Source organism: Pteronotus mesoamericanus, unplaced genomic scaffold (genome assembly GCF_021234165.1).
Source record: "Pteronotus mesoamericanus isolate MK-2021 breed Mesoamerican mustached bat unplaced genomic scaffold, CSHL_Meso_final contig_27, whole genome shotgun sequence".
Taxonomy (NCBI): domain Eukaryota; kingdom Metazoa; phylum Chordata; class Mammalia; order Chiroptera; family Mormoopidae; genus Pteronotus; species Pteronotus mesoamericanus.
Window position 1 is genome coordinate 6,287,164 of NW_026555115.1, and position 72,089 is coordinate 6,359,252.

The window sequence follows — 72,089 nt, forward strand, 5'->3', positions numbered from 1 at the left end:
GCTCTACCTTTCCATCTGTGTCACCCACATCAAGCACCATGCCTGATTCATCACGGGCTGAGTCAACAATGAGTGAACAGATGACGGAATGACAGGTGAATGCAGTGTATATGTTCAGGAAATGGAGAACTACCTGGGGGCCTTGGTAGCTTCAGAAAGTGTATGGGTTGGTTGCACTTACAGGATCGGGTACTCTGCTTGCACCACACTGGTTATCAGCCCAGAGTCACATGTGTCCTTAGCTTCTTGGTCAAATTCCGACCCTTTGGTCATTTGGTGAGGCAGCCTGCTCCTATGCACAAGGCAGTTCATTCTCCATCAGATTTCTCTCACTGTAAAGGAGAGTGAGTCCCAGTGAAGAACTCAAAAGAATCACTTTTTAGATATTGAACTTCATTGTTAAAAGTTAACTCTAATTTTGTTATAAAAGTATACTAAGAAAGGATATAGAAAAGAATAATTTCTCATAATTCCATACCTTCTAGAGTCATTTGCATTAAGAAATAAAATTCCTTTTTAGTCTTCATCTCATTTTTTAAAGACAATAACTGATGACAGTTTGCTATGTATCTTTCTTATTTGTTTCCTGTGCTTCTACAGGTATAGTTTTATAGATACTTCTTTTAAAACATGGGATGGTACCATAAACATCGCTCTAGTGATTGCTTTCAAATTGAACCATCTATAATAGATTAGTTCCATATCTTTCTTGACATTAGCTTTGTTGTTTTCAATTAAATCAATACTATAGAATGTATTTATTTATTCCCCTATTAATGGACATTTACAGTGTGTCCAATTTTGTGTCTTTTTTCATTACTTTAAATGATGCTGTAGAAAACATCCTTTGTGTATATATCTCATTATTTTATTGTCATCTCTGTAGAGCAAATTCTTATATGAAATACTGTTGGTTCTTAAGGAATGTATATTTAAAATTATATTAGAGCAAATTTATATGCAAGAAGTGTTTTCATTTATACTATTACCAGTAAAATATGAGATAGCCCATTTCCTCACACTCTCACCAGTATATGTTATCAATTAAACTTGTCAAATTGTATTTTGACAATTTGGTATATACAAAATGCACCATTATTATTGCTTTGAATTGCATTAAAATATTTTTTAGAATGAATTAAATTTTCCTATATGTATTGTATGTTACCTTTTTTTAAATTTTTGGGTCATTTTCACTTCTATTAATATTTATTTATTTTTGCTTATAGATTATTATATAGTACAGAAATTAACCTTTGCATTTTAAACATGTTGCAAATATTTAGTGACATCTACCACTCAGAAACTTAAACTTTTATCTGGCTAAATCATCCTTTTGTTTCCTTTCATGATTTTTGGGGTTGGTGTCTTACTTATAAGGGCCTTGTTACCCCAAAACTGTAGAATATAGTCAGCTCTATATTCATCTAGATTAACTAATCATAAACTTTCATAGTTTTGTGTTTTATGTTAATATATATAACCCCCATAGATTTTTCTTTAAATGAAGTAAGAATTAATTTTCATTTTTTCCTAAAAGGAAAGCCAGCTATCCTTATATCATATATTAAATAATCTATTCTTTTCCCACACATTTGAAATGCTTTTTTAAATGAGATTTTCTCTAAATATTTGGGAAAGTTAAATCAAGAACAATGGTCCTTCAAGTGTAGTCTAGGGAGTTCTGGGGGTTCTCAAGTCTTACTCAGGTAAAGGTTATTTTCATAAAAATATTAATATGCTATAATTGCAATACATTCTAATTCCCTCATGAATGTACACTCAAGTTTTCCAGAGACTGTATGACATGTCATGATGTCATTGTTGTGATGCATACTAGAATATGTGGTTGTATGTTTCTGTGTTTTAATTTTTCCTATTTTAATTTCTAATAGAGTAAATATTAATAACTAAAACTCATGCACACAAAAGCTCTTTGGGATTCTCAATAATTATTTTAAGTAATATAAGGGGTTCTAAGACCAAAAAAGCTTGGGAACTCTTGGTCTAGGCAGATTTGGGATGTTTTATTTTATGACTTTGCATTTCTCCTGGCACATTTGTCTAACTCGAGAGTACATATAACCCAAACTGAGAAAGAAGCAGTGCCAGCAGAGAGAAAAAGCAAAGCTCTCACAGGCTTTTTGCCCTGCCATTTGTCACCTCTACTTATTATTTCTGTCAAGTTGAACAAGGAATCTAGCCCAAAACAGTCCTTAGAATATGTTTTACCTAGGTTCTCCTCTTTATTTACCATTAATCTTTTTCAAATTGAGATGCATTTATTTCTGGTTCCAGCGATTTCTGATTTGCAAATGGGATCTACTTGTCATCCAATTTAATGGTCCTTAACTCATCTCAATGCTCTTTAAGAAAGAAAACCAGTTTGTGTTTTACTGGTCAAGAGAGAGAGTAGAATTCCCAGGCTGGGGGTATTTGGTCATTTACTTTATGGCAGGTACAACATCTTACACCATAGGATGGAGGGACTGGGGGCAGCAGGGATCTGGCTCTTTGAAATCAGCCTGGTGTCCTGGAATCATTGCAATTTATAAGCCTACCATGGGCAGTCAGCCCTGCCCGCATATGGGAATATAATAAAATGTGAAAAGACAAGGACCACTAGAATCTCAAGTTCAGAAATAATTTCAAATATTATCCAGTAGTGGGTATAATGCTTATCATGTAAATAAACTGCTTTTTAAAATCTCCAACAGTGGTAGAATGTATGCACTAAACACTTGCTTGTTAGAAAGCACACTACCTCGTCAAATAACCCTCACTGTTGAACAATTCACATCATTATCTCTAGCTCGGATGTGCTTACACTCCCCTCTTCATGCCATCCAATTGTTCCTTCATTTGAGTGTCAATTCTTTCAGAAACGCTTCCCTGATTCTTCCTTAACTTCTGTCCAGAGAGTTAGAGACCCTCCCTTGTGCTCCTGGGGTATTTTTGCTTATCTCCAGCATGTATTTTTGTGTATTAGTTTCCTAGGCCTGCCATAATAAATCACCACAAACCAGGTGACCGAATGACTTACAATAGAAGTTTATTTTCTCACAGTTCTGGAGGCTAGAGTCTGCAATCATGGCGTTGGCCAGGCTGTACATCCTTGAAGGCCTATAAGGGGGACTCCTCCCTTGCCCCTTACAGCTTCTTGTGTCTGTCATCATTGCCCATTTTTGGCTGCATCACTTCAATCTTTGCCTCTGTCTTCAATGTGGCCTTTTCTCTACTGTCTCATATAAAAAGACACTGGTAATTGAATGTAGTGCTCACTGGGATAATCCAGGATGATCTAATTTTTGATCTTTAATTTATTTACATCTTCAAAGAATCTCCAAATAAGGTAACATTCCCAGATTCTCAGGATTAGGATAGTTGTACCCTTGGATTAGCCACACTTGGGTCTAATCCAGCCTTTTCTTGCATAAGATTTTATGAATTTAGATTATTCATCTAAATATCTGGATTTCTAGCTTCTTTGGAAAAAATCACAAGATCTGATAACACAGGGATTGCTTTCCCAATGGCATCAGTTAGGGTAGCTAACTGGGCTGTGCTCTTTAGGAGATGGCTGTGTTCCCCAATTCACCCAGTCCTTAGCACTTCCTAGCACTTCAGTCCCTTGAACATGACTTGACTTGTCAGGTCCCCATCAGCAGTTGACATCGTGACCCTTAATTTAGTCTGTGCTAATCTTGCCCCACCAGATTTATTGGACTTCACATTCCTAATATCTAGAATAGTGCCTGATACAGACAGAGTAGGTGCTCAAAATATTTATGGAATTAAAGAATATAGAACTTAAGGATAGAAAATGGAAGACACTCTCCAACCTGGTTGGAAGAGACCTTATCAGTTACCTAACCACAAATGAACATCTATCTCTGTCTATGAACATTAAAGACTCCTTGAGGTAGAAGCCACTGGCATAGCTATCCAGTGGCTGCTGGAGGTAGATAGCTATCCCAAGACATTGACAAGACCTGTATGTCTATGGACTGATACTGAACCTAGAATCCATTTATTTATTTATACCTATCTGTTAATGATATTTGTCATAATAGTTATGCTTTTTGAGGGGCTTTTCCATATAATCCAACTGTTTATGATTACTAAACTTGTATAAGATAACTGATAATACTCTTTTCATGGCTTATGCAAATGTTACACTAGATGCCATATACAAAAAACCGAGACGACAGGTAAAACTCAAATCACTATAACTCATAATATAAAAATGATCCAGAGTGATTTTCACAAGAAAGATCATAAGACTTGATTTCCTTCCATTTACCTGCCCTTTCCTTTTTTGGGGAAGAATTTGGCCTTAGCTCACATCCCATGCTTACAGTATTGCCTCATCCCCAATGGTCAACGAGATGATGTGGATACTGAAACTTTCTAGAAATAAGCCTTTGTAGTACTGTGAGACCACACTATAGCATGGATGGAACTAGAGAGCATTATGCTAAGCAAAATAAGCCAGGGGGTGAAAGAAAAATACCATATTATCTCACCTATAAGCAGAACCTAACCAACAAAACAAAGATGCAAGGAAAATAAGATCAGCAACAGTGAAAGAAAAAAGAAACCAATAGAGATGAGAGGGAAGGAGGGAGGGGTGGGTAGGAGAAAGGAAGGGAAGGGGTAAGTCAAGGAACATATAGCAAGGGCTCATGGACAAAGCCAAAGTGGGGAAGGCTTGAGGGAGGGAGCGGAGGGTGGGGGACAGGGGAAAGTGGTGGGGGGGAAGGCAGAGACAAATGTATTTGAAAAAATAAGTAAATTAATTAAAAAAAAATGTTTGGTCATTGATATATCTCTTGGATTGATTTATTTCAAAAGTGACAAAAACAAAAAAAAGTTTCTATGGAAAGTAATCTTACAGGATGATCTGATCATACATTTCTAACTGGGCAGCTCATGGTGAGTAGTCATGCCCCAATCTTATGGCTTCTTTAGTGAAATATTTTAATCCAGCCCTACCCACTGTTCTTGTGCATCTAGGTTAACACTTTTGAAATACCAGAAGTAATACCCACTCAAAGGGTGCATTAACCCTTAAGAGAGCACATACTTCTTGTTAACTATCCTGTAATCCAATCCCTACCTTGCTTTTTTCCACTTTCATGTAATGTTCCTTAAATTCCCTCCTTCAGGTTTGATCTCCAAAATATATAAAGAATTCACATGACTCCACTCCAGGAACACAAACAATCCAATTACAAAATTGACAAAGGACCTGAACAGACACTTCTCCAAGGAGGACATATACTGGGCCCAGAGACATATGAATAGATGCTCAGCATCACTAGCCATCAGAGAAATGCAAATTAAAACCACAATGAGATACCACTTCACACCGGTCAGAATGACTATCATAAACAGATCAACAAACAATGGGTGCTGGCAAAGCTGTGGAGAAAAGGGAACCTTAATACAGTGTTGGTGGGAATGCAGACTAGTGTAGCCGCTGTGGAAAACAGTTTGGAATTTCCTTAAAAAGCTAAAAATGGAACTGCCTTTTGACCCAGCAATTCCACTGCTGGGATTATACCCTAAGAATTCCAAAACACCAGTTCAAAAGAACCTATGCACCCCAATGTTCACAGCAGCACAATTTACAATAGCCAGGTGCTGGAAGCAACTTAAGTGCCCATCAATAATGAGTGGATGAAAATCTATGGTACATTTACACAATGGAGTACTACGCAGCAGAAAGAAAGAGCTACTATCCTTTGCATCAGCATGATGGAACTAGAAAGCATTATGCTAACTGAAATAAGCCAAGGGGAGAAATAAAAATACCATATGATCTCACTTAGAAGTGAAACCTAATCACCAAAACAAACAAGCAAGAAAAATATAACCAGCAACATTGAATGAAAAAACAAACTGACAGTAACAAGAGGGAAGAAGAGGAGGTGGTAATGGGGAAAAGAAGAGGAAGGGTCAAGTCAAGGAACATGTATAAAGGACCCATGGACAAAGCCAAAGTGGGGAAGGATTGAGGGTGGGAGGTGGAGGTGGGTGGGGCAGGGGAAAATGGTGGTGGGAGAATGGAGACAAATGTATTTGGACAATAAAAAAAAATTTAAAAAGAAAATTTTATACTTTTCTAATGTATATATTTAATCATTTGTATTTTCCTACAAATCCTGTGCTCCATAAGTTTGAATATATACTAGTTTTTTTTTAATCCACCAATGCAAAAATTTTCTAACTATCTTCATGATTTCTTCCTTGACCCACTGGTTAGAAGAATATTTCTTTTTTTATAATTATTATAATTGTTGACACTACAGATATCATCCCCCTGCCTTCATTGCTCACCTCCACCCAGAGCCTGCCTTCATTTCCCTCTTATATGAAACCCTCTTATATTGGGGAATTTTTAGAGAATTTTTTGCATTTAAACTCCTAGCATATTTCTAGCATACTTCCATTGTTATCAGAAAATATACTTTGAGATTTCAATTCTTTAAATTTGTTGAGATAGTCTTTGTGGTCTAATAGATTGTTAGCTCTAATGCTATTTTATGTATTTTTGAAAAGAAAGTGTATTCTGCAGTTACTGTGTTTGGTTGTTCTGTATTATGCACTGATTCAGATTTGTTAAATATGTTCTTCAAATCTGCTTAAAAATAAATTCCCTCCTTCATTTTGAATGCACAAAAGAAGCTGCAAAACTGTTTATTTTCTGGAGTATTCCAGATCTTGCATATGTCATCAGTTTGGTTCAAATAAACTCATAAAAATTCAAGAAAAGAAAAAAGAAAGGAAGGAAGAGATATTGAACAGGAATATGTTTCCCTCTAATTCTTACTTACAAACTTCTTGTATTCAGAGTCATACAGAATAAGGGTTGTGTTTCTTCCTTATGAAATACGTTTACATTTAAAAAAATACAAAACATAGGAGAATATATTTACACTAGTATTAACACTGATATATTTCTAACAAAGAAGGTTGTTTCACTTGAGATTTGATTTACGAGTAAGAGGGCTTGAAAAATAGTGACTTAATTTAAAGGGGATTATTTCCTGATTATTAAAAAGAAACCTGAAGCTATACAGGTCAGGAGTAGGATGATGGTTCTATAGTGTCATCGAAGACACTGGAATTCTCTTATCTTTTTCTTCTATCCTCAGTGCATTGCCTCCACTCTTGGACATTATCTTTTCAGACAGCTCTTGTGTTCCCTTCTCTCTGCTCTTTCTGGGACAGAAACTATTTGTATGTTAGACAATTTTTTATCATTTCCCCATGTATTTCTTATGCTCTTTTCTATACTTTCTCTACTGTTTTTTCCTAACATCAGTCTGAGTATTTTTATTTTTACCTGTATTCTAGTTTACCACTTCTCTTACAGTTATATCGAATCTGTTACCAAAACCTTCTGCTGAGTTCTTGATTTCAGTTATTTTATTTTTCAGTTCTAGCATTCTGTTTAACAGTTCTTTATATTTTCCTGTTTTCTGCTGAAATTTCCATTTGGTTATTTAATTCTTTTAACATATTAATCACATTTACTTAAAAATTCTTGTTTATCTCAAATATCAGTTTCATTTGTGGGTCATTTCTATTAACTATACTTTCTCTTGATTTTAGTCATATAACCCTTGTTTTCTACTATTCCTGGTAAATTTTTATTGACTATCATATTACAGATTAAAATTATAGAATTAATTTTAGTTCAATAATTTTAGCTTTTATTTCTGGCAAGTAGTGGTGTAGGGGCAGTTTATCTTATTCTAATTAAGAGTGAGCTGATTTGAAAGTGTATTTTTATTTTTATAAAGATTAAACTATTTCACCACCACTCAGGGTAGAGCACTATAGGGACCCCAAGTGAAGCCTGGAGTGTTTTCCATGCCTTCTCCTGTTTGATAGGCATGAATTCTAATGTTTTTCCATGTTTCTTACCTTGGAAGACTGCTAGGAGCCCTCTTCAGCTCTCAGTATCTCAGCCAATGCTCTCTGCTACTAGTCAGTCAATGCTTTTCAGACTCTAAATCACTACATTGGAATTAACAATTGCTTAGTGGGGAAAGAGGCAGTGAATTTTCAGCTCACTTGACTTCCCTTCTCTAAGAATCTCATGATCATATGCTTGCCTGGATGTAGCGGGTGAGCCTTGCAGGAGATAAAAAGGGGATTTCTCAATGAGTGTCCCAATCTTTGTGTGGGAGGGGGCAAGTTTACTGAGAACATCTCTGGCTCCCATAACATTTCTGAATGCAGATTACCCTGCCTAAAGATGGCACCTTTGTGTTCCCCACCCTTGACCTAGAGAAGAAAACGGCAGCAAGACCAGAGATAGGGGGGGATAATAGTGGTTCTGAAAGGTTTTAGAACCCTGCTATCTTTGTCTTTAGATGGAGGAAGGCACAGCACCCTTCCCACTTCTCTTTGGCCTCTTAAATCTTTACCATCTTAATAACTCCAAGATCTTCAAATAGATATTTTGGGGTTTTTTAATAAAAAAACTCAGCTTCTCCAGTTCTCAATTTTTAAAAAAATTGCTCAAACTAGGTGCCAGTAGCAAAAGTAGAAGCTATTTAAGAATTTAAACTCACCTCATGATCTTAAAAGGCTGCCAAGAACTCCAGCCTAGAGGCACCCCTATTGACTCCTCCCAATATGAAGACGGGTCAAATAAAGAACTCCCTTTCTTCTAGGGAGACATTTAAAAAAAAGGCCATACAATACACCTGATTGACCAAAACTTAATAATGTGGCTACACTGAGATGCAAGAGAAATGGAGAAATGTAGTATTTTGACTTAGTATATAGCTGTCCAATTAAAAATCAGGATTTTGTGACTAAAGAAAACAGAGGAAAGTATTGTGCGGGTTAGCAACTAGCACTCACTGCCCACAGAGATATTCCAAAATTGTCCTTTGAGAGAAGTTTTATATCTATGCTGAGAAATTAGCATAAGAGCCATAAGAATGAATTTTAGGAGAGGGGCAGGTTGCAGTGAGAAAATATGCATCTCTTTAGATGTTTGAGGAGAATCTGGAGATGGATGTTTTAGGGAGAGAACTGATGGAGTAGCCAGCAGCATCTGTGCTTATTCCTCCCCCACACGACAGGAGCCATTTTGCTCAGGCAGACCATTTCCCTGAGTGGAAGCAGCTTGAGAGGACACAATAGCACCGCTCCCAGGGGGCTCAGCCCTAGCGGTGGTGGTGCGCAAGCCCAACTGCTGAGTTCAAAGCAGCAGTCACAGATAGTAGATCCATGGCCAAAGGGAGGGCGAAGTGGTTTAGAGACATTTGAGTAGAGTCTGGATATGGAGGTTTTGGTGAGAGAATAGAGAGAGTAGCCTGTGGGAACCCGGTTCTGACTCCTCCCCAATATGGCAGCAGACACCTTACTCAGGCAGACCACTCCCCTGAGCAGCAGCAGCATGAGAGGACACAATAACCATGCATACAGGAGGGACTCTGCTCTGCCTGTGGTGCCTAAACCCATCTGCTCAGTGCAGAATGACTAGATTAACAACTGAAGCAGAGAGTCAAAAACAGTAGAATCCTGGAGTCTCTAAAAGACTGCTTAAGGTCGGTCAGGATCAACAGTTGACACCATCAAAGGCAGATCCGTGGCGGGGGAAGAAGAATGATCTCCTACCATAGAAGTTCACAAAGTCAGTAAGTCAAGAAAGATCAATTTAAGAAGAGAAGCAGAAAAGAAGAGTCTCACAAGTAATGTGAAGACAAATAAACACCTCCCCAATAGAAGAGAAAGGAGGAATCCCCAAAAAGAGAACTAAATGAAATAAAGGCAAGTAAATTTTCAGATATTGAGTTGAAAACAATGGTTCTAAAGAAGCTCAGTGAGCTCAAGGAAAAATAACAAAAAGTACAGGAAAATTATGAGGCGTGTACTGCAAACTATATCAGCATGAAAAAGGACATAGAAACTATCAATAAGATACAAGGGGAAACAAAGAATACAATTTCTGAATTGAAGAACACAGTAGAAGGAATCAAAAGCAGAGTGAATGAAGCAGAGTATTGAATCAACAAGCTGGAGATCATGGTAGAAAAAAGCTACCAGAAGGAGCAAGAAAATGAAAAAAGACTAAAAAAATAAAGAGGTGTTTAGGGAAGTGCAGGACAACCTGAAATGTAATAATATCTGTATAATAGGGATAACAGGAAGAGAACAAGAGGAAAAAAGAATAGAGAACCTGTTTGAAAAAGTAATGATGGAAAACTTCCCTAATTAGAGGAGAGACAAAGTCACACAAGTCAATAAAGTACAGAGGGTCCCATTTAAGAGGAACCCAATGAGGCCCACTCCAAGACATATTGTCATTAAAATGACAAATGTCAAAGAAAAACAGAGAATCCCAAAGGCAGGAAGGGGGAAACAGGAAGTAACTTACAAGAGAGCCCCAATACGGCTAGCAGCTGACTTCTCAACAGAAACACTACAATCCAGAGGGAACAGCAAGAAATATTCTAAGTAATGAAAAGCAAAGGCCTATAACCAAGTCTGCTCTACCCAGTAAGGCTGTCAATTAAAATGGAAAGCAAAATAAGGAGTTTCCCAGACAAAAAAAGGCTAAAAGAATATACCTCCACCAAACCAGCACTGCAAAATATGCTAAAGAAACTGCTTTAAGAAGATGAAGAAAAAGAGTGAGAGAAGAACACAGGTACAAAGGGAAAAAAATGAATTAGTACTTATCAATAACAACTTCAAATGTACATAGATTAAATGCCCCAATCAAAAGACATAGGATAGGTGAACAGATAAGAAAATATGACCCACATATATGTTGCCTACAAGAGACCCACCTCAGAAAAAAACATCTACACAGACTGAAAGAAAAGGGATGAAAAAAAATTACAAGTGAATGGACATGGAAAAAAAGCAGAGGTAGCAATACTTATATCAGACAATATAGATTTCAAAACAAAGGCCATAAAAAGAAACCCAGAAAGTCTCAAAGGGAGAACCCATCAAAAAGACATAAGCATTGTAAACTTGTATGCACCAAACATAGGAGCACTGAAATATATAAGGAAAATCTTGGAGGACTTCAAGAAAGATACAGACAGCAACACACTGATAGTAGAGGATTTTAACACCCCACTGTCAACAATGGATAGATCTTTCAAACAAAACATTAACAAGAATATTGTGGAATTGAACAACATATTAGATCAAATGGACTTAACTGACATATATAGAACCTTTCATCTCAAACAAGCAAAATACACATTCTTTTCAAATGTGCATGGAACATTTTCAAAGACAGACCACATGATAGGATGCAAAACAAACCTCAACAATTTCAGGAATATTGAAATTATAACAAGCATTTTCTTGGACCACAAGGGCTTGAAACTGAAACCAACCTCAAGGAAAGAAACCTCAAAAACTTTCAAACTCATGGAGACTGAATAGCACACTATTAAAGAATGAATGGGTCAATAATAAGAGAATAAATCAAAAAGTTTCTGGAAACAAATTAAAATGACCATACAACAGTCCAACACCTACAGCACACAGAGAAGGCAGTCCTGAGATGGAAGTTCATAGCAATTAAGTCCTACCTAAAAAAGACAAAGACATTTAAAATAAACAAACTAACACTCCAGCTTCAAGAACTGGAGAAACAACAACAAACAAAGCCCAGAGCAGGTAGAAGAATGGAAAAAATGAAGATCAGAGTGGAATTGAATGACATAGAGAGTAAAAGAACAATTCAAAGTATCAACAAATCCAGGAGCTGGTTCTTGGAAAGAGAAACAAAATCAACAAGTTTTTAAGCAGACTCATTAAGAAAACAAGGGAGAGGAACCAAATAAATAATATCAGAAATTAAAGAGGAGAAATAACAACTGATACCAAAAAAATACAAAAGATTGTAAATTACTATGAGCAATTATATGCCAAGAAATTTGAAAACCTGCTTGAAATGGATAAATTTTTAGAAAGTATAGCCTTCCAACACTGAATGAAGAAGAAGCAGAAAGCCTGAAAAGACCAATAACAGCTGATAAAATTGAAGCAGTAATCAAAAACTCCTGGCACACAAAAGCCCTGGACCAGATGGTTTCACAGGAGAATTTTACAAAACATTTAAGGAAGAGCTAATACATGTCCTTCTCAGACTATTCCACAAAATTCATGAAGAGGGAAGGCTCCCAAACTTTTTATGAGGTCAGCATCATCCTAATCCCTAAACCAGATAAAGACACAACAAAGAAATAAAACAACAGGCCAATATCACTGATGAATGTAGATGCTAAAATCCTCAGCAAAATATTGGCAAACCACATCCAGCAATACGTTAAAAAGACTATCCATCATGATCAAGTGGGATTCAACCCTGGAATTCAGGGATGGTTCAATATTCACAAATCAATAAAAGTAATACATCACATAAACAAAAGGAAAGACAAAAATCACATGAGCATCTCAATAGATGCAGAAAAAGCATATGTAATGTACAACAACCATTTATGATAAAAACAGTGAGCAAAGTGGGAATAAACAGGGTATACTTCAACATAAAAAAGGCCATACATGAGAAACTTGCAGCCAACATCATACTCAATGGGCAAAATCTAAAAGCTTTCCCACTATGATTAGGAACAAGATAAAGTTTTCTGCTTTCACCACTCCTATTCAACATACTATTGGAAATCCTAGCCACAGTGATCAGACAAGAAAAAGAAACCAAAGGCATCCAAATTGGAAATGAGGAAGTAAAACTATCATTGTTAGCAGATGACATGATAGTGTACATAGAAATCTCTATAGACTCAACCAAAAAATACTTGACCTAATAAGTGAATTTGGTAAAACAGTGGGATACAATGTCAATATTCAGAAATTGAAGGCATTTTTGTACACCAGCAATGACATATCAAAAGCAGAAATCAGGGAAAAATTCTCATTGCTATAGTAACAAGAAAAATAAAGTACCGAGGAATAAACTTAACCAAGGAGGTAAAAGACCTGTATGCAGAAAACTATACAACACTGAAAAAAGGAATTAAGGAAGACACAAGTAAATGGAAGTATATATGATGTTCATGGATTGGAAGAATTAATGTCATCAAAATGTCAATACTACCCAAAGCAATTTATGGATTCAAACAATCCCTATTAAAATGCCAATGATGTATTTCACAGATATAAAACAAACATTTAAAAAATTTATATGGAACCATAAATGACCCCAAATAGTCACAACAATTTGAGAAAGAACAAAGTAGGTGGGACCACAATACCAGACATAAAACTACATTACAATGCCACTGTAATCAAAACAGTCTTGTACTGGCATAGACCAATGGAACAGAATAGAGAGCCCAGAAATAAAGGAATGTCTTTATGGTCAAATAATAAAATAATATTTGACAAAGGTGGCAGAAGCATAAAATGGAGTAAAAATGGTGTTGGGAGAGCTGGACAGCTACATGCAAAGAAATGAAACTTGAGCACCAACTTATATCATATACAAAAATAAACCTGAGGTGTATAAAAGACTTAAATATAAGTTATGACATCATAAAAGTTCTACAGGCGAACATAGGCAGAACACTCTCTGATATCCCATGTAGTAATATTTTCAGATATATCTCCTAGAGCAATGGACATAAAAGCAAGAATAAACAAATGGAACTTCATCAAAGTAAGAAGTGTCTGCATGGCTGAAGAAAACATTAGCAAAAAGAATAGGGAACCAACCACATGAGAAAATATATTTGCCAGTGATAGCTCAGACAGGGGTCTGATCTCCAAAATATATAAAGATCTTACATGACTCCACTCCAGGAACACAAACAATCCAATTAAAAAACAGACAAAGGACCCAGGTAGACACTTCTCCAAGGAGGCGATGCAGAGGGCCCAGAGACATATGAAAGGATGTTCTGCATCACTAGCCATCAGAGAAATGCAAATTAAAACCAACACTTCATGACAGTCAGAATGACCATCATAAATAAATCAACAAACAAGTGCTGGTGAGGTTGTGGAGAAAAGGGAACCCTAGTACATTGTTGGTGGGAATGCAGACTGGTGCAGCCACTGTGGATAACAGTTTGAAATTTTCTTTAAAAGCTAAAAATGGAACTGCCTTTTAATCCAGTGATTCCACTGCTGGGATTATACCCTAAGAATCCTGAAACACCAATTCAAAAGAACCTATGGGGGAGAAAGACAAATACCATATGATCTCACCTATAAGTGGAACCTAACAAACAAAACAAAGATATAAGGAAAATAAGACCAGCAACAGTGAAAGAAAAAAGAAACCAACCAAGTCAAGAGGGAAGGATGGAGGGGTGGGTGGGGGAAAAGGAAGGGAAGGGGCAAGTCAAGGAACATATATCAAGGACTCATGGACAAAGCCAAAGTGGGAAAGGATTGAGGGAAGGAAGGGCAGGGGAAAGTGGTGGGAAGAAGGCGGAGACAAATGTATTTGGAAAAATAAATTAATTAGTTAAAAAGAAAAAAGAACCTATGCACTCCAATGTTCATAGCAGCACAATTTTTTTAACTCTTTTTTTTTATTAATTTATTTACTTTTTAAATACATTTGTCTCTGCCTTCCCCCCACCTCTTTCCCTTGCCCCCTCCCACCTTCCCTCCCTCAGCTCTTCCCCTTTGGTTTTGTCCATGAGTCCTTGCTATATGTTCCTTGACTTTCCCCTTCCCTTCCCTTTCCCTACCCCCCTTCCCTCTTGTCTCTGTTGATTTCTTTTCCTTTCAGTGTTGCTGGTCATATTTTCCTTGCTTCTTTGCATTGTTGGTTAGGTTCTGCTTATAGGTGAGATCATATGGTATTTGTCTTTCGCCCCCTGGCTTATTTTGCTTAGCTTGATGCTCTCCAGTTCCATCCATGCTGTCGCAAAGTTTAGTACTTCTTTTTTTTTTCTTTCATAGCAGCACAATTTTCAATAGCCAAGTAAATGAATGGATCAAAAAACTATGGTACCCTTACACAATGGAATACTACATATCAGAAAGAAAGAAAGAGCTACTACCCTTCCTCACAGCATGGATGGACTTGGGGACCATTACGCTAAGTGAAATAAGCCGGTAGGGGAAAAACAAATACCATATGATCTCATCTAGAAGTGGAACCTAATCTGCAAAACGGACAAGCAAGGAATATATAACCAGCAACACTGAAAGTAAAAGGAAACCAACAGTGGAGTAGGGAAAGTGGGAGGAGGATAACGGAGAAAGGAATGGGAAGGGTCAAATCAAGGAACATGTATAAATGTCCCATGGACAAAGGCAAAGCGGGGAATGATTGAGGTAAGGAGGTGGTGGTGGGTGGGGCAGGGGAACGTGGTGGTGGGAGAATGGAGACAAATGTATTTGAACAATTAAATAAATAAAGGCTTTTAAAAATAGAAAATATACACTCTTTAAATTGAAAGAGTGATATGAATAATATCTAATTAGCATAAACATCAAAAATATATTTCAGGGTAGAGGAAGGAAAGATGGCCATTTGGATAGGGATTGCAGATCCCCCAATGTCTAGAACAACCAGGAAGATTATTTGTACAGGGTAGCAAATCCACATTCTTTTATTTGATGTTTTTTCTTTTATTTTTATTATTATTATTTTATTGTTCAAATACATTTGTCTCCATTTTCCCTCCACCACTTTCCCTGGCCCCATCCACATCTACCTCCCATCCTCAATCCTTCCCCACTTTGGCCTTGTCCATGGGTCTTTTATACATGTTCCTTGATTTGACCTTTCCTCTTCTTTTCCCTGTTACCCCCTCCCCCTTTCCCTCTTCTTCATGGCAGTAACTGAGTAGATCTAATTAGGGACTTCAATGGTCAGTTTGCCACACTGTCTAATGTCTCAGACCTTTGAGACTGGATCTCAGCTTGACAATAAACCTGACTAATAAAGGGTAGAACCAAGCTTGAATACTGGCAAACTTTCTTGAAGAACTGTCTTTGAAGCAAAAGGAGGAGTATCTAGATCCTAGCCCTGCCACTTACCTCCTAACATCGAACAACCCATTTAACCCATTTACACCAGTAATGCAGAAATGATCATCATAGTAATAGCCTCAAAGGAATAGTGTGAGGATTGAATTAGAGAGCAGTGCCCTTCTCAGTGCAGCAGGTCATCAGGAAATATCTCTTCTCATAGTTCCCTTTTGTAGATGGACATTATGGCAGACCACACTGATACCTGCATCTGAGGACATTCATTGTTCGGTCAAGTGACAGTCTCTGTCAGGTGTTGTCATTCATATATATCCAAGCACAAGCTTAGGGATGCAAGCCTGGTGGTCTGAGACCCCATTAAGTCTTCTTTGTCTTGCCCTCCTGCTTACGACTCCTCTTGGCTGGTTCCCAAATCTTCAGTATTAGATTGGCTAATCCTGCTTTTAATAATGCTCGAGATATTTGCCTCCCTTGGGGGACTACAGTCACAGCAGTGAAGAGTATTACAGTGGAGCTGAATAACATGCAGAGCATTTACCCTTTAAGCTCTGTGTATGTGGGCATAGCATTTTGCATGTGTGTACACAAAGGATGTATGTGTGTATGTGGGTCTATACATGTGCATTCTACTGGTCTTCTGAGATTTTTTTCTAAACAAAATATTACATGGAACACCCAGTTTATTTGCAGCATTAAAATAAAGCAGTGCAGAATCCATTCAAAACTCAAATTTCTTAAATCAATGAGATTATTTACTTCCAAATTCCATGTGCTTATTTCTTCTACATGACTTTAGCTCAGCATTAGCCTTCAGGGCATAGTAATGCCTCATGAGATCCCAGAAACACTAAGTTAATACATAGTTGAATTTATTCAAAGTTATTTGAATTGTGCTTAGCATTTTAAACTTAATATAAATTGAGCAGTAATCAGGAACATGATTTGCTCCCATTTGTAATAATACTTTTGGGGTGCCCCTTAACTTGACTATTCTGGTAATCAAGAGGCCACACTAAAAAATAATTGGTAGAGAATGGAGAAAAAAATATACAGAGTTACTAATATACACCAGGGTTTAAGCTGACATGAAATTTTATCTTAATTATCGGACAAATTTGTACTCCCACTATCTAATTTAATTTGCATGCATCGGTAGACACTTATTAAAGGTAATATTACATCTGTCATTTTAAGACTGGTGAGAATTTTATCATATGAGCTGCATGAAACAGCCACTCTATTATGTACAGAACTCTTTTGTATGGCTTAAAATAACCAGCATTGCATCCTAATTAACTATTTTTTGTAATTGTCTTTGGGGCAATGATAGTTTTGTCCATTTTCTGTCCATCTTGTAAGTTAGTTGGACATAGAATTGAACTTGTGGGGAGGTACTTCTCCTCCCCTTTGCTTTCTCATTCTGGGTAAAAAAAAATGAGAGCTTTACTAATAAAATGTAAACTGGAATCAAATGTTCAAATAAGGTTTTATGAGAAGCACACAGTGCACAAACCCATCTCAGAATTCACTACTGGATTTAGAATTCTGCTGTATACAAATATATTAGTCTGTTAAAGCATTAGCAGTTGAATGTGTTAAAGTTATTTCTGAGATGAGTTTATTAGATTTCTACTCTGTATAAAATGAGTTGGTGGAATGCTAATATAGCATCATCAATTCAGGATAACAATAGTTGTTTTGAGCATAAAGCCCTAAAATGCTATTAGAAGTTTATATGATGCTGTCCAAACAGACCCCAAAATAAGCCCAATATTTGTGCTTTGAGCTTCAGGACTCAGTGAGGTTTCAGATTAAAAACCAGTTTCACAAAGCACTCATTTAATTGTACATCTGTTCCCCGTGCTCCAGCCATCTTGGTTTTGGAGCTCTTTTGTTCTACCCACCAAAGAGAAAAAAAGAAATGAATTAAAGAATGAAAATAACAGTCTGCATACAAGGAAAAAAAAGGAAAGTCCAGTAGGGCAAGTATGCACAGACAGGAACTGCCATTGGTGCCCTGGGGAAAGGGAGGGGAGTGGGGGGGGGGGGCGGGACACCACTAGATGCAGGTCCTTTACTCTCTGTCTGCCTTTGTTGTCCTGAGAACCCAGATGCTTCTGGAAATGGAAGAATCAAGCATTACTGCTTTTGATTTGCTCATTCTGGGGCCCACAGGTGCATTTGATATGCTCACAGGCCCTTTTTCCTGCTTGGTAATAAGGTTTAGTTTTTCGCCCTGGCTGGTGTGGCTCAGTGGATTGAGCACCAGCCTGCAAACTGAAAGGCTGCCGGTTCAATTCCTGGTCAGGGCACATGCCTGGGTTGTGGGCCAGATCCCCAGTAGGGGGCGTTCGAGAGGCAACCACACGTTGATGTTTCTCTCCCTCCCTTCCTCCCTCCTTTCCCCTTTCTGTGAAAATAAATAAAATATTTTTTTAAATATTTTGTTTTTCTTATCTTTTTTAAAAAATGCAACCTTGTGAGAGCTCCCACATCTTTTAAACCAGGTGTCACCCATTCACGAAACTTTGGGAGCATTCACTTGGTCATAATGCTGCCTTCTTAAACAGGAAATTTTTTAAAAAAAATTAACCAAGATGTTTTATCATAGGATTTTATTTTATTTTATGATTTACTGAGAAAAACCCATCTTCAATTGCTTACTAGATATGAGCAGTTTAACTTGGGTTATAACATTAAAGAAGTTTTTCATCATTGTTTTATAGTTACATGTGTCTGTAACAGGATGCACTTGGTCTTGAAGAATGGTGCTCCTGTTTTAAACTACCTCAGAATCCAAATTTTCTTCTCTTCCTTCAGTGCTTGCTTCTATCCAGCAGCCATCTCATTGCTGTTTTAACTCCAAAACTAGGTAGTAGTGAGTATTCCAGGTTTTGGAGGAGGGCGGGAGGTTGGGGGAAGCCTCCATCCCCCTCTTTCCCATGGAAGAAGCAGATGCATAATTCATGGTGTCACATGGAGGTCTTCTCTGAGACTTCTGAGCCTGCAGAGGACCAGGGAACTTACAAATAGTCAGTGTGCTGTGTCAAAGAACAGTCAATCAATCTCCAAAGAAATGTGAAGAGAACAGGTTTTTCATGCCTGTGCGTTGGGCGGGAGCCAAATGTGTGTTGCCATTTGATGGTAGAATCAGTGTACACCTGTTCCGACCAGCTGTCAACATAACCTGTGTCAGAGACACGCATCGCACCCTCCACATCCTCACAGCGGGCCATGTCTGCGTGACAGTCAGGACAGACAGCACCAGCAACTTGGGGACCAGGAGAGGTGGAGCTTCCAGCGCCATTGCAGGGACACAGATGTGTGAGGAGTGTGATAAAAGAAGGAAACATCTGAGGGAATAAGCTCAAACAAAACAGCAAATGTCATTTGCATTATATAATTATGGCCAACCATTGAGTCCTTTGTAATAACACTCAGTAGGCCAATGTTAAACCTACAGTGAGTGATAAAAAGGCCTCAGCTTAAAAAAAGGTCAGCGTGAATTAGTATATATTTGCTGATTAATTCAGAGTGTGCCTTCGTAAATTTTATAGCCCAGGGCCCCAGTCTGGTCTGAGACAGCCTTCTATGAAATTCAAATGTGCTTCATTCAACACAGACCGACATTCCAAGCTGGCATTGTGCTTTGTGGAAGCCTTTATCAAGCAAACATGGACACATGCTGGCAAGTGGCAAGGTATAGAGATGACTAGACTCATGAACATACAGATTCCGAGGAACTAGGGGCACAAGGCTCCGGAGTGAAGAGACCATCTGTGCTGATTCTCTGACTCACACAGCAAACAAGACCTTTGCCTGTGGACAGCACAACTAGAGAGATTTGCTGATGGCTTCTGGAGAAGTGTTGGCAGCATGTTGGGAAAGGAGGGCCAGGCCTGCCCTGGACACCAGTTAGATTATGGCTCATGCTTTTAGATGTTAAAGTAGGCAGTTTCTGCCTGCTCATACTTTATACAGACCAGGAGCTGGCAGTCCCGGTGGAGTTATCAGCCATGTCCTTAGAGGAGTGGCTTGACAGCAAGACACAGCCTGGAAGTCAGCAGAGTTACCCCTGCGCCAGATTCTGGTTTATCCTATTAATAATGATACCGTATATTGTGATGTCTTTCACGGTTCACAAAGTTCTCTATATTACTCCATAAAAATAAATATAACTTGGAGAGGTGAAATGACTTGTCCAAAGGTGAGAAGGGGAAAGTTGAGGCTGACCAGGGTCTGCAGCTCCCTCCACACCTCTCCATCTATGTGATAGCCCCTTAGACATGTTGTTCACCTTTGTGATTGTGCTGGGACTGGTCTGTCTCTGAAACAGTGTTTCAACCAGTTTCTCAAGCCAATGTATCTCCCACCCTACACCATCTTTTCAAGGGTAGCATGTTTCTCCACTTTTCCCTATGTGGCCTCCTTGATATTTCTTATCTGAGCTCCGGCCACCTTATCAGCAGCACAGTGAACAGCATTCTGTGTTGCCTGATCTATACCCAATGGTTCTAAGGATTTGGCCAAAGGTTCTAAAGAATCTCCAAGGACCCATCTGGCCCCACTACCTCTGTAGTTGCTTACTCAACACTTGCCTTTGCTTCCACATACGAGCTGCATTAATCTTCATTCAGGTCCTCATTTGAAAATTCCTGGCCTCTCAGGGCTCAGAATATTCTTCATTTCTCACCTTCTCTCCCTAGACCTTCACTGGCTATCTCTTCTTCTTTCTCATCCCTGCTTTAACGTCGCTTCCTTAGAACAGACTCCTCTAACCCCAGAGCTGGGTACTGTGCCCATTTTATATTCTCAGAGTTCCCTGTAATTTTCCCCTATAGCACTTATCACAAGTTTAATGCATCTCACCTGTGATATTATTTGATTAATCTCCATGTTCTCCAACATATTGACCTCCAGCTAGGCCAGTTGTATCCTGGGTACTCAATGGAGCAGCAGCACTTACTAAGTGCTCAGTAGACTCTTAGGCTGAACTGAATGAGACTAAGGAGTGACTGGAAGAGTGTGATCTGTCCTCCTGAGCAGGAGCCGTGCCTTCATGCCTGTTTGTCATGAAGGCTATAATGTACTAAACTGCCTACTATGTGCTCACAAGTCCCTCTTTGGGAAGTGAAGGAAGTCCGAAGGTGACAGGAGATGGACTTCAGCGGTGTCACAAGGTTCTGCAATGTTGCTGCCAAGCCCACCCTGTGGGAAACACTGCCAGATGCTGACCCCAGGGCCTAAATACTATAGGCACCACATTTCAACTGCCAACTCTCCTCTCTGTGGTCTATTGGGGGTGGAAACCAAAATCAAGTCAAGAATTTAATGCAGTTCATTATAAAGCCAATCACTGGCTAAAACAGTTTTAGCATTTAAATTTTGGTTTCTAAGCTATCAAGATTTTTCTAGAACCCCATCTGAGCAGCAGATCATCAGCTTCTATATGATGGGCCATAAAATATAGCATATCTATTCGCATTTGCCAGCCCCTAGACTGAGGAGTCACCCAGGATGTGGGAGTTTCAGGGCTAAAGCTCGGAGAGCCTCAGGCATACCTGTGAGAGCTGCAGGGAGAGCTAAGACACAAACTGGGTTGATTAGTATGCTTACCCTCATCTCACTGTGGATCCCTCTGAAAGCAAACATCAAGAGAAGGATTTGGGTGCAGGCAATTTATCTGAGAGGTGATTGTAGAAAGCACAGGTGAGAAATTGTGGAATGTAAGAGAGAGAGGGGAGGAAAATCAGAAAGCTGGTTTCTATGGTGGGCAGCAGGAGCTCAATCTTGCTGAGGTATCTCTGAGAAACTGTCTTACAAATGTCCTGCAGGAGGACGTAACGATCGTGGAGATGTATGTGCCCACTGGCTTCAACATGGCGTTGATGAGGTTCCTTCTTAGTGGTTTCAAGTCCCTTACCTGAGACTACTCCTGATCTCAGCTCTCACCATGCTGGGCACCCCTTGGGCAGCACCAGTAAATTCAGTGGCCAGGAGGGTATGGAATGGGGCATCAAAAGCACATGCTACACCCTAAGAGACTAGAAATAGATGGGTGCCAGGGCTGAATTTGAGTTATTGTCAAAGAAGAGGTCCAAGGGTCAGAAAAGTGAAATCTAATATAAACTCTAAGGGACAGAATAAAGCCAAGTGATTTGGGACATAGGTCTTGATCGAAGGGAAAGATGGCCATGTATATCTATCAGGATTCAGTGAAGGAAACAGAAATCTCTTCAAGTACTTTGGGTAGAAAAGATTTAATGCTTGAAGTAGTTATTTGCAAAATACTTGGAAGGGCTGGAGGAGAAGATGTCAGGAAGCACCATTAAACTACTGATTCCAAGGTCACACCATGCTGACTGTGGTCCAGGGGTCAGAAAGCTGGTACTCTATCACTGCCACTGTATCCAACTCTTACTGCCCTGGCACTGCTGTGACCACCACAAGTTTGCAGCTCTGTCCAGTCTTCCTTGTCAGCAGCCAAGATGGCTACTGCCTGTGTATTCCAAATTTCTCCCAAAGTCATTAAACTAACAGAAACTAATATTCTGTAACAATGTAGATTGTAACTTTCCAAATTTTCCAAATAAAATGGGGGAAGACATGAAGTTGAGAAAGCTTATCTCAGCATTTACTAGACCACGTACAATCTTGGACGTGTGTTGCTGTCTTGAAGTAGTTATACTTACATGGAGCTGATAGAGATTCCCAAGTCAAACGGAATAAGATAAAAATTGTATTCATCTTTCTCTTCTATCTCGTGTTCTCTTATTTTCTATACAGACCCTTCAAGATGAATGATGCTTGGGGGCTGAAAAGTTGCATTTCAAAAAAAAACCTAAACTTTCACTGCCTCCAAGCTGAAAATGACTCTTCTAGCTGCTTCTAAAAATACAACAAAGGCCCTCCCATATGCTTCCATAAAACTCTGAGCTCACTTCATTCACTGGTGGTTTTTATTCTGGCCGTGCTCATCAGATGTCAATCTCTTTACAGTCAGGGACTGTCCTTGAATTGTCTTTGAATGCCCTGCACAAGCACTGGGTGTCTGGAATAGGTGCAAAACTGGTGTGGAAAAAATTTACTTTCTGACTCAACAGGTGTGTGGCAGTTTTGTGGAAGTTCCACCATTCACTCAGTTCATTAATTCTGGTACCACTAGGACTCACACATTGGTAAGGGGCAGGGCCTCCGACTGGTCTGTGAAACAGAGCTGTGGCCCTATGAAACAAAATGACCATGTAGACATAAAACTGTGGCCTTCTTAGCAGGCTCTTTCCCAAGGAGTTCACATGCCTACAGGTCTATGACTAGGCAGATTTCTAAGGAAGCTTGCTGTAAAGCATCTCTCTTACCTAGGAGTACCCTGATAGTCAGCATAGCAACATAGTTGTTCTTGGTACAAATCCACTGCATTTGGGAGCCAGAACTATCTATCATCTCTGGGGAAACACTCAAATTCAAACCAGTTTCTCCCTTCCCTATCCCATCCCACTGTGATATCTACCCACAAGACCCATGGAAGAGTTCCTCCACCACCACATCTCTCATCCCTGTCTTCAGGAAACTGACATTACCAGGAAAGCAGAACCAGGCCACACACCCACCCAGTGTTGTCTAATTTCTTTCCAAATTGCTGATATACAGTTTCTTTTCCATCAGGTTTATTCAGAAAACATAGAGTTGCCAGTTTTAAAAAAATATAAAATATAAAATTTTCCACCTGATTCTAAACCACCATGCCCGCTAACATGGGCAAAACTTTTTTCAAGTTCACTTTTTTCTTTTGCTTCCTTTTCCATATTTTCTCAGAAAATTAAGTTATGTTTACACCGTGTGGAAAGCTGAACTACTATTATGCGACACTGATGGAGCCAGATAATATCATTTTATTATGCAGGGTCTGTTACTCATTTTGGCTTAGTTGGGTCTTAATTGTTTGTGTAAGGGGTCTCTTTACCCCTCTTATTCTCTGCAGGAACCAAAAGGAGCCTGTATAAAGTTCTAACTAGACCACTCACAACCCCCAGTGATTTTCATGCCCAGCCCCAACCCTTGGTCTGGCCTCTGACACTTTGAGGATGGTCATCATGCCCAAAAATTGACTGTTGGCCAATTGGTCTCCAGAATCCAGGGTAAAGGAACTTTACCTATTTTATTGACCCCTCCCAAGCAGTCAACAGAAGATCAATCAGTAAGACATCAGAAAGCCTTCATTGCCTTTTGTGGTACCTGGAATTGTACCTTTAAAATGTATTCCTTTACATCTCAAAATTTTATTGTTCTTTAAAGAACCTTATTACAATAGGATTTCAAGGTACCCTGAAAGGAGACCACCTTCAGTTCTTCTTAGCTACTGATTGAAAAATAAGTTCTAACCAAGGTAAGCAGGGTAGGAGAGGAAGGAACAGAAAGGCAAAGATGGAAAGCTATAGAGATGGATTTTTTCCACTTTATATCTTTGTTGAGAGCTAGTTCTGCCAAAGAGTACACCCTGGGTCTGCTGTGTATGACTGTTCAGGTGTCTGGCCAAGGGGACAAGTAGCACTGAAATCCATCTCAGTAAGAAGCTGAAATGACAAAAAGGAAGAAAGCATTTTTCCAACTTGTAGAGATGTCGTATAGCCAATGGTCACTATGCACCAAGCCTAGGCTCAGACATCAAAAACAAAACTCTCTTTGTATACTTAGGTTGGTCTGCAACATTTATTCTTGCTAAAATGCACCTGTGGAATTGGGAGCAAAGATGAGGGGACAGTTAGCACAAACAGGTTCAAATACGTTTTTGCATAAGATTATGTGAGAGAGAAAGATTTATTTTGCTTTGTTTTGTGGATGATGAGTTATGAAGTGGAATATGGAGCCAGGATTTTGCAAAAGGGAGAAAGAGATGAAGATTATGAAGATGGGGATGTTGATGAAGAGTAGACAGATCAGCCACCAGTTGGCATGAAGGGATGGACAGCATTAGCTTTGCAGTGCCTTTCAGACATGGGTAATGCTGTCCCCAGAGTGGTTCACTTTTAATTTTTTTGTTAAGTAGATGTTAACTTTGCATCTTCTCAAATGTACTGGAAGACCTGCCAAGGATGTAACTCAACTGTGTAAGAAATCAAGTTCAGACACACAAGTGAGCCTCACTAAGAAGCAGCAGCAGTTAAAAAAAAAAAAAAAGACAAGGATGACCATACTGTTTCTGATGAAATGGCTTCTTTAGCCTGAATGAGGGAAAGATTCAGACAATATGATAATGATTTAATAGCCTTGAAGTCAATCAGCTGAATACAATAACATTAATTAGCCTTTTATGCCCAACTCACAACTAATTCTGTTGTCTACTTATTTTTGTTCCAAAAGGATTACTAATGAAATATTTAATATTTCACCAGATTCCAGATCCATTTCCACTCTGGCTGGTAATTTTCTTTTGCATAGTTTGAAATTATACTCTTGATAATTTCACCCCACAATGTATCTACATCACAGGATCACTGACTGCAGGAGGAAAAACTCCTGTCTTTGACAATCAGATAATAGCTTCACTTTCAGCCAGTAGAGGAAGTAAAGAGCAAGAGAGTACAGATAATGTGAGTATAATTCATTATCCAAATCTGCAAGTGAAGCACTGAAAACAAAGAGAGAAGAGAAATAATGGTGTCATTATTTTTATTACTCTTGTTGGGCAAACCTAGCGTGAAACATTAAAGGAGAGTGGGGTGAGCCTTCTGATTCTACAGTGACAAATTGACTTTTGGAGCAATACTGATACAGGGAAAGTAAAGCAGACAGATTTTCTGTACAAGGTTTGCTTTCTTATTAGTGTTCCCATTAACTATTTTCTTGTTGCTGGGTGTTTCTTAAAATTTCCATCATTCCTCTGGAGTCTGTACCAGGGATTGGAAGAAAATGGAATGTGGTTCCTGAGCTCCTTTGAGTCAAGAGCCCCTATGCCTGGAGCATGAGTAATGAAGATTGGGTGAGCAGGTTTAGGGACATTTTCCTTTAGAAACAAAGGGACTTCAAGTCATAGAAGAATATCCACCTGCAAAGCTCCTTCACCTTTGACTATTTTAATGAATACTCTCTTTAATCATTTCTCTTTGTAGGTTCCTTGTCACACATTCAGAAACACACCCATCAACACTCCAGCAGGGGCAGTCTCATAAGCTTTTTAAGAAAGCCGGAGGCCTAGCTGGGTACATTTGGGATCATCTAAGGGGGAAGGATGATGGAACCAGGTAGGTCAAGAAAGGTGACAGCCCTCACGCAGAGCTGCTGTTAGCAGGACTGGGCTTTAATCAATAGATTGTGAGGTGGTCTCATTGCTGTGATTCCAGGGTCACTGGAGAGGATCTCCTTCTCTCTCTTTCCCTTCCAAGAATAACTCATATTCTAGTGTGTATGGTTCCTGAAATTCAATTATAACAGACTTATTCCTTGCATTTTTCTCTACAGCGAATGCTTTGAAAAAGCTAAAGAGTCTGAGAGAAATAGTGTGCTCATTAAAGTGTTAGAGGTCAAACAAAACAGATTTTGTCCGATGTGGAGAGGCAAAGAGCCAGAGAGTGGCTATATGAAAGGGGTATTCCAAAGAACTGGGAGGGATGAAACTGTGCAGGAGAGGAGAAGTGAGAAATGAAGAGACAAGAGTATGGAAAGCCATGTTCTTATTACCTTGACCGCCCTTCTATGGTTCACCCAACCCCTTCACATTTAACTATCCAGATGATAAAGGGAAATGATAGTGGCAGAAGCACAAATTAGCCTGTTCAAACTCTAATGAGTTCAATAACTACCACAGGAGATGAGCCAATTCATTGTAGAAAGCTGACATCATTTAACCATTGAGCAAACCAGTAGATTCCTATTAACAGAACTGGATTTAACATGGCTTACTAGTTTATGTGAGTTTAGAAAACTACTTAATCTGTCTGAATATGTTTTTGAAAGGATTTTCTGAAAGTAATTAGGCACTGAAAAATGTAAAATATGATTTTTGTGGACCCAGAAATCGACTATCCTTACATTCTAATTTGTGTTCTGGGACAATACAGAGCAAGTGTCAGCCTCCTGGAAAGAACTGTTCTCTTCAGGTATTGGAAGACAGACAGCTGTCTTATCTACTCTAGCCTTTGCCTCTTCGTATTAAACATCCTGGGTTTCTCCAGGTACTCTCAATATGGTTAGCTTTGTAGACCTAACCCTTTCTGGTTGCACTTACCATATTTCTTTAAGAGGCCTAGGGCCCCAGAACTGACTGATAGAGAATATGCTGTACTTGCACCTGCATGAAATGCAGACCCCAGAGGAGACTCAACATGCTCATTCAGCAACCATTGTTTTTTCTCAGCACCAATGCCCATGTACACACATAACATTCAGATCAATTTCCAGAGGCATCAAATTTGAAAATGAGACTCCAAGCATTATTATGAGTAGAGAGAAACAGAGCTGGCACATCAGTGTGACATGTATAATTCAGTGGCCTCCATAATTTAATAGAGAAATAACATTACTTATTCTCATCACCTGAAAACAATCAGCATATGAATGCACTTAAGGTATTAATACTTATTCCTTGATGCATAAACAACCTCATTTAAAAATTCTCAGTCCTAAAGATGCTTATCTTTGACAGGTGGGGGACACATGGTTGGGGGGAAGGCCAGGTAAGCATGATACACTATATGTATAGCTGCATCTCCAGCCAAACTCACCGTCTTAAGAATAAAAACAGTTAATGAATATCATCATAGTCAGAGCCCCAAATAGTAAGATACAGAATTCCATTCACTCTATCACAGCCATGACTGACATTTAATTATTCTCTATTTTTTGGTGCTTATAATTCCATTTTTATCATTCATTTGTAAATCCTTTGGAACCCCTAGAAAAAGCGAGATCGAGTGACAAAACAGAGATAATGAAATCAGAGGCAGCAGAATAAAATTATATCTTGTAGGTAAAGCAATGATTCAGTACAGCAAGTTATTTCATAAGGTTGCAGAAGCTGGGGGAGGAATCCAAATTAATGGAGCAGGCTCTCAAGAGAGTTGAGAAAGAATCCAATGGCAGGGGAGTGCACCATAGATAGGAGAGTAGCTTGTTGTGGAAAGAATATTCAACTGAGCATTAATCCAGCTGTGCTTCTATCTAGTTTGGTTGTACAACCTTAGTCATATAATTTAACCCTCTCTGGGTGTTTCTTTTTCTCACCTATAATATGACATCATCATCACATACTTCTTAGCATTATTGTAAAACCTAAAAAGATAAATTTCAAATGAAATTTTGGGTGGGGCAGCATAAGTTAGGTATTTGCACTAGGGTGCAGGGTAGAGAGAGGAACAGTGACCCAGAGCAGGAGCCAGAGCCTTGAATGATCAAGGCATCCATGTGGAGGAGTGTGACCCTACATAAGGAGTCACAGCCCAAGAGAGCCAGAAGGGCCCAGCACCAATGGCTGACGTGAGTGAGCTAGGGAGGGACTTCACCATGGCAGTGTGGGGGTGGAGCAGCCCCATACGGGTGACTGAACACAAGGCTTCAAAGACTGAATGGATTTGGAGGGCATCTGTGTGAGGGAAGGGTGGTGGGCAAGACGGGAGATTGGTATGTACAGGAGGCTTGGACAAACAAATATATTTAGGATAATAGGATCTAAGGTTCTTAATGTTAGAAAGGAGAGTTAAAACTATGGAAAGATAAAAAATCAGACTGACTTTTGTGGTGTAGCATTGAAGTGGGAAGGGCCATTGTGAATTCATTATTTCAGTATATATAGATAGATACAGAAACAAATATAAATATAAATATATGTTTATGCATTTGTGCATGTGTGTGTGTGTAAATGTCATTCTCCACTGAAAGAACTCAGGGCTCCTTGGAAATGCAGCTGAATCCAGGACCAAAATCGGGAACGTGTGAGGTGAGGTGGGAGTATCTCCTGGTGCCAGAAATTAAGAAAGCTCAGAAAGTGAGGTAGACACTCCAAAAGCACAGTGAAACCAATTTAAAAGGCACCCATTGGTAAAATCAGGGCAATCTGAGTACTAAAATTTCTAGTGATTATAATGGAATATAATGTATTGAGCAAAAGAGAAAAGCATGCTAAGAAATATCGATAAATGAGTATGTTAAAAGTCTGATGGGGAACAGGCTATTTACACAATTTCAAATTTCCTCCTGACGCAATACTAATTAACTATGAAGAGAAAAATATTCACTTTAAAGTGAAGGAGCCCAGAATCCATCACCTTAGTCAAGTGATCAAACTGAACATCAGCAGCAACTGGACAAATAAAGATCATGTGCCACCTGCTAGGATGCAATGAAAGGAACCATATCACTGATGTGCTATTTCTGCCAAAGATACATAATCTAGTTCTTATTTATAGGAAACATGAGAGGAACCCAAATTGGGGAACATTTCATGAAATAACTGGTCTGTAATTCTTAGTCAAGGAAGAACTGAAGGACTCTTCCAAATTGGAGACTGAAGAGACATGACACTAGAAGCAACAGTTGATTTCAGACCGAATCTGTCTGCTAAGAAGATTACTGGGACAATTGCTGAGAGTTGAAAAGGTCTGGGGATTAGAGGGTAGAAATGTATCAGTGTTAGTCACCTGATTCTGAAGGTTGAATTGTGGTTGCATAGGCACATATGCTTGCTTCTAGGGAATGAACATCAAAGCATTCAGAGGCTATAGGGAATTGGGTCCATAACACTCTGAAACCATTCAAGAAAAAAATTCTTTGTTCAATTTTCATACTCACAACTTTTCTCTAATGGCATGGTTATTTAAAAATGAAAATATGTTCTTAAAAATGTTAGTTGGTATATTGTAGATGACAGTGAAAATTGACACAACCTTTTGGGAAGATAGTTGGGCCTTAATCATCTAAATTTAAAATGGATATTCCCTTGGACCATTAATTCTACTGAAATGTTCATACTTGAGAACAAAGATATATACAAGGGATAATCTCTGCAGCAAAATTTGTAGTAGTAAAGAGATCAAGAATAATCAAAATTTCCAGTAATGGAGGTCCAGCTAGATAAATTATGGTACATCCAAATAATGGATAGTTGTGACTGTGGAAAACAATGATTATAGTGAACCAAACTCCAAATAAATTGTTAAGTGTGTACATAAAAATATCTTGAAAGTGTCGAGAGTGATTATCAGGGGCAGAGGGTGGTACTCTTTGTGTACTGTTCATATTTTTATCATATTTATTTTATTTGTTTAAAGTTATATTTGCCTATGTAACCACAATGCAACCTTCAAAATCAGGGAGTTAGGCTTTAACAAAGGCAATAGGAGAATTTTCCATAAACTTTGCAAAGAGAAAAATGTATCTGCAATTAAGTGTTTGCCAAACTTCTTAATTGTCCTGATTTGCTTAATATCCCTATCTCCTGCCCCTCTACTCTCAGACATCAGTATACCATCTGTACCACCACTATCCCATTCCTCATTCATGACAGACATTGTTAATTGATCCCAGCACTCATTATCTCTGAGCCCAGACATAGACAGAGAATCCTTCTCAGTACAGACAGCCCAGCGACTTAAACATAGTCATCAGTTCGGTAAAGGAGAAAGCCTTTACATCCCTGTCCTTTAGAGAACGCCATCTTTTCCGAAGGCCTACTGAGGCTCTAGATTCTAGTAAGCAAAGCATTAAAGCACTGGGCCTAGCCTGGTCACTCATAGTTTAGCCCAACCCTGCTCACCCATCCTTATATGTGTGATCCATTTGGAGTTGTGCCAGTCCATTTCTGGGACTTTAGGGGAACCTGGTTAACACTCAGCTCATGGAATAGAGTATGGACTCAGCAATACTTTCAACCAACAGAATCAGGTACTTCTCTCACATTGATATGCTCTCAAATCTCTGGGAATCCTGCTGAAATGAAGACTCAGATTTTGGGGTCCAGGAAGGGCCTGAGATTCTGCATTTCTCACAAGCTCCACAGTGATGCCTTGCTCCTGGTTTTGGGACCACACTTTGAGTAGCAAGGCCTTAGAGAAGTGGTTCCCAAACTTTAGCTGCAATCAGAATGACTTGGAAGGTTCATTAAAACACAAATTGCTGGACTTACCTCTGGAGTTTCTGATTCAGTAGGCCTGGGATGGGTCCCAAGAATTTGCATCTCTTACAAGTTACCAGGTGACACAATGGCTGCTGGTCCAGGATGAGTTTGGTTCTCAAACATCTTGGAGAGAAATCCTCCAGAAACACTCATCCTCCATCCTTCAGGAAGCCTGTGAAGCAGTGTTGGACACATCTGATTTGAAACCCTCACCTGTTACTTATTGAGAGCTGCTTAACCATTCTGAGGCTCAGTCACTGGCTTTGAAATAGGTCTAGCAATGCCTTACCTCAGAGCACAGTCATAAAAACTCAGAACCAATGTAGGTAATGAGATTAGCACAGTACTTTGTACTTTATAGTTTCCTTTGCCTTTGCCTTTGGGCAGGCATCCAGCCCTCCCAAAAGTCTGGAGGAACATGGTATGGATCCCCCACAGGAATGCACTACCCCCAGGTAGACCTCAGATGTAAAGCTTGTTCACATGCACCCTGCTTGCATGCACCCAGTATAATGTTCAAATGTACACTGGGTGCTAACCTGGCAACGTCAGCAAAACTGTTTCCTTAATAGTCTTTCCATTGCACACATTGCATTGCGTGTATAAACAGTGCTGCATCTGTGAGATGGTCTCTGGGCTTCCTCCTGGATGAGATCTGGACAGCCTTCTGATTTTACAGGTGCTCAGCTGAGGAAAGTGTAACCATAGGGAAGAAGAAGCCAACCTGAACTTTCCTTGGCCTTTCATGAAGGCTCCCAGGCCCAGGCTTCTATCCACTCCCCCAACCCACCAGCACCCTGGTCACCTAGTCCACAATCTTTGCTGCAAATTATTGGCTGTGATGGTGAGATGGTGGGGAAGGGAGCAAGGATGTACTCTGTGGCACACAGCAAATGGGGTTCTCAGTAATGCGTTCTAAGTTCTCAAGGCAGCACAAAATAGAGATGACCAGAGCACTTGGCAACACTGAATTCTCTCACAGATGTCTGGCCATTGTGGGTGTCATGTCCATTGGGGCTCACTAGGAACACCCCACCTCCAGAAACCCCTAGGACTTGTCCCCCTTGAGGAAGGAAAGCAGCCGTGGGAGGGCTTAACATCTGGAGGGATTCAAGGGAAGGAGATTTCCAGATAATTGAGACTTAATCCTTTTAGAACCAAAGCTTGATTCCCTAAACACCCTCTCCTCAAATTTACACTGTTAGAAAGCTTCCCTGGTAAATTATGCATTTCTGTGCTATCTTCAGTAAAGGCTAAGCATCATAATGTATTTTTATCATAATGACTCAGGGTCATTACTGGATCATCAATCAGTGTGTCAAATTGAACTACTTGAACAATCTTCTTTCTTTTAAAAAATCATTTCTTATTGTTATTCTATTCCAGTTGTCCCAATTTTTCCCCCTTTGCCCTCCACTGACCTCCCATAGTCAATTCCCATAGTCTATGCCCATGGGTCATTCATACATGTTCTTTGTCTAGTCTCTTCCCCTTCGTTCCCCCATTATCCCAATCCCTTCTAGTTACTTTCAGTCTGTTCCATGTTTCCATGTCTGTTGTTTTATTTTGCTCATTAGTTTAATTTGTTCATTAGATTCTTCTTATAGGTGAGATCATATGGTATTTGTCTCTCACCAACTGGCTTATTTCACTTAGCTTAATATTTTCCAGTTCCCTCCATGCTGTCACAGAAGGTAGGAATTCTTTGTTTCTGCTGCATAATATTTCATTATGAAAATGTACCACAGTTTTTTGGTCCACTTATTTAATGATGGGCCCTTAGGCTGTTTCCAGCACTTGACTATTATAAATAGCACCTCTATGAATATAGGAATGCATAAGTTATTTTGAATCCATGATTCAGGGTTCTTAGGGTACGTTCCCTTTTCTTTGACTCCTCAACAGCACTTGTTGTTTGTGAACAATCTCCTTAATATTGCATCCTTTGGCTCCATGTGTGCTTTTCACTTCCTGCTTTTCTTAAGTCAGTTTTTCCCTCTGACCTCACATTTGACACACTGGCTTTATTTGGTGTTTCTCTCACTCTGCTCCTTCGTTAATTAATTTATTCTAACTAGGGAGCCAGTTCCTTAACTGTGTTGGATTCCTCTGGATTTCACATGAGCTTAACTCCTACCATAGAGGGAGATGGATAGAACTGGATTGTGTAAAAATATTTGCCCCTTATGGTCCATATTCCCTGTCTTCAAGTGCTTTTGAATCTTGTTTCAGATCCTTAGTGACACTCGCCTTTTTCACCTCTGGTAGCTTGGTGTAAGACTGTCACTTCATGTTGCTTCATAAGGACTTGTCTCTAGCTGTCCCTTTCCTGCTACAGGGTTTTTTGCTGTTGGCTATAACATCAAAAAGCCAAACATATTAAAATTGTGCATAAACTAAGAATTGATAAGTTGTGAGTGAGGGCTTAGGTGGCCTTCTTGCAAGTAAAGGGCATGCTTTCTGGTTTTGGTTTATACTTGTCTTAATGGTCCCAAGGCCTGACTCTCTGTATCACAGTCTGCATCACTGATGTGATACAGGGTCTTGCTTTCTAAGTATTAGTTAAAGCATTGTCACAGTGCATTTTATTTTTCTTTTTATAATCTCCATGTAAATGAAGAAATATAGCCTCATCACTGAAAGAGACACAAATCATCTATTAAAAACCAAGCATATGACAGATGAAGAAGCAGAGGCTCAAAGGGAGAATAAATGGCTTGCTGAAGATCTCACAACTCTTTAGGATAGCTCCTGGAGTCTCTTTAATGTCTCCTGATTTCTAGTTGAATCTCTTTATACATCACCAGTGGTTCAGTCATTAATTCACTCATTATATGTTTCCAGCAGAAGCCCAATATGTATTGATACAATTGATAAAAGGCATCTTAATTCAGAATGTGCTTAATTGTTGGAAGTCTCTGAAGGATCTCCAAAGACATGTAGAGCTTTAAGGACCCAGTCTGAAAATGAATATACTATGTAGTCTACAGTGTATAATTCTGCCCAGCCTTAGATAAACCAACAATTCTATTCTCCATATTTGAGAGATGGTGAAAGTGAATCCAAAGAGGTAAGGTGGTTTGTCCAAAGTCAAACAGAAGTTTAGGGCCAGCACAGAGCTTGGGATTGGAGATTCTGACTACCAGCCCTATCTGCTTTCCATATATTCTATGTTTTTCTCTCCAAAGAATCAACGGCTTCTGGAAGAGAAATTCTATGTCCTTGAGGAGGGTGAGCCAGTGGAAGTGTTGTTCTGGAAATGAAAGGATCCCTGGAAGAGCTGCTGGAGATATGTCTCACTTTCCATATCCTAGTTGCCATTGGGACATTTGCTCAACTCTAGAGAATGACTCAAAGTAACTAACACAGGAAGCTTAGCTTCACACTGTTCCATTGATGGACATTAAGAAACTGACCTTCCCCTAACAACAAAGCCAAACAATGTACAGAAGTCAAACAGTCTTCAAGGTCAGGATCCTCAGGAGCCTGATTATTACAATAGCCTCCTGTCTTGTTTCCCTACCTCCTCAGTCTTCCAGTGTATCCTCCACACTGCCAAAAGAAGAAGAAGAAGAAGCAGCAGCTTTCTAAGTCATGCTCAAAAATCTCCAATAACTCCCTGTTTACAGACCAAAAAAAAAAAAAAAGTCTAAACTCTTTATAATGTATTTGAGGACATCCACACTCTTAAACTACAGGCCTTTCCAAGTTCATATCCTTATAGGAATGAGTTTGTTCCAAACACAGCTACCTGAAGTCTCCCAAATGCATTCCATGCTTTGTTGCCCAGAACCTCTGAACAGCTGTTTTCTCTGCTGCAATTTCCTTTCCTTTTAGAGCCCAAGACCCAAATTGGACTGGTGCCCCCAGATTCAGTACAAGTGCCCACACTGCCCAGAACTAATCCCTGCCTCCTCCCAATTATTTCATATTTTATGGGTACCTCTCTCAAGGCATTTATCACACTCTATTTTGTATCACAATTATTTATAGATATGACGGATTCAACTCTCTGACCATTTTTTAAAAAACAAGGATCCTCTTTTGGTTTATTTTTACATTCTTTGCTGGATTTAGTGGTGCCCTGATCACAGTAGATTTATTGTGGAAGAATAAAAAGTTCAATTTTCAGTCTCAGAGGTTTGGATTCTAATCCTGACTTTGTTACCCAACAATAGCACAGTGAAGTTAAAACCTTCACCAAAATGTTTTAACTATCCTGAGCCTCTGCTTCCTTATCTGAAGAAAGAGACTACTAATATCTCCTCTTCAGGGCTGTTACGACAGTTAGTGATGAGGTAAGTAAGATGTCTGGCATAGTTTGGGGCATAAATAATTAAATAATAAGTGGGCACTTTAATAAGTATTTTTGAAAAAAAATAAATAATTTGGGGGAAATATGTGAGAAAGAAGTCCAGCTGAATTGAAATTGACATGTGGGAGACCTCTTCTGATCAAATTCACAAAGCCTGAGGAATGGTCCTCCTCCCTTTCTGCCCATCTGAGCCAAACAAGATAGCACCCCAGACAGGAAATCATCAGTTTACTGCCACTCTTTCCTGAGGCTGATCCTTCACTTCTTCCACTTTGGGGCAGTGCCTTTTAGTACCCCGAGGATCCTCTGCCAGGAGCCCAGGCTGCAGGGTGTTTAAATATGGCTCCCAGATGGTGCCAAGAAGGAGGGGACAGACTCATCCTCCCCCTCAGCCCCATCCTGCCTGCCTCATCCCCTAGGCCCAATGAGAAACAGGTGATTGCCGAGGATACTAAGGGAGGCTTTGATCTGCCGGCTGCACAGAAGCCAGCTGAGCCAAGAAGAAGCAGTGTCAGATTTATTGCGGCCCTGAGAAGTACAGATATTAGGTTGGCTGTAGCTCACTGACCTCTTCAGGCTTTCCATTTTAGTCTGAGATTTATTACCTCCTTGGCTTTTTTAATTCCCAGGGATCTGTGCCTTTAACATTTCTGCTCAAGCCCCCCAAGTCACAAGGACTTCCTGTTTGCCGAGACCACAGATAAAGAAGACACAAACCACAGAACACCAACACTATGTAATTTTTTTGTTCCTGACTCCTTAATTTCTCAGCCATCCTAGGTGTTCTGTCAAGATGCAGTCTGAAAGTCTAGACCGAGAGATATCTATGATAGAAAATGTACATCAGTATTTCAAGTCCTCTGAATTTATTCTAGCCATTTGACAGTTGCTTGGAGATACAATCTCAATTTTTGCAATGGCCCCTTCAGCAAGATATTTATGGCAGATACAACTGTAATTATTTACCTGTAACAAAGTCCAGGTCTGTCTGCTTCAGGTGATTCAGGCAGCAGAGGGACAGGGAGAAAAGATTCATCTTCCTCTTGTCCAAAAGTTGACCTTTTGCCCTCGGATCCCTTTCCCACTCATTATAAAAATGTTGATGTGCTGGGCATGGGCCATTTCCTGTGCCTCTTCTGGATACCAATATTAAAATAGGTGGGCCAAAGAATAATATATACAAGATGAAGCGGCAAAAAATAGATTTGGTGAGCTCCTTGAAGGCAGGTACATGCTGTGCTTTGTTTCCCTATTTTCTAGTTCAAACTTTCATGGGGGTAAACTCTCCATCAGTATTTAAAGGTTTAATTTTGTCCTTCAAACATATTCAAAATAATACACAATAATAAGTGTTGGCCCCCAAAATAGTCCCCTGTGGAAAATGTGCAGCTATCCCAAAGCTGCATCCCCTTAGAAGATCCTGGTGATGGCCTAGTTTGCAGCATCTTCATAGGTTGGTCAGTTTGTTTCAGTCTCTGGTCTTTCCACTCACATTTCATTTTTAGCCAAAAATGTTTCCCAGAGTAATTGCCCAGTTTAAGGACAGACAGAGTTTTCAAACAGCTTTTGGGAAATCATAATCCATGTGAAAAGGCAAAAAGTTGGCAACACTGACCACATCCACGAGCCTGTGCTATGGATGCCAGGACACCTCCAAAGAGGAGATGAAGATTTTCCTGAACCATAACAGCAATGTGGGCATAAATGTATTGCCTGTCTAAGGGACTTCTCTGCAGGATCAGTATCTATCTGAAAGAATATTAAAAAAAAATGTGTTTCTAAGAAAACAAATTAAGTCATGCTAATCTATTTTGTTAACATGTGTGCTTTTTTGCTTCGGTGGTTATTTATATACTTCACAGAGGTGCCAAGAATGAAAACCATTTGGGTGCCACTCAGGGTTTTGCAGTGGTGGTGGTAAGAATTTTGTCTTTAGCTTTCTGCTGGCATTTGCGTGGTTCAGAATCTCCTTGCCATGTTGAAATGACCAAGCTGCTGTGCAGTTTAACTTGCACATAACCACTCCAGCTTGCTTGCTTCAACAGGAAGGCAAGAAAATTATGCATTAAAACAATGTTTTTTTCCATTTTAAAATACTATCTTCACCCTGTAGAACATTTGAAAATACTTCATCAAAGTAGGAAGCCAACTAGGATCACCTAGAGTAAAGTGATATATCCTTCGAGGACTGATTTTCCTAAGCCTATAGTTTGCTTATTTGCAGTCAGATGCACATACAAATTTTTATTTGACATTATAAGACTCATCATACCTTTAGATCTTAAAGAAAACTCTTTTCACACATCACTTCAATAGCTGCAATGTGTCTTATTAAGTCAAGTGTGCACCTGCATTGTTCTGTTGTTGTCAATTATTTATATTGGTGTTTCTTTTACTTGGTACTATTCTTTCCTTAGGATTTCTAATATAGGAGCCCAGAGAACACAGAAGGAAGTGATCAGTGTCTTCATCCAACAGAACTCTTATCTGCTCCAAATAAAGCCCAGGTATGGACCTGTCACATGCCTTATCATGACTGAGGTTCCTCGAGGACCTTTGGACTTCTGTCCTGAGAGGCTATACCAGGAACCTATAGTGCTGTGCTATAAGGAGGGTGTCCTTAACCACCTGCAGACAAAAGCTTCTCCAGAGCCTCACCCAGAAACCCTCTGCGCTGATGCTTCAATCTTATCTTAAAACAGAATCTGAGTGGTTTGTCTCCTGGTCCTGAGTAGGTTCATCCCAGCCCACTGGCCCCTGCATTTAGGCCCCAGGGACTGCTCCTGCCCTGCTATGGGGCTGGGCTGGGGGCTAATGCTTATGAAGCTCCTGGCCCTCTCTGAGAGCAAAACTGACCTGCAAACTCAACACAGTGACAAGTCTTTTGTTACTTGCAGTATATGGTCCTGAAAATGTCTTGCTGACATGCTGGTGTTGAATAATGTTGAGGATGTACAGTAACATGGTTATGTCTAAATAAAGGTTATTAATTTTATTTTTATGGAGAAGCTACACAATACCAGGCTCCATGATAGAAGAGGGATACCAGCTTCATCAAGACCGCACAGTGAGATAGCCACAGAGCTGACTTTACTCTATCCACTGACTTCCACGTCCAAGTTCCTTCTCTTTCACCATGCTGTTGATACAAAAAAATATCTAGAATTATCCAGTCTTGAGGAGACCAAGATCTTGATAAGGAAAGTTGAGTGTCATGTGGTCATATAACATGTTGGTAACAGAACTGAGTATCCAAAATCTGTCCAAAGCTGATTGCTTAATAGCAGTTGACACTAGAAGACAATTTCCAGAATGTACAAGTCTGGGATACTGAGGAAGGAATGGTCCTTTGTTCTTCAAGGCACTCAGTGTCTTCCGCTGTGTTCTGTGTGCTCACTCTTGAGCTCCCTCTCTCCCCAGTCTGCATGCATGCCTGGCTGTACAGAACAACACATTCCCATGTACTCCCCAAAGCAGAAAGCACTGCTAATTCACCACAAGCAGGCATTCCAAGCTGGCCTGGGGACCTGTCAATCAATGATCAATTTGCCTATCACCCTCACCAGAGCCTCCCAGAGATTAGCCAACCCAGGACAGGTGGATCTCGTTTCCAAGCTAAGATCTGTGGTGATTCCATGGAGTCTTGCTGGAGGATGAGCCCTGAAAGGAAACTACTGCTCAGCATCAAAGCCCCAACAAATTCTTCCACCAACTGGGGGTAACACTAGACACTCAGATCTTCTGAGGAGTTTGGACCCAAGGACTGAGGAAGGGAATGACTCCACCATACATCTCTACTTAGGCCCCAAGAGGCTAAACATGGCAACCTACCAGGGAAGACAGGTTAGGAAAGACAAGCTTTTGGCAACTTGGAGTGCTTCTCTGACTCTCATTCTTGAACTCTGAGATTACAAATATCACCCTTCATGACCATGCCCGTGAGGTGTAGGCTAAGTCCTTGTTGTAGAGTCAGATGCCGGAGCCCATTCTCAGCAGAGTCTGTCAGAGTCCACACTCACCACCACGTTGTTCCAGGCGCACGTGAAACATGGCAGCAATAGTAGATGACCAGCCTTCATGGTGTTCATTTCTACACTGCCCTGTTTTATCATGGTTCTGGAATAATTGCCAATTTTCTAGATTCCTGCAGTTCTGACTCCTGGCTGGTTCTACCTTTGGCATTCACTCCCAACTTCTACCCATGATTTCCATTCTGGTCTTTCTTCCAAACCTATCTCTTCTCAGGCCACTTAATGACAGATAGTTTGTGATATTCTTTAAAGGCACAGTACCAGGATAGAACTTTCTCAGTAGTACAGCACAGGCTAGCCCACAGTCTATAATTTCTTAGCTTAGGGAAGCTCATACTGGGCATGGTCCAACCTAGCAATAGGCTTGTAAACCATGTTCTCACTCCATAAATTGAGGCACTCCAATATTATACTTACATCCTTGGAGACTGAACCCCAGTTCTGCCTTCCTCATGCTCTTATAGCTTTAGCTACCAGGATCTGAAGATTAGTAAAGCACAACACCCCATTTGGGGTCTGGGTGTCTCAGATGTTTCCTGCTGCCCAGGGAAGATTTCCAGCTTGGGTGAAGATCGACCAAGCCTGAGAAATTTGTCTGAATCCATCAAAGTCATATTGGGGCATAAAACTCGAAACCCTTATCCCCAGCAGGAAGGCTCCACTCTGCCAAGACACCAGCATGCCCTGCCATCAGCAATAGTTGCCAACAAGAATGACTAACTGTGTAAGAGGAAAAAAAGGACTCTATATTTCTCAGCCATCCAACGTTGTCAATGGTTATGATACGGGTGTTAGAGGCGGGGAAAGAGACCCACTTCTCTGAAGTTCACCTGCCAACCCCACCCACACTGCCCTAGCTCTGGAATTATTTTATCTGTTACCCACTTCATGCTGTGCCTGGCCAATTCCTTTCTCAGCCTAACAAAAATTAACCCCGTGGTGCCCTTGGTTCATCTGCTAGTTACAGCCATTAAACAGCATGAGTGAACTGGAGAAATGAAAGAAAGAAAATAACTGTTTACATTTACCATTGTATTGCTTTTGAGATCCTGAGGAAAAGACTCCTGGATTCTGTGGGATTGAGTGATTTTAAATGGCTTAAAAATGCTGTTGTTGAAAGACATCTCATTCTTTGAAAAAATATGGGCACTGAGAGCATACATGTTAAACAAGTGGACTGTTCTCTGCTGGAAAGTAAGTAGACCATCCTGAGCACACTGTTGATCCTGCCCTACAGAACTCTTGGTGCTGGATCCTGGGAGTCAGAGCAGGGAATGAGGAGAGATAAACAAAGAGAAGTAGAAGATGAGGGCCCGTTGAGGAACTCAGAGTCTGTTTAAGAAGAAAAACAGGAATGTATGAAAAGCCAACAATTGCAAGGATAAAGAGGCATTTTGGAGTTCACCTTTTAGTACCCAAGCAAGCCCAATAATATGGGGGCCCCCTGGGAGGGCTGGGCCCTAACTAAACAGGAATAAGCTGTGTAAGAAGAGAAGTGTGGGTCCCAGTACAAGATGGACAGATGAGTGAGGGCTACCAGAGAAGGAGAGAGGGCACACAGTGTGATTTCAGGTCCAATTATTCTGGCCTCTCTAGCTGGCCCTGCTAAGGTGCTAGAGAACAGTCATGGGCACTATTCTTTTATGGCTAGGCTAATCATGAGCTTTATTTTGTCTATCTGTTTATGTTTTGGTTGAATTAATTGATGAATAGGTGAAGGAGCAGAGTCTTGAAGGGAGGGTAAGAATTAGGTGGGAATGGCATAAATGATACCTCTGGTTAGAAGCACTCAGTGCAAAGACCCAGAGGCTGAGAACATTGAGTCTAAGAGACCACATGGTTGGTGTGAGGAGCTGGGCAGGAGCCCCATCCTGGAAGCCTTTACAGGCTTTGTTATGTATTTTAGCCAATTCCAGGAAATATAGAAACATTTGTTTTTATTTAGCATATGTATAATCTGCATTTCCCAATCCCAGCAAGGAGGTGGGATTTTTAACCGGTTTTGGTGGCTAAGAGTTTTTTGGCAGAACAGGAAAGAGATTGGGATCCCCTCTCTGAGAACAAATCTCAAGCAGCCCCAAAGCTTAAGCATTAGTGTATGTATCCATCATTGCATGATTATCTGGATGAAGAACTGATGTGCTCAGGAGGGCAAACCATCAAGCTTAGGACTGGGCTTCCCTCTCTCCTCCCAGTGTGACTCAGATTGATTGGCAGTCTCTCTTCTTGTGGCCTTTCTTCATAGGAAGTAGGACAATGTGCCTGGAACCAGATCATCCTTTCAAACAGGTTGGCTCTTGGCTGGGCTCAGCCCTGAAGTTCTCTCTGCAGTTCTCCAGGCAGTGGGGTGCCTGTTTGGGCTCCAGTTCAGGTTCACAGATTTGCTGTTGCATTTGGCACTGATTTGCAATCTGCAAGTTGATGGCTGCTTAGGCTGCTGGCAGCTGGGTGAGTGAGAAGTGACTCTGAGATAAGAGAACCCCTCTCCAGTATTTACAGCTGAACCGTAAGAGTCCAGACAGCTTTCCAAGGCCTCAGCCATGTCTGGTGGGGAGGAGCCAGCAGTGAGTGGGTGGCCCAGGATCCTGGGATGAGCAGGGACATCCCAGGCAAAGAAGGAAGACATTTCAGGCTGGGAGTCTGGTTCTCCTACTGGCTCCCACCCAAACAAGCAGCATGACTATGAGCAAAGTATTTACTCTGTCTGACCTTTTTTTTTTTTGGCCGTAGAGTAGGGCCAATAATTTCAGCCTTACACTCAGCCGTGAATATTCAAAGGGTCAAATGAAATGACATCAATGAAAGGAAATGTAAGACTTTAAGGCTCCATGAACATGTACAGCACAGTAAAGCCCATGAAAGAAGGGCAAGGAAGGGGACCTCTGATGTGTTCATCTGATAATTACCCCCTGGCACCAGGGGTGCTTAAGAGGGTTTCAGGAATTACATATTTTTATGATTACATAGTTTTTCTAATGTATATTAAGGTGTGCATGAAATAAAACCTTTGATTTTTGTGGCCCCTATTGTTTAGATATGGCTAAAATACAAGTGTAAATGAAACAATTTCAAGTGCTGATGTGGCAAATCTTATGAAGGTACTCATGAATGCCTGAAGTTTAGGAAGCATGGGGAAGAACAGAGATCAGCCTATGCATCACCATCTCATTCAACCTTCTGGCATTGTTGCCCTCATTCCCTGGCCAGGAGACCATCCCCTCTTGTCAGCTCTATGGTGACATGAGCAAACAGGCTTAGCATAGTAAGTACTTCAGCTGGGTTCAGTAGCTACTGTGCTGAGGTCCCTCCCAGACCACCAGAGTCCAGAGTATGTGCTTCTCCCACTACACCTGATGACCATTTTCTTCCTGGTGGGCATTTGCCCTAGCAGTGTGTTCATGAAGGATTCATAGGTATTCTTATGTGATCATCACTTCAGCCCTAGGAGGTGGGCAGGGGTACTGCTATTATGACTTTACAAATATGGAAGATGCTGGAAAAGGAAAGAAAGGAAGGAGGGAGAAAAAGAAATCACACAGAGAATGGCAAACCCAGAGCGCTGAGGCAGATTGAATAACTCTAAGGTCACTCCCAATTGATCTTTTTTGGCTCTTTGAAGTTTGATTCAAGTTGCTGGTTTCCCACCTAGGAGATACGGGAGGTTGTTGAAATTAAGAGCAGAAGTGACAATTTTAAGTCATACTTTTTGGAAAAGCAAATCAATAAAACCCTTTGAAATGAAGTCAAGATCTGGGGAAATGACTGAAGGTAGGAGATAGTTTCTAAACTGGAGATAGTTTAAGAGAAATATCTCCCCATTTTGGCACAACCCCAACTAGAGAGGAGCATAGTTCAGTGGAAGGTGGTGGGCCGTGCGGAGAGCTGAAAACCTGAGGGCAAAGCACTGGGCTGGGTCTGCCCAGGACAGCTCCTGCAGGACCAGGCAGTCACAGGCATCCTGGGCCTTCTTAGTTATGTCCTTACAATATGGTTAATAATCTCACCAAAAGGGGAAAAAAAGTGATCTTTGGATTAAAAATACCTGTATCCCATTTTAATTTTCTTCATAGTTCTATTCACCACCTGACGTGTTGTATAATCAGTCTTCAATGTCTCTTTCCAAAAAACAGAAATACAATCTCTTTCCACTTTGTTCTACTGGAAAGCCCCAGCACCTGGATCAAAGGCATTCATAATAGATACCCTGTAAACATTTGTGGAATGCAGGAATGGATGATGAATAAATGAATGTGTGCGTTGTAAGCTAAGGCACCCTCTCCCTCTTGTTCAGGTATGTATCCCAGTACCTAACACAGACCGTCTACATAATCAGGTCTCAACAAATGTTCATTGAATGAATGAATGCAAGAATGAAAAAAGCCTTTTGTAAACAGCAAGAGTCCATAGACACTGACATGTAAGGTATGTAAATACAAGAGCAATATCCCAGCCAATAGCAATCCCAAAAGAGAAACTAAATTCTCAGCTGCACACTCCACCCACTTTGCTGCACCCTTCTGACTTCAGTCAACCCACTGGTTATCTTGAAAACAACCAGCACAGAATTGCTTGTTAATAGTCATGTCTAAGGATGAATTTAGCCGATTGCTTCTGAAACAATGTGTCTTTGGAGACACAGCCAGTCTCCAAGCCCAAAGTGAAATTATAAAGGTGAGCCCAGTGCCCAAGGCCTGCCAAGAGAGGAACAAGCAAGAGCCCATTAGCTCTTGAGAATGATCTCTGTGCTAATAATCTAAGCTACCATAAGTGATTTAAGGCAGAGGATTTTTTAAAATGCTAGAATGCATATGATTTTATCTTGCCATTATCCCTGTAATCATTGGTCCTGATTAAAGACTCCTGCCCTAAAAGATGGATGGGTTCAAACACTTAAATATATGGTAATCTTTCACTTCTTAAATGCTATTTCTCCCAAGACAGTCTTCCATGTACTTCAATTTAAAAACTAGCAATTGTCTTTTTTTTTTTTAAAGACAGCTGTTCGGAAAACACTAGAGTTGGGTTGGTGGGAGATGGTAAAAAATAATAATAATTCTAATGACCTTCATTCTTTTCTGACTAAGGAAGTTAACTAAACATTTAAGAGGTCAGTTACTTTTTTTGTTTGTTTGTTTTTGTTTTTTGGCAATCAAGAGTCAAATGTTTGGGGGGAAAAAAAATGCCAAACCATGTCAGTGCTTGTTTCTTCATAAATATGCAGGGTAAGATAGTCATCAAAAAGGACACGTTGGGGTATCATTCACTTTACTCCTCTTAGATCTGGCTAATGCCAAATGGGCCAGGATTCCCAGGGCATTCCTGTGGCATCTGATTCCACAAATTTCCGTTCCGATCCTGACCCAGGTATCACCTCACTCAGCTGACAGTTCTCATTGATCTGAGATACTTTCAAATCCTTTTGGTACACATCTCATCTCAGGCTTGTGTTTAAAAGTGCAATAACTGATGCTGTCTATATCTAGAGAGTTAGAAGAGAGTTGGGATTTTTTTTTTTTCTAGTAGCAAATCTTGAACTTCACCAACTGTCACCCTATCAGCAACATCTTAAAGAGCTTCAATCAACAGTGACTATCTTTGTGTAAATCTAGATGTTCCTCTTTCAAGTTTGCCTGAAGCAAGACACCTCTTACTTGAGGATGCTTGATGTTCAAGGTCCCCTCGAGTCCAACTTCAGGCTAGATTTTCAGGTTCATGGCTAGCATTTCTCCAAGGATAGCTCACTCGCTAATCATACCCAATCTCTCAACTCTTCCAAAATACCCCATTTCATCTCCTGCTTCAGTGTCCTTGCTCCTGTTGTCCCTACTCCCTAGACTGTCCTTCCTTCCCTCTCTCTTTTTATCAATAGCCTGCCTGTTCACTGAAACCTAATTTAGAGGACATACTTTTTCCCAAGTGTTCCCAGAAAACCCAGGAACAAGTAATCAGGCCCCCTCCTCTCATCCCCTTGCAGGGCTTTTATGAGAAGCACCTGGCCACATGTCTGTCTTCCCCCAAGAGGCCAAGGATGATGTTTTTTGTCTGGATAGCTCAGAGCCTGGCATCAGGCCTGGCACACAACAGAGTTAGTGTTTGGGAACTGAATCTGAGTCTACTTTTGGTCCTTCTGCCTCTTTGAGGCTTAGAGAGGAGGTCTATACTCCCTATTTTTACCTGAAAGCCTCATGTTTTTCCCATCCAAGCTAAACTCTCTGGTTCCTTCCACCTCTCCTGCCACATCATTTCTAGTGGGGTCAGGGATAAACATGGGCCTGAATTCAAATCCCAGCTTTCCAGTCACTTATTAGTTGTGTAGCTCTAACAAGACCTTAGCCATTCTGTGCTGGAGTTTCCTTAACTCTGACATGATGACACCACAGAAGAATGCCTAGAAGACAGCAGAATTGAGCAGAGGAAAATACCAAGCAAAGTGCTGGGGAGGCTGTAGCATGTGTTAGCCTCTGTCCCTTCCCTATCTTGCTCACATCTTCATGACTCCAGGTTGGCCAGTGTCCTCTTGAAGCAGCACAGCACTCCCAGCATGGCTAGGGAATCAGTAAGGCAAGCTGTGCTTTCATCTCCTTCAGCAGTTACATTTCACTGTTGGCAAGTCCTATAGCTCAGAGAAAATTTAGATTTTAATTAAGTGGTGTTCATAAAGAGTTACAAATAAAGCTCACAAACTCTCAGCTACCATTTAAAGTTAGCACTAGAGGTTGTCTTTTGAGTCAAGACACTGATGGTTCTAATGAAATGCAAATGCGAGGGGACAGTACATATCGTATAGCAAGCTCATCATGACAGAATGGTTATAGCCACTCACTCTGGAGAACAGCAGATGTGAGTTCAAATCCAAGCTCTATAAGTAATGAACTGTGTACCCCTATTTACTTATCTTCTCTGAGCCTTGATATACTAAGAGTCCCTGCCTCACCTGATTATTATTAGGATTAATACATGCAAAACACTTAGTATAGCACTTGACAGATACCAGGTACTCAATAAAAAAGAAATAACAAATAAATCTGTTGTGAGTATTAAAAGAGATAAGGTTTGTAAGAAAAGCACGTGGAAGATATGACCAGGCTAGTCATTGCTTGTTTCTGTGTTTGAGGTCCCAGTGATGGCATCAACCTCACAGAGTGCCCAAACCAGGCATTTGGACCATTCCTGCTTTTTCTCCCTCCCCCTCTCCCCATCTTCCCCTGTCTACAAACCCAGTGTCTTTAAGTCCTATTGATTTTACTTCTCTAAGATCTGTATAGCCTGCCTCCTTTCCTCAACACCTTTGTTTCTGCCTTGGTTCAAAACCAGAGGACTTTTCACTGAGAGAGTGAGCAGGGCCAGCAAATACACATCATCATCTGTAAGAAGTCAACACAAGCATTGCCTCCTCCTTGCATCCTCCTGGACCCTGTCAAATGCTCCCATAGCTCCTTGTCCTCCCCCGTCCCCCTAGCTAGGCTTCTATTTATTTCTAGTGCTGTATTTTCTTCCCCACTAGACCAGAAGTTGCTCATCCTTGTTCATTACCAGTGCCCAGCACAGTGCCTGTCATATGGTAGGTACCAAAGATTGTTGAATAAATGAATGAATGAGCACTGTAATAACCTTCAGAAATGTTCTCCACTCTGAAAACCAGAGTGATCTTTTTAAAAACAAATCTTACCATGTCACTCTCATGTTAAAATCCTCCTGTGATTTCCCATAGTGATCAGAAAGAATTCCAAATTGCTCAGCTAATCTCATGACATGTGCTGCCTGCCCAGGATCATCTTTTTTCCCCTGTGTTTACACAATGTGTGTGCCACATAAAACCTTTCACAGCCCCCAAACAGACCTGCACACAGACCTGCCTCCCCATAGTCACTCTGAATTCCTCCTTACTTCACCTAACTCCTAAAGGTATCCTTCAAGACAAGATTTTCCTGATCACCTCTCCTCCAGGGAGCCTTCCCTGCCCATACAGACTGGGTTAGGGGGCCATCCTTTGAGCCCACAGATGTGTTTGCTTCTATCAGAGCACTTTATCTGAGCATTGTCAATCTCCCTTATCAGCCCATGAACATATCGAGAACAGAAACGGCACAGAAACTATTTATATTAGTGTTTTTAATGTCCCCCGTCAGTCTTTTCTTAGAAGAGGAATTCAGCACATTTTTAGGGGTGGATGAGAGAGGAAATGAATGAATGAAACAAACAAACCACCATTCCCTAGTAACATTTTAGCCAGGATATTTGTATCTGAGCATCACACTGAGTAGCAATACACAAATGCAACACATCACAGAGCAGAAATGCTACAGCAGGAAAATGAGACTATATGGGCAACAATTATAGAGTATCTAGGAATGAATGAGGCAGTGAAAGGGATTTTTGGGGCAGCCAGGAAACTACTGGGGTCATTCAACATTCTGAGGTAGGTGCTTGGGCAACCGTAGGAGCTCCGACACATGAAGCTTACGTTTTTCTCATGGGAGCAATAGATACAATCAGTGCAGAAATAGACCCAATAAAGAAACAGAAGATAATTATAAATTAAGAAGAAGCTCCTACCATTCACAACAGCATGGACAGAACTGGAGAGCATAATGCTAAATGAAGTAAACTAGGCAGTGAAAGACAAATACCATATGATCTCACTTATAAGTGGTACCTAATCAACAAAACAAACAAGCAAGCAAAATATAACCAGAGACATTTATTTTATTTTTTTATCTTTCAAATAAATTTGTCTCTACCTTCTCACTACCACTTTCCCGGCCCCCGTCTTCCACCCCCCTCCCTCAATACATTCCCACTTCGGCTTTGTCCATGGGTCCTCCACACATGTTCCATGACTTGACCTTTCCTTTCCCTTTCCCTGTCCACCCCTTCCCTCTTAATTCTGTTGGTTTCTTTTTTCTGTCAGTGTTACTGGTTATATTTTCCTTGCTTGTTTGTTTTGTTGGTTAGGTTCCACTTATAGGTGAGATCATATGGTATTTGTCTTTCCCCCGTGGCTTATTTCACTTTGCATAATGCTCTCCAGTTCCATCTATGCTTTCGCGAAGGGTAGTAGCTATTTCTTTCTTTCGGCTGCATAGTATTTCATTGTGTAAATGTATCATAATTTTTTGATCCACTCATTTACTGATGGGCACTTAGGTTGCTTCCAGCACTTGGCTATTGTAAATTGTGCTGCTATGAACATTGGGGCGCATAGGTTCTTTTGAATTGATGTTTTAGGATTCTTAGGGTATAATCCCAGCAGTGGAATTGCTTGGTCAAAATGTAGTTCCATTTTTATTTTTTTTAGGAAATTCAAAACTGTTTTCCACAGGAGCTGCACCAGTCTGCATTTCCACCAACAGTGTAATAGGGTTGCCTTTTCTCCACAGCCTCGCCAGCACCTGTTGATTGTTGATCTGTTTGTGATGGCCATTCTGACCAGTGTGAAGTGGTATCTCATTGTGGTTTTAACTTACATTTCTCTGATGGCTAGTGATGCTGAGCATCCTTTCATATTTCTCTGGGCCCTCTGTATCTCTTCCTTGGAAAAGTGTCTGTCCAGGTCCTTTGCCCATTTTTTGATTGGATCGTTTGTCTTCTTGGAGTGGAGTCATGTGAGTTCTTTATATATTTTGGAGATCAAACCTCTATTTGATGTATCATTGGCAAATATATTTTCCCATACAGTTGGTTCCCTTTTCAATTTTCTGATGTTTTCTTTAGGCATGCAGAAGCGTCTTATTTTGATGAGGTCCCACTTGTTTATTCTTTCCTTTATGTCCCTTACTTTAAGGGATATGTCAGAGAAAATATTGTTGTGTAGGATATATGAGAGTTTCTTGCCTATGTTCTCCTCTAGGACTCTTATGGTGTTGTGGCTTATATTTAAATCTTTTATCCATTTTGAGTTTATTTTGGTGTATGGTGTCAGTCGGTGATCAAATTTCAATTTTTGGTTTCTTGGGTTTTTTTTTTTTAGGGAAAAATGTTCTACAAACCTTTAATCAATAAATGGGTAAAGAATACCAAAAAGTCATTTAAAGATTTTTCTTTTTAAAATAATAGAAATAGGCAAGAAATATACTAAAACAGGTTTAGTTTCAACAAATAGTAAAGGAACACAAATTTCAATTTTTTGCATGTAGCTGTCCAGCTCTACCAAAACCATTTTTTGAAGAGGCTATTTTTACTCCAATTTATGCTTCTATCCGCTTTCTCAAATATTAATTGACCACAAAGACATAGGTTTATTTCTGGGCTTTCTATTCTGTTCCACTGATCTATGTGTCTATTCTTGCACCAGAGCCACACTGTTTTGATTACAGTGGCCTTGTAATATAGTTTTATGTCTGGTATTGTGATCCCTCCTGCTTTGTTTTTCTTTCACAAAATTTCTTTGGCTATTCAGGGATATTTATGGTTCCATACAAATTTTTGAAATGTTTTTTTCCATGTCTGTGTAATACGTCATTGGTATTTTAATAGGGATTGCTTGAATCCAAATTGCTTTGAGTAGTATGGACATTTTGATGATATTACTTCTTCCAATCCATGAACATGGTATATGCTTCCATTTATTTGTGTCTTTCTTAATTTCCTTCTTCAGTGTTGTATACTTTTCTAGGTATACGTCTTTTACCTACTTGGTTAAGTTTATTCCTCGGTACTTTACTTTTCTTGTTGCTATAGTAAATGGGATTTTTTTTTCCTGATTCCTCCTTCTGCTATTTCATTGTTGGTGTACAAAAATGCCTTTGATTTCTGAATATTGACTTTATATCCTGCTGTTTTGCCAAATTCACTTATTAGGTCGAATATTTTCTTGGTCGAATCTACAGGGTTTTCTAAGTACACTATCATGTCATCCGCAAACAATGACAGTTTTACTTTCTCCTTTCCAATTTGGATGACTTCTGTTTATTTTTCTTCTCTGACCACTGTGGTTAGGACTTCCATTACTATATTGAACAGAAATGGTAAAAGCAGACATCCTTTTCTTGTTTCCGATCTTAGTGGGAAAACCATTGAGTATGTTGGCTGTAGGTTTTTCTTATTATATTGAGGTATGCCCCTTTATTTCCACTCTGCTGAGCGTTTTTATCATAACTGGGTGCTGTACCTTATCAGATGGTTTTTATGCATCTATTTATATGATCATATGGTTTTTGTCTTAACCTTTTGTTTATGTGATGTATCACCTTTATTGATTTGTGAATACTGAACCATCCTTGCATCCCTGGGATGAATCCTACTTGATCATGGTGGATGATCTTTTTAATGTACTGCTCGATGTCATCTGCCAATATATTTGCTGAGGATTTTAGCGTCTATGTTCATCAGCAATATTGGCCTATTGTTTTCTTTCTCTGTTGTGTCTTTATCTGGTTTTGGGATTAGGATGATACTGGCCTCATAAAAAGACTTTGGAGTTTTTCCTCTCCTTGGGTTTTTTTTTTTTTTTTTGAATAGTCTGAGAAGGACAGGGGTTAGCTCTTCCTTAAATGTTTCGTAAAATTTTCCTGTGAAACCGTCCAGTCCAGGGCTTTCGTGTGCCGGGAATTTTTTTATTACTGCTTCAATTTCATCAGCTGCCATGGGTCTGTTCAGGCTTTCTGCTTCTTCTTCATTCAGTGTTGGACAGTTACACTTTTCTAGAAATTTGTCCATTTCATTGAGGTGTTCAAATTTCTTGTCATGTAATTGCTCACAGTAATTCCTTACAATCCATTGTATTTCTGTGGTATCAGTTGTTATCTCCCCTTTTTCATTTCTGATATTATTTATTTGGGTCCTCTCCCTTTTTTTCTTGATGAGTCTTCTTAAAGGCTTGCCAATTTTGTTTAGCTTTTCAAAGAACAAGCTCCTGGATTGGTTGATCCTTTGAATTGTTCTTTGAGTCTCTATGTCATTCACTTCTGCTATGATCTTGATTATTTCCTTCCTTCTACTTGCTCTGGGGTTTGTTGGTGGTTGTATCTCCAGTTCTTGAAGTTGTAGAGTTAGGTCATTTATTACAAAAATTTCCATCTTAGGAAGGCCTGTATTGCTGGGAACTTCTCAGGACTGCCTTTGCTATGTCCCATAGGTTTTGGACTGTTGTGTGTTCATTTTCATTTGTTCCAGAAATTTTTTGATTTCTTCTTTGATCTCATTATTGACCCATTCATTGTATAATAGTGTGCTATTCAGTCTACATGAATTTGAAAGTTTTGGAGGTTTTTCCTTCAGGTTGCTTTCCAGTTTCAAGTCCTTGTGATCCAAGAAAATGCTTGCTATTGTTTCAATTTTCCTGAATTTGTTGAGGCTTGTTTTGTTTCCTATAATCTGGTCTATCTTGACAATATTCCTTGTACATTCAAAAAGAGTGTGTAGTTTGCTTCTCGGGGATGAAAGGTTCTACGTAAGTCAGTTAAGTCAATTTGATCTAATGCATCATTCAGTTCCACAATATCCTTCTTTATGTTTTGTTTGGAAGATTTATCCATTGTTGATAGTGGGGTGTTAAAATCCCTTACTATCAGTGTGATACTGTCTATTTCTTGAAGTCATCCAAAATTTTAATTATATATTCGTGTTCTTATGTTGTGTGCGTATATGTTTACAATATTTATGTATTCCTTATGGATTTTTCTGCTGAGTGTCCTTCTGGGTCTCTTCGTATGGCCTTTGTTTAGAAATCTATTTTGTTTGATACAAATATTGCTATCCCTGCTTTTTTTCCCCTGCCCACTTGCTTGAAATATTTTTTTTTCATCCTTTACTTTCAGTCTGTGTAAGGTCTTCATTTTGAGGTGGGTCTCTGGTAGGCAGCATATATGTGGGTCATGTTTTCTTATCCATTCAGCTATCCTGTGCCTTTTGATTGTGGTGTTTAGTCCATTTACATTTAAAGTTATTATTGATAGGTACTTATTCATTTTTTTCCCTTTGTACCTGTGTTCTTCTCTATTTCACTCTTTTTTTCATCTTTCTCAACCAGTCCTTTTAGCATATCTTGTAGTGCTGGTTTGATGGAGACATATTCTTTTAGCCTTCTTTTGTCTGGGAAACTCCTTGCCTTCCATTTCAATTGAGAGTCTTGTTGGGTAGAGCAGTCTGGTTGCAGGCCTTTGCTTTTCATTACTTGGAATATTTCTTGCCATTCCCTTCTGGCTTGGAGTGTTTCTGTTGAGAAGTCAGTTGCTAGCCATATTGGGGATCCCTTGTATGTTACTACTTGTTTCTCCCTTGCTGTCTTTAGGATTCTCTGTTTGTCTTTGATATTTGCCATTTTAATGATGATATGTCTTGGAGTAGGTCTCATTGGGTTCCTCTTGAATGGGGCCCTCTGTGCTTCATGGACTTGTGAGACTTTTTCTCTCCTGTAATTAGGGAAGTTTTCCATCATTACTTTTTCAAACAGGTTCTCTATCCCTTGTTCCTCTTCTTCTCCTTCTGGTATCCCTATTATACTGATATTTGTACAGTTCAGGTTGATCTGCCTATCCCTAAATGCTTCTTCATTCTTTTTGAGTCTTTTTTCATTTTATTCCTCTTTCTGGGAGCTCTTTTCTACCTTGTCCTCCAACTCGCTGTTTAGATCCTCTGTTTCATCTAGCTTGCTTTGGATTCTGTCTACCTTGTTCTTTAATTGACAAATTATATTCTTCATTTCCTCTTGTCTCTAATTGATAGTTTCTATGTCCTTTTTCATGCTGATACAGTTTTCAGTAAGTTCCTAAGAGTTTCCCTGTAGTTTTTCATAATTCTCTTTGAGCTCTCTGAGCTCGTTGAGCTTCCCTAGAACCGTTTTTTTTTTCTGGGTTGTATGATAAATGTATGTTTATTTTTTTAATTAATTAATTTATTTTTTTCAAATACATTTGTCTCTGCCTTCCCCACACCACTTTCCCTTGCCCCCTCCCCCCTCTCTCCCTCAATCCTTCCCCTTTGATTTTGTCCCTGAGTCCTTGCTATATGTTCCTTGATTTGCCCTTTCCCTTCCTTTTCCCCCTGCCTCTCCCCACTCCTTCCCTCTCGTCTCTGTTGGTTTCTTTTCCTTTCAGTGTTGCTGGTCTTATTTTCCTTGCATCTTTGTATTGTTGGTTAGGTTCCACTTATAGGTGAGATCATATGGTATTTGTCTTTTGCCCCCTGGCTTATTTCGCTTAGCATAATGCTCTCTAGTTCCATCCATGCTGTTGTATCTGATAGTTTACTTGCCTCTATTTCGGTTAGTTCTCTCTGTGGGGATTCCTCCTTTCCCTTTGTTTTGGGAGTGTTTCTCTTCCTTCCCATTATTTGTGATTCTCTCTTTTTTTTGCTTCTGCTTCTTTAATTGATCTGCCTTGATTTCATGACTTGTGGTGTGAGCTTCTTTGGTAGCAGACAGGTCTTTTTTTTTCTTTCTACTTCTTTCTGCCTCTGATGATGTCAGATGTTGACCTTGTCTGCCCTCGGTAGTCTCTTTGAGGTTTCCAGGAATCTACTGTCTGTGCTTTCTTCCTGCAATTGTTAATCTAGTCACTCTCAGGCTTAGGCGCCACAGGGCGGGGCAGTACCTCCTGGGGGCTCCTGTGTCTTTACAGTCTGCTGCCACTCAGTGGAGTGGTCTGCCTGAGCATCAGTGGAGTGGTCTGCCTGAGCATGATGGAAGCTGAGGAGTGGGGGTGAAGTCAACACCAATATCTTCCTGGCTACTCCCTCAATTTTCTTCCCAATGCCTCTGTCTCCAGTCTCTCAAGCATTTTTAGATAGTTCTGTGTTCCCTTTAACCAGGAACCTACTGTTTGTGCCAGGCACTGTGCACTCAGCACCCAGGCCTGCGCACAACTCCTGGCTGGGGCAGAGCTTTTGGAGGGTGAGGCTATTGTGTCCTTTATGCCTCCTCAAGGTGGAAGCTGTGGAGTGGGAGGTGAGTCATCACTGGGGCCCTGCTGGCCACTTTCTCAGTTCTCTCCAAGCTTTCCTCCCCAATCTCTCCTCAGGCAGTTCCCGCCCACTCTACCCCGCCTCTGCCCAGAGACCAACGTAGGTGGCTACCACTGCAAATTTTTGCATTGGCCCTTTAAACATCTCTTTGCATCTCCAGCCACCTGTCTCTGGCAGAGATCACCACTACATTTTTTGCAGCTGTCTTTTGTCTGTGTGCTTTTTTTGGGTTCTGGTGCTGTATGCTAGAGGTCGCTGCTTATGATTCAGACCCTGTTCTTTTTAGGGGGATCCAACTGGCCATTTCAATATAGCTCTGGTACTGGTGTTTATGGGTGCCCAGCCCACCCTCTTGAGCCTCGACCGCACTTCTCACCCATTAGGTTGTGCGAAAGCTGATTCTACTGTCTGTCCGAGGCTCCAAGGCTCCTCTCTCACTATCATTCCATTGTTTTCCAGGTGGTTTCTCCACAATTTAGTTGTAATTCCAGTTTGGTCCTGGGAGGAGATCAGTGTGACTTCCACTCCTCCACCATATTGTCTAAGACTTCATCTTTTATTACTCTTTTCAAATGTGGCTATTTCTAGGTGTATTACTAAAGGGGAAACTAAGCTACTGCAACAACAACATCAAAATGCTTGATTTAAAACCTAAAGTATTACTTATCCTGAAAGAATAATGGACATGATTTGGTGGAATATCTTGTCTATTCAGTGGTCCACAGTGCCTACACTCCCTTCATTTTGTAATGCCCAAATTAATCAGAGACATTGAAATAAAGAACAAACTGAAAGTAACCAGAGGGGAGGAAGGAGGGGGATACCAGGGACAGAAGGGGAAGAATTGTCAAGGAACATGTATAAAGGACCCACGGACAAAGTGAAAGGTGGGTAGCATTAAGAGTAAGAGGTGGGGTTAGGGAAATTGTGGCAGGAAAATGGAGACAACTGTACTTGAACTGCAATTAAAAAAAAAAAGAAAAAAAGAGTTTTGAATGAAACAAACAGGAAGAATTTAAATAACATGGTCATATGAGGCCTCTCTGAATAGTGATATTTAGGACAGAAGGATAAGAAGGAGCCCCATGAAAAGTGAGGAGTGGGACACTAGAACTTGACTTGTCTGAGGATCCAAAAAGATAGGTCACTAATGTTTTAGAGAGCAGTGTGATAATATCAGAACTGTGAGTATAGTATACATAATATAATGCACGCACACATACTCCTGTGTTTAAATTTGATCTTATCTCAGGTTTCTTACCTGTAAATGGCAAATGCAAAAACACAATAAAATAATATTCCAATGAAAACCCTACAGAGGCCCGTAGTTGGGGTTAGTCTAATTCCTACCTTCTTTGACATTGCAGAGTGGAGGCAGAGCACAGAGAGTGAGCTGAGGGCTATGCAAAGGATCAACCTTGCCAGCTTTACTGATCTGCTAACACTGCCTTCCATATACCCTTCTTCTATATGCAAATGCATTTTATATCTGATATAGAGATTCATGCATGCATATATGTGCAAATACAGGCACACACATATATATGTACTAATGAATACACATGGGAAACAGGACAGATGGGATCAAATATAGGGTTTAGCAAAAGTAGGTTTATAGTTGTTTGTATGGAAAATAATACAATAATAAATAATGATGCAATAATAAACTCCTTGTTTTGCATACTCACAATTATAAAGCTACTTTTGCCCCACCCTGTACAATAAATATATACATGTGCATACGCCATAATTCAAATAGATGGTCTTAAATATTTTATTTGTTTGTTTGTTTGTTTGAGACCTTTAATAATGACAACCCCAAAGGTCAAGACTTTTCTTCATCAGGCTTCTTTAAGTCAAATTCACAGAGAAAGGAGGATCAACAGGCTTTACCTTTGGAAGAGAGCTTCGTGGTTTTTAGATATGAGAATATTTTTTAATCATTTTTTATTGTTACTCTATTACAGTTGTCCCAATTTTTCCCCTTTTGCCCTCCTCCACCCATCTCACCCCTAACCCCACAGTCAATCCCCACAGTGTTGTCCATGTCCATGGGTCATTCATACATGTTCTTTGTCTAATCCCTTTCCCTTCTTTGTACCATTATCTCCCTCCCTTTTGGTCACTTTCAGTCTGTTCCATATTTCCATGCCTGTGGTCTTGTCTTGTTTGTTAGCTGAATTTGTTCATTAGATTCCTCTTATAGGTGAGATCATATGGTATTTGTCTTTCACTGACTGGCTTATTTCACTTAGCATAATATTCTCCATTTCTATCCAAGCTGTTGCAAAAGGTAGGAGTTTTCTTTGTTTCTGCTGGATAGTATTCCATTGTGTAAATGTACCACAGTTTTTTGATCTTCTCATTTACTCATGGGCATGTAGGCTGTTTCTAGCACGTGGCTATTGTACTAGTGACACTATGAAAATTTCACGTATTCCAAATGGCAGTATTTTTGCCGATATATCTCTTAAGGCAAACAAAATGAAGGAAAAAATAAACAAATGGGATTATACCACAATAAAAAGTGTCTGCGTGGCTAAAGAAACCATTATCAAAATGAAAAGGGAACTGACTGTATGGGAAAACATATTTGCCAATGATATATTGGACAAAGGTTTGATCTCCAAAAATATGTTAAGAACTCATACAACTCAATACCAGGAAGACAAACAGTCTAATTAAAAAATGGGCAAAGGAACTAATAGACACTTCTCCAAGGAGGACATATACTGGGCCCAGAGACATTTGAAAAGATATTCAACATCACTAGCCATCAGAGAGATGTAAACTGAAACCACAATGAGACACCACTTCACACCCACCAGAATGGCTATCATTAATAAATCAACAAACAACAAGTGCTGGTGATGATGTAGAGAAAAGGGAACCCTAGTACACTGTTGGTGGTAGTGCAGACTGGTGCAGCCACTGTGGAAAACAATATGGAATTTCCTGAAAAAAATAAAAATGGACCCAGCAATTCCGCTGCTGGGAATAAACACTAAGAATCCCGTCACTAATTTAAAAGAACTTATACACTTCTATGTTCACAGAAATGAGAATCTTTGTTCTGATCAAGGGGCCTAGGTTAGGTCACTTCTACCTTGATCCTTAAGAACTAAATGCCAGCCACTGCCTTGTCACAGAGAGCAAATCCTCACCAATAACCACTCTCATAACATAAAAGGGCAGAGACTGAATACCTTGATTATTTTGCTCTAGCTTTGCTAAATAATTGGAAAAATGTGGAATGCTGCCCCCATCACTTTATAAAATGCTTGCATCCGTTCACTTATGTCTAACATTCCAAAAGTCCCAGGTATCGTTTATTATAGGATCCAGAGGATTCTGACAGGAAGCACCCTGCTCTACTGTTTTCTCTGTTGTCATCTGCACAGTCAAGAAAGTGCTTTTCCTTATCCAAACCACCAAGAAGATAATCTGATCCTGTATTTTGCTGATTGGTCTGCAAACATAATCTTCAGAGGTAAAAAATCTTGAAGGGCTGCCTTGAGATTTGAGCATTCAATCAGTCTTAGGAATTTCTTTTGGCAAAACTACTTACGCTTGGTTTGAGTTTATGGGGCTGCGGTTGGCTCTGTGTCTATAAGGTTGGGTATGCCCACTGGTGTGGTTAAATATCCTCAGCACTGAAGTTGGCCATAGGGTCTGTTTGAGGAAATTATGCTGATGTTATTTTGAAGAAAGGTTAAAGGAAATGGTGCTATTTTGCCTGCAGAACAGAAAACTGAGGAGCAATTAGATAACTGTTTCCAAGTTCCACAGTGTCTGTAACCTCGAGCATAGCACAGAATTACCACAAGACCCTGTAATGGTCTTTCCACCACTGGAATGGGAACTTATGGAAAGCATACCCCTGTTGCACCTACATATAGAGGATGTTCAGAGGATGTGTGTCAATTTTTTAATTCATGAAGAGAAGAAATTATACTCTATTTTCATAAAAAACTAAATAAGAAGACATGTACTCAAGCTAAAAAGTGTATTTGGATGAAATCCTTGACCAGCCAAGAGACAGTGAAGATGGAAAATATATATGTGTTTTCTGGAGAAGTTGAAGAAACCCTATTCTTAAAAATATTTTAGATTCTTAGTTATTAATACTAAATATTTATTTACATTTATTTAGGTAAAGGACTGGGCATGCCAAGTTCTCTCAAAGCTTTAGTATCTAGTTAGCATAATTTTAAATGAACTTCATAATTATATGAATCTAAACTTGTAGAATATTTTAGATGTTAATTCTTCCTGGAGCACTACTGAAGACTGAATATAGGACAAGTTCTTGCTATATTAGTGGGTGCTATGAACACTGTTTACCTGCATGCAACAAGCATTTAGCATATGAACCTGTACTACCTCATATAGTGTTAATGGCAGACTTTATTAATAAATCATGACAACCCCAATGAGTTCAGGTGGAACCTTAAAATCCTTCTCAACTACTTTCGAGTAATCAGTGTTGCTACTCAGGAAAGAACTCATGTGACACTTCAGATCTAGTAATTCCCTACTCTAAGCTTTTTTAAAAATAGAATTTGTTTAGTACCCAGGAATATGCAGTCCATAGAAGGGGGTAAGTGAAATTACAAGAGGAGAAATGGCTTATAGTGACTAACTTTACTAAAATGTTGAGAGGTGGAGGAGAGGATTCTGAGTCCTCATACTCTTGAAATCAGTGGGTGAACAACATTTCTTGGGCATCTTCCACATCAGGCATTGCGTCATGCAGGAGGACATAGCAGTGTCCAAGATAAGCAGAGTACCTGTTCTTAAGGCACATTTATTGTAGAGTCAGAGACAGGTAATAAACACTTAGTCAATAATTACATATTATATTTTCATACTCTTAAAAATATTAATAATATGAATAAAATAAAGAAGGACTTTGTGGCAGAAAGTGGTGATGGCAGGTGTATTTTTGCTTTAGCGTGAGACAGAGCACAAAGAAAGTCCCATTGAGGTGAAGACAAAAAATGGAAAAAACTAAAAAAAATTAAGACTAGACTTACAGAGCTTCCAGCCAAGATGGAGGCATAGGTAGATACATTTCACTTCCTCACACAACCAAAAGAAGGGTAGGATAACAACCAATTTGAAAACTAAATCAGAACTGCCAGAAAATCGAACTGTATGGAAGTCCAACACCAAGGTGTTAAGGAAGAAACATTCATATGGACTAGAAGTAGGGTTGAAGAAAGTATCTGGGGCAGAGGGAACACATAGAAAGGCAGCAGGTGGAGAACCAGATGTTCCCACACTCACATGTGGATAAACCAGGAGGAACACCTAAGGAGTGAGACAAGCTGTGCAAGCCAAGTTTCCAGCAGGAGGAAAATAAAGCCTCAGAACCTCTGGCTGTAAAAAACCTGTGAGGATTGCATTGGTGGGAGAAACTACCAGTCTCTTGAAAGTAGGGAGAGAGTTGAGAAAACAGCATTGTTCTGTCTATGACCCCTCACCCATATACAGCGCCACAATGCAGCAAAGTTGGTTGCCCCACCTTGGCGAATACCTAAGGCTCTGCCCCTTACATCATAATAGGTGCTCTGAGAAAAAGAAATATAGCTCATATGAAACAATAGATCAAAACTTCACAAAAAGAGGGGGATTCAAATTGGCGAAGGAGTGAATGGAAATCACACTGAAGTTCTCCCAGGAACAATCTGGAATTACAATTAAATTTTGGAGAAATCACCTGGAAAACAATTGAACAATAGCAAGAGAGGAGCCCTAAAATCGTGGACAGATGGAGGAATCAGCTTTAGCACAACCTAACGGGTAAGGAGTGCAGTAGAGACTTGGGAAGGTGAGCTGGGTGCTCATGGGCAGCAGCACCAGAGAGATATTGAAATGACCAGTTGGACCCCCCTGAGAAGCATAGTATAAACCATAAGCAGAGATCTCCAGCCTACAGCACCAGAGCCCAAAGAGCACACAGATAACATAAACCAGCTATGAAAAGTGGCAGTGTGCTCTCTGCCAGAGACAGGCAGCTGGAGATGCAAGGAGCCATTTAAAGGGTTAATGAATAAATTTATAGCGGCAGCCACTTACCCTGGGCTCTGGCACAGAAGGGAGCAGAGGGAGCTGGAGCAGCCTGAGGAGAGACTGGGGAAGGAGGCTTTGGGGAAAGGACAGAGAAAATGGCTGGCAGGGTCCCAGTGCTGACTCAGCCCTGCTTCAGCAGCTGCACTCTTGCTTGAGAGGACTACTTCCATGAGCAGCACCAGCATGAAAGGACCAATAGTCCCACTCACAGGAGGGACTCCCCCTGGCCCTGACAAGATTAACAACTGGAGGAGACAGACACAGAGTGCAGATTCCTGGAACTCTATTAAAAACTGCCTAAGGTCAGATGGGGTCAATAGCTAACATCACCAGAGGCAAATACAGAAAGAAAGGAAAAAAAGAAAGCGGTCTTCTACCATAGAAGTTCACATTGCAAAGTCAAGAAGTCAAGACAGATCAATTTAAGAAGCAGAAGCAAAAAAGAAGAGATTCACAAATAATGGGGGAGAAAGAAACACCACCCATCAGAAGGGAAAGGAGAAATCTCCAAAAAGAGAACTAAATGAAATACAGAAAGTCAAATATCGGATATTGAGTTCAAAACAACAGTTCTGGGAAGATGACTGAGCTCAGTGAGCTCAAAGAGAATTACCAAAAACTACAGGGAAATGATGAGGAACTTATTGCAAACTATATATGCATGAGGAAAGACATAGAAAATATCAACAAGAAGCAAGAGGAAATGAAGAATACAATTTGTGAATTGAAGAACAAGGTAGAAGGAATAAAAGCAGGCTAAATGAAGTAGAGGATTGAATGAATAAGCTGGAGGACAAGGTAGAAAATAGCTCCCAGAAAGAGCAAGAAAATGAAAAAAGACTCAAAAAGAGCGAAGAGGCATTGAGGGAAATGCAGGACAACCTGAAACATAATAATATCCATATAAAAGGGATACCAGAAGGAGAAGAGGAACAAGGGATAGAGAACCTCTTTGAAAAAGTAATGATGGAAAACTTCCCTCATTGGAGGAGAAAACAAGTCTTACAAGTCCAGGAAGCAGAGAGGGCCCCATTCAAGAGAAACCCAATGAGGCCCACTCCAAAACACATCATCATTAAAATGGCAAATATCAAATACAAACAGAGAATCCTAAAGACAGCAAGGGAGAAATAGGTAGGAACGTACAAGGGAGCCCCGATACAGCTAACAGCTGACTTCTCAACAGAAACACTCCAAGCCAGAAGGGAATGGCAAGAAATATTCCAAGGAATGAAAAGCAAAAGCCTACAACCAAGACTTCTCTACCCAGCAAGGCTCTCAATTAAAATGGAAGGCAAAGTAATGAGTTTCCCAGATGAAAAAGGCTAAAGAATTCCCCTGCACCAAACCAGCACTACACAATATGCTAAAGGGACTGCTTTAAGAAGATGAAGAAAGAGAGAATGAAACACAGATATAAATTGAAAAAAAAGAATAAGTACCTATTGATAATAACTTTATATGTAAATGGATTAAATGCCGCAATCAAAAGAAAAAGGATATCTGAATGCATAAGAAAATATGACCCACATATATGCTGCTAGAAGACACCTGTCTCAGAACAAAGGACCTACACAGACTGAAAGTAAAGGGATGGAAAAAATATTCCAAGCAAATGAACAGGAAAAAAAAAAGCAGAGGTAGCAATACTTATATCAGACAAAATAGATTTAAAAACAAAGACCATAAAGAGACCCAAAAGGACACTTTATAATAATCAAAGGAAGAACCCATCAAGAAAACATAAACATTGTAAACCTATATGCATCCTACATAGGAGTACCCAAATATATAAGGAAAAACATGGAGGACTTTAAAAAGATGTAGACAGTATCACACTGATAGTAGGGAATTTTAATACCACCTGTTAAAAATGGTTAGATCTTCCAAACAAAACATAAAGAAGGATATTGTGGAAATGAATGATGCATTAGATCAAATTGACTTAACTGACTTACGTAGAACCTTTCATCCCCGAGAAGCAAACTACACACTCTTTTTGAATGTACAAGGAATATTGTCAAGATAGACCAGATTATAGGAAACAAAACAAGCCTCAACAAATTCAGGAAAATTGAAACAATAGCAAGCATTTTCTTGGATCACAAGGACTTGAAACTGGAAAGCAACCTGAAGGAAAAACCTCCAAAACTTTCAAATTCATGTAGACTGAATAGCACACTATTATACAATGAATGGGTCAATAATGAGATCAAAGAAGAAATCAAAAAATTTCTGGAACAAATGAAAATGAACACACAACAGTCCAAAACCTATGGGACATAGCAAAGGCAGTCCTGAGAAGTTCCCAGCAATACAGGCCTTCCTAAGATGGAAATTTTTGTAATAAATGACCTAACTCTACAACTTCAAGAACTGGAGATACAACCACCAACAAACCCCAGAGCAAGTAGAAGGAAGGAAATAATCAAGATCATAGCAGAAGTGAATGACATAGAGACTCAAAGAACAATTCAAAGGATCAACCAATCCAGGAGCTTGTTCTTTGAAAAGCTAAACAAAATTGGCAAGCCTTTAAGAAGACTCATCAAGAAAAAAGGGAGAGGACCCAAATAAATAATATCAGAAATGAAAAAGGGGAGATAACAACTGATACCACAGAAATACAATGGATTGTAAGGAATTACTGTGAGCAATTACATGACAAGAAATTTGAACACCTCAATGAAATGGACAAATTTCTAGAAAAGTGTAACTGTCCAACACTGAATGAAGAAGAAGCAGAAAGCCTGAACAGACCCATGGCAGCTGATGAAATTGAAGCAGTAATAAAAAAATTCCCGGCACACGAAAGCCCTGGACTGGACGGTTTCACAGGAAAATTTTACGAAACATTTAAGGAAGAGCTAACCCCTGTCCTTCTCAGACTATTCAAAAAAAAAAAAAAACCCAAGGAGAGGAAAAACTCCAAAGTCTTTTTATGAGGCCAGTATCATCCTAATCCCAAAACCAGATAAAGACACAACAGAGAAAGAAAACAATAGGCCAATATTGCTGATGAACATAGACGCTAAAATCCTCAGCAAATATATTGGCAGATGACATCGAGCAGTACATTAAAAAGATCATCCACCATGATCAAGTAGGATTCATCCCAGGGATGCAAGGATGGTTCAGTATTCACAAATCAATAAAGGTGATACATCACATAAACAAAAGGTTAAGACAAAAACCATATGATCATATAAATAGATGCATAAAAACCATCTGATAAGGTACAGCACCCAGTTATGATAAAAACGCTCAGCAGAGTGGAAATAAAGGGGCATACCTCAATATAATAAAGGCCATATATGAAAAACCTACAGCCAATATCATACTCAATGAGCAAAAACTAAGAGCTTTCCCACTAAGATCGGGTACAAGACAAGGATGTTTGCTTTCACCACTTCTATTCAACATAGTATTGGAAGTCCTAGCCACAGCTATCAGATAAGAAAAAGAAATAAAAGGCATCCAAATTGGAAAGGAAGAAGTGAATCTATCATTGTTTGCATATGACATGATGGTTTACAGAGAAAACCCCACAGACTCCACCAATAAACTACTCAACTATTAAGTGAATTTGGCAAAACAGCAGGATACAAAGTCAATGATCAGAAATCAAAGCCATTTTTGTACACCAAAAATGAGATATCAGAATCAGAAATCAGGAAAAAAATCCCATACGCTGTAGCAATATGAAAAATAAAGTACCTAGGAATAAATTTAGTGTAGGAGGTAAAAGACCTGTATGCAGAAAAGTATACAACGCTGAAGAAAGAAATGAAGGAATGCACTAATAAATGGAGGCATATACCATGTTCATGTACTGAAAGAATTAACATTATCAAAATGTCCATACTACCCAAGCAATTTATGGATTCAATGCAATCCCTATTAAAATACCAGTGACATTTTTCACAGACATATAACAAACACTTCAAAAATGTATATGGAACCATAAAAGCATGGCTAAAGAAAACATCAGCAAATGAAAAGGGAACCTACTGTATGGGAAAATGTATTTGCCAATGATTTCTCAGACAGGGATGTGATCTCCAAAATATATAGAGAACTCACAGGGATCCACTCCAGGAATACAAACAATCCAATTACAAAATCAGCAAAGGACCTGAACAGACACTTCTCCAAGGAGGACATATATTGGGCCCAGAGACATATGAAAGGATACTCAGCATCACTAGCTATTAGAGAAATGTAAATTGATACCACAGTGAGATGCCACTTCTCACAGTCAGAGTGGCCATCATAAATAAATCAACAAACAACAGGTGCTGGCAAGATTGTGGAGAAAAGGAAAGCCTAGTGCACTGTTGGTGGGAATGCAGACTGGTACAGCCACTGTGGAAAACAGTTTGGAATTTCCTCAAAAAGCTAAAAATGGAACTGCCTTTTGACCCAGTAATTCCACTGCTAGGATTATACACTAAGTATCCTGAAACACCAATTTGAAAGAACCTTTGCACCCCAATGTTTATAGCAGCACAATTTACAGTAGCTAACTTCTGGAAGCAACCTAAGTGCCCATCAGTAAATGAGTGGATCAGAAAACTATGAGCATTTACACAATGGAATACTATGCAGCAGAAAGACAGAGAGAGCTTTGCAAGGGCATGGATGGAACTGGAGAACATTAAGATAAGTGTAATAAGCCAAGCAGTGAAAGGCAAATACTATATGATCTCATCTATAAGTGGAACCCAGCCAGCAAAGCCAGCAGGCAAGGAAAATATGACTAGCGACACTGAAAGATAGAAGAAACTGATAGGGAAGGGAGGGAGGGAGGGGTTATTGGGGAGAGAAAGGGGAAGACTCAGATCAAGGAACAGGTGTAAAGGACACATGGATGAAGTCAAGGTGTGGAAGGATTGAGTGGAGAAGGTGGGGCTGGGTGGGGCAGAGGAGAGTGGTGTTGGGTAAATGGAGACAAATGTATTGGAACAATAAAAAAAAATTTTAAATAGAATAAATTAGAAAAAGAGAAGCAAAAAATCTTCGCAAAAAGAGCTAAGTGAAGAGGAGATAGCCAACCTATCAGAAGTGGAGTTCAAAACACTGGTAATCAGGATCCTCCCAGAAATGTTTGAGTATAGATGCATTATAGAAGTAATGGCTATGCAAAGTGAAATAAAGAAAAATATACAGAAAACCAAGAGTGAATAGAAGAAACCAGGACTCAAATAAAAGATTTGGAACAGAAGAAAGACAAACATTCAACTGGAACGGAATGAAGAAACCAACAGAGACAAAAGGGAAGGGGGGGCAGGGGAAAAGGAAGGGAAGGGGGAAAGTCAAGGAACATATGTCAAGGACTCATGGACAAAACCAAAGGGGAAGAGTTGAGGGAGGGAGGGAGGGAGGGGGCAAGGGAAAGTGGTGGGGGCTAGGCAGAGACAAATGTATTTGAAAAAATAAATTAATTAATTTAAAAAAAACCTTAAAAAAAAAAGAAACAAGAATTCAGAAAAACGAGGAGAGGCTTAGGAACGTGTGGGACAACAAACATTCCAACATCTGAATCATAGATGTGCCTGAATAAGAGGAAGAGCAAGAAATTGAAAACTTTTTTGAAAAATAATGAAAGAAACTTTCCCCAATATTGTGAAGGAAATATACATAGAAGTCCAGGAAGCTCAAAGAGTCCCAAAGAATTTGGATCCAAGGAGGAACACACCAAGACACATCATAATTAAATTACCTAAGATTAAAGATAACGAGAAAATCTTAAAAGCAGCAAGAGAAAAGGAGACAGTTACCTACAAAGGCATTCCCATAAGACTATCAGCTGATTTCTCAAAAGAAATCTTGCAGTCAAGAAGGGGCTAGAAAGAAGCATTTAAAGTCATGAAAGGCTAGGACCTACATCCAAGATGACTCTATCCAGCAAAACTATCATTTAGAATGGAAGGTCAGATAAACTGCTTTCCAGATAACGTAAAACTAAAGGAGTTTCCTTCACCAAGCCCTTATTGTATGAAATGTTAAAGGGACTTATCTAAGAAAAAGAAGAAGGGCAAAACTAACAACAGTAAAATGGCAAGAAACTCACAGCTATCAACAACTGAACCTAAAGAAACAAAAACAAAAACTAAGCAAACAACTAGAAGAGGAAAACAATCACAGAAATGGAGATCACATGGAGGATTATCAGTGAGGAGGGAGAGAAGGGAGAATGGAAGAAAAATTAAAGGGAATAAGAAGCATAAATAGTATGTACAAAATAGACAGGGAGAGGTTAAGAATAGTATAGGAAATGGAGAAGCCCAAGATCTTATATGCATGACCCATGAACATGAACTAAGGAGGAGAGAATGCTGGAGGCAGGGGAGGTGCAGGGCAGAGGGGGATAAAGGGGAGAAAAATAAATGGGACAACTATAATGGCATAATCAATAAAATATACTTTAAAAATGACTAAACTTACTATATAACCCAGCAATCCGTCTCCTGGGTATCTACCCAAGAATCTCAAAAACATTTATTCTCAAAGACATATGTACTCATGTTCATTGCAGCATTTTTCATAGTGGCCAAGACATGGAGACAATCAAAGTGTCCTTCAGCAGAGGATTGGATAAAGAAGATGTGGTACATATATACTACAGAGTGCAGTTGAGCCATAAGAAAAGATGAAACAGTGTCATTTGCAACAACATGGATAGACCTTGAGAATAAGCTAAATAAGTCAGTCAGAAAAAATTAAGAACCATATGTGGGATACAACTGAAATTCATAGACACAGATAACAGTATGGTGATTACCAAAGGGAAGGGAGGTGGGGGCTGGTAAAAGATAAAGGAAGCCAATGATATGGTGACAGAAAACGATTTGACTTTGGATGGTGGACACACAATGCAATATACATATCATGTATCATAGAAATATGCTCTTGAATCCTATATGATTCTGTTAACTAATGTCACCTAATAAAATTAATAGAAAAACATAATTATTAAACCAACAAAGCCAAACTGCAAGATTGAGAGGATTTACTAAGCAGAAAATAGAGCACAGTCAAAATTCCTGGAAACAAACTTGGAATGTTTGAAGAGACAGCGCCCAGGTGACTGAAGCAGACTGAAGCATATTAGGTGGGAGGTAAGGTCAGAGAGATGTGTAGAGTGAGGTCAAATAGTGCCTATTGACCTATTTGTGAATTTTGTGCTGGTTGTCGTAGTGATTTCAGCACAGGAATGATGATTGCATTGTGGACAATAGATTTTTGGAACTGTGGGGAAATGAGGCTTAAAGAAAAGGAAAGAGGTTGTTGCTGTGGTTATAGAGAGAACAGATGGTGGCTATTATGGACTGAGTTGTGTTCCACCAAAATTTATATGTTGAAGCTCTAAATATGCAGTACCTCAGTATGTGAACATATTTAGACATAAGGTCTTTAAAGAGGCAAGTAAGGTTAAGTGAAGTCATTAGGGCAGATCCTAATCCAATGTGACTGGTGTCTTTAAGAGAAAGGGAGATTAGAAGATAGATATGTACAGAAAGAAGACCATGTAAAGACACAGGAAAAAAAGATGGTTATCTACAAAACCAAGAAGAGAGGTTTCAGAAGAAACCAATCCTGCCAATACCTTGATCTCTAACTTTTAGACTACAGAACTGTGTGACAGTACATTTCTGTTATTTAAGCCACACCATCTGCAATGCTGTTATGGCAGCCCTCGTAAACTAATATGTTGGCTTAGGTTAGGATTTTTGGTCCTAAATATAGTGAGAAGTAAAGTGGTCAGGTCCAGGATATATTTTGGAGGAGATGTGACAATTCTTACTAATGGATTAGAAGTGGAGTGTGAGGGAAAGAGAGTAATGAAGGCTATTCCTAGGTATAAGGCCTGAGCATTTGGGTACGTGGTGGAGCCATCACAGAGATGAGAGTGGAATTTAGATTTCCATCTGGGCTGGGCTGGACTGAGATTCTTCTTAGCTTCAGGAGACCTCAGAGAAATTTAATGTGTCCCACACCTGCACACTCCCAAGAAATACAGGCTCCCATTCCTCTGCCACTAGATTCTCCAGAAGAAATGTTGGCACAGTGTCATTTTAACTAAGACATAACAGAGAGCTCCTGATTTCATGGTCAGCTCATTTTACTATTGTTAGGATTACTGGGAGGAAGTCATTCCTTTGGTTTAGTAAGGATTGTTTTCTTTGGAAATTCCTTCCATCAGGCTTCATCTGACCACTGCACAAAACACAACAAATCTATTCTCTCACTTAATGGCTTCTAGAAATTATACAGTTAGTAATTGGGACAACCCTCCTACTGAAAACATGTAGAACAAATGAACAAAATGTTTTTAAAAGCTACTAAAGTATCCAAACCGTTCCAGGCCAAGATCTACGAAAAAAATATATAGAAAGGTAGTTTTGGTATAGATTGCTTTTTCCCTGAGAACAGATATTGTCTCTGGATGAAGGGAAATGGGACCAATCAATATTCCCCTGGCTTTAAGCCTCTTTTGGGATAAATGGACAATAGTTGGAGTTCAAAGGCAACCTAGGGGAGTGAGAGGGAGCTAGTAAATGCCCGTATTTTAGGCTACAAACCTAAAAGACTCTATCTTAGAAATAAAAGTGAATCAGAAATAAACCAGCCCTGACACAGGCAGCTACAAATCATCCAAATGGAGCTTAAAATCTCAAGCCATAAAGCGAAATTAAGGTGGTCCCTAATTGCTAGTTACCCTGGTTTCTGGAAGAGCTAACAAAAACCCTTTCTGGAGAAAGATGACATCATCTCTGGTCTAACCATTTTTTATAAACAATTATTAGGTACATTGTTGATAATGCTAGAAAACTAGGTATACAAAGATGTAAGAAAAATGCTAGGTAATAAAGAGACACAACAGAATATAGAATCAAATCTGTAGGGTGTCCAGTTATTAGGTCTATTAGATAAAGACTTCTAAATAGCAACATTCTTTATAAAAGACAGGGTTGAAAATTTCATCAGAAAGTGGCAAATATAAAAAATAACAAAATCTTTTTTTTTAATTTTATTTTATTTTTTCAAATACATTTGTCTCTGCCTACCCCCCACCACTTTCCCTTACCCCCTCCCTCTTTCCCTCCCTCAGCTCTTCCCCTTTGGTTTTGTCCATGAGTCCTTGCTATATGTTCCTTGACTTTCCCCTAATGGAAGGTCTATAAATGAAAAACCACATTTAAAAAAAGCACAAATGGATAGAATAAAGAGACAAAAAAGTTAATTGGAGTTCTAAAGGAGAAAAGAGGCAAAAGGGTCAAAGGAATTAGGACACAAATGGCTGAGAATTTTCCAAAATTGATGAAAAACACCAATTAATGGATCTTTAAAGTCCAAAAATTTAAAGAATGACATTATCTTCTCAATATGTTTTCTTCAGCCACGATAACCCTATTACATTTCATGTTTGGCACTAAATCCAATTCCTTATTTCTATGCACTGGTACATCTGCATTCCTCCTTCAAAGTAGTGTCATATGTAAAATCCACTTCTTCAGACGCAGTTTGACCACCATAAAGCACTAATGAGCAACTCACCCCTAACAGGAACTATAAGCAAACATCTATTAAAACAATGTAAGTTTGCAACTCTTTTGTTTTCATAGGCTGCTCTATCTTCTATGCTTCCCCTTCAACGTTAACATTTTGTCTTTTCTATACAAGAATTTTAAAAAATGTTTATCAAATGCTTTGCTGAAATTAAATCCTCTAACTTTGCTGTCCATGTAACTCTGGATAAAAAGAAAATTAGATAAGTTTGGTGTGACATGTTCTTAGTGAACCTATTCTGATGACTAGAAGACACCACACAGTTTTCAAAATGCCAGCAAACCACCTATTCAACAATATATCTGACATTAACCAAGGATCAACACAACTCTATTATTATATAAAGTTTCTTGAAGCAATTAGTGCCCTATTTGACAAAAATAAGTCTATAAACGGACCATCTCAAATCTACTTGAAACTTTTCAAGCATTACTGATGAGATAAATCACATCTGCAGGTCCTTTTCACATGCTGGGATGTAATTCAAGTGGACACAGATGCCCAGGATCATTTACAAGGGTTAGAAACTCTCTTACTAACTAACTCATCGCAGACCCTGTACCCAAGATATATTTTCTTTTCATGCTTGATCTATGCTTCCCAAACAGGCACAATGAATAAGGGGCAGATCCATGAAGTGGGTCATTCTTACATCTCCTTTGGAACACAGTGAAAACTGCTTCCTCTGCCTGAAATATCCCCTTTCTCCTAGCCAGCTCCCTCTATGGCCTGGCTAATTCAGTCATCACTCCAGATGTAGTGAACGTTCCCTATCATCTGTTGGAGCAGCTTCTTTAACTCCTCTGCCTGGGTTAGAGGCTCCTCTCTGGAATCATGCAGCACTTGTGTCTTCCCTACATTCTCATACTCACAAATAGTAATTATCCTTCTCTTGTTTGTATTCTCATCTGAACTGCATGCAATTTGAGGGCAGGGACCATTTCTTATGCATTGCATCATATGCAATGATGTGTAACATAATGCCTGGAATATGTGACAATTAGGAAGCTGGCTTTTGAATTAATGTTGAAAATGTTAGAAGCTTAGTGGCAGCTAAAATTAAGTAAGGAAAAGCAACGGTGGGTACAAAGAGAGACAGTTTACAATTCTAGGAAGAGGACAGAAATCTCTGAGCTTCATTTTTTTAACTATGGGTTCTGGAACACATGTATTAATGGAGAATCAACCTAAGTTAAAAGGCCCATGGAATAAACATGGATGTGACTGATGACTTGGTCATAAGAATGCTAACCTCATTATTATTTTTAATATTAATAAGAATTTATCTAATGTAATACTATTTAATTGTATAATTATTATGTTTATACATTATATAATGATAACTGATTTGATTAGTACATAGAATTATTTTAATAATTATTCTCAGTAATGGACATTAAAAATTGTTTAAATATCCAAAACTAGGGGATGCTTAAATGAATCGAAGTACATGAATACAATAAAATAGTGTGTATAGGCAGACATGTTTAAAGATTTTTATTATATTTATTTATTTCCTTTTTATTGAATTTATCAGGGTGATACTGGTTAACAAAATTATATAGATTTCAGGTGTAATTGTGTATATATTGATATGTATTTTTATAATTGTTGTAATTATTGAAATAAAAATGTGATATTTTACAAGTTGCAAAACAGTGTATATAAGTGGAATATAAAATTTTATATAAAAAAAGTCCTGGCTGGTGTAGCTCAGTGGACTGAGTTCCAGTGTGCAAACCAAAGGGTCGCTGGTTCAATTCCCAGTCAGGGCACATACCTGAGTTGAGGGCCACGTTCTAGCAGAGGGCAGGTGAAAGGCAACCACACATTGATGTTTCTCTCCCTCTCTCCTTCCCCTCTCTCCTTCCCCTCTCTCTAAAAATAAATAAATAAAATCTTTAAAATATTTGTATATAAAATGAAAGTGTTCATAGCTTTATGAGGATATTACAGGTAATTGAAACTTTTTTCTTAACAAGCACCTGTGTTTTCTGAAGTTTGTTAAAAAAATATGTGATTTTAGAAAGAAAATAAAAATAAAATTTAGGAAAGTTTTAGGGTCAGTGACTACCATTTATTCCTACCTATTTACTGGGTTATTGTGAAGTTCAAATGAAAT